This window comes from Spermophilus citellus (assembly GCF_964194105.1).
Source record: "Spermophilus citellus genome assembly, chromosome: 16".
Taxonomy (NCBI): domain Eukaryota; kingdom Metazoa; phylum Chordata; class Mammalia; order Rodentia; family Sciuridae; genus Spermophilus; species Spermophilus citellus.
The window spans coordinates 61212571-61284659 of NC_138196.1; the positions used below are offsets into that span (position 1 = coordinate 61212571).

The 72089-nt window shown below is 34.3% G+C and overlaps 1 protein-coding gene across 1 annotated transcript; it reads left to right on the forward strand.

Moving 5' to 3' along the window:
* Nucleotides 1–4526: 4526 nt before the first annotated feature.
* Nucleotides 4527–31353, forward strand: HPGD (15-hydroxyprostaglandin dehydrogenase). The gene is made up of 7 exons (XM_081269288.1): nucleotides 4527–4870; nucleotides 5155–5278; nucleotides 8269–8375; nucleotides 15034–15130; nucleotides 26097–26173; nucleotides 28366–28529; nucleotides 29674–31353. The coding sequence occupies exons 1-7, from the start codon at nucleotides 4778–4780 to the stop codon at nucleotides 29810–29812; spliced, it is 801 nt and encodes a 266-aa protein (XP_081125414.1). The 5' UTR covers nucleotides 4527–4777; the 3' UTR covers nucleotides 29813–31353.
* Nucleotides 31354–72089: the final 40736 nt, after the last annotated feature.

The window sequence follows — 72089 nt, forward strand, 5'->3', positions numbered from 1 at the left end:
TACCTTGCAGGGTTAATAAAAGGATTAAATTATGTATCATACAAAACAATAGGAACATAGTAGATAACCCAAAACAGTCAGATCCTCTACTATAGCTTGTGGTAGTGGTATAGTCCATTGTCTGTTGCTATAACAAAATACATGAGTCCAGATAAATTATAAAGAAAAGAAGTTTATGAACTTTTTTTCTTTATAAAAGAAAAGAACTTTTTGCTGATGGAGGCTCTATAGAGTTCTGAGATGTTGTAGGGCATCTATGGTGAGATAGAATAAACGGCGTCTCACTTTGCCTTCTTATAAAGCCACTAAGGCTATCATGGGGGTCACACCCTCATGATTTTATCTAATCCTAATGACCTCCTAAAGGCCCCTCCTCAAAATATCATTAATACATGACTTTAAGGATTAAGTTTCCAACACTTGAATTCCAGGTGATACATCCAAACTATCTAGGAAAGCCAAGGTAAGAACAAGACCCTAACAATAGCAAAAACTGCTTTAAGCATTGTTTTTCAATTTCAACAAAGAAAAAATAAAATAGACTTATGTGATCACTTAAAATTAAGTAAACATATCAGCTAAAAAATCTGCTTCTCTCAATCTGAGCTTATTAGTAGGACATTTTGGGATGCCTGTGCTCACCATTGGACATGGGATGTAGAGCAAATCAAGTTAAGAATGGGCTTGTTAGCAGGTCTAAATTGAGCCAGCAACCCATTGTGTGTGTGTGAGAACATATATAAGATTAAAGAATTCTGATTTGAATTTAAATCCACTGACTTATATTCTTAAAACAGTATTCAGACATGACTAAAAGTACTTCTCAGGAACAATTACATCAAAATAAAAAGTTTAATTAAAAAAAAAGCCATCATACTTAGGAGTCAACCACACCTTGAGTCAAGTCTCCTCGTTCAATTTTCTAGATAAGTGACCTTGACCAAACTTTCCAACTCCCCAAACCTGTTTTCCTCATCTGTCACATGACCACAATAATAACTACCTAATAGTTTGGTTACAAATAATAAATGCAATTATATATGTATAGTGCATAATGATAATAGCATTTATATAACATTTGTTTTGTGCCAATCACTAGTTTTAGTCCTTGAATTGTATTTATTTAACTCAGTATAGTCCTCACAACAACTTTATGAAATAGGCTCTATTATTATGATGATTTTACCAATGAAGTAATTGAAACTCAGAGATGTTGAGTAACTTGCCCAAGATCATACAAGTGATAGGTGTTGGAGCTATATTCAGACTCAGGCAGCCTGATTCCTGAGGTTGTGCTTGTAATCTGTCCCTAGTAAATGTCCAATACCTAGTATTTGTAATTATTTTCAGAGAATAATCAATCCTTTAATTTTGCATCATTTAATTTGCTTTAAATTTAAGAGAACTTTGTCCAAAAAACTAAATCAAATATATTCTATAAACAGTAATGGTTTCATAAAAAATCATCTGAATGATGAATAGTCTCAGTTTGAACTTAATTTTAACTATAAATTACATTTTAATGATGAATTACTGTGCTGATAGAAATAAATAGATAATGTAAATTAAATAATTATTTGACCATAAAACTAAGAAATGCATATTAAAAATCATAAGGGTCAAGCTCGGTGGTGCACACCTGTAATCCCAGCGACCCAGGAGGCTGAGGCAGGAGGATCATGAGTTCAAAGCCAGCCTCATCAACAGCCAGGTGCTATGCAAATAAGTGAGACTCTGTCTCTAAATAAAATACCAAAAAAAGCAGGGGTGGGGGGTAGGGATATAGCTCAGTAGTTGAGCGCTCCTGAGTTCAATCCCTTGTACCCATTCCCTCCCCTCAAAAAAGTCACAAGGCTGGGGAATATATTTACTAGGTAAAGAGTGCTATTCTTCTTGTGTTTAAAATACATAATGTTTTGTAGATATTTTTAACTCAAAAGTTACCCTTAATATAAAATACAATAAATTTTGAAACTTTCTTCAAAAATGTCATAACAATGTATTTTTTCCTAATCTTAATATAAAAGATGATTACAGTGTATGGGAAATCTCATCATCTAGTTAACATGTTTTATCTTCTCTTAAACGTATGCTTATCCAAACATTTCTTCATTTAACATGTATTGAACACACGGGCTCACTATACTGGCTACTGGAAGATATCCAAAGAAAAAGACAACCTTCTGTGAAAGCATTCAGAGATTATAAGAGAATTACATCACTGTGATTGGTGTTCCCACAGTAAAAATTTGATAGCTCAATACGGAAACAGGTGGAGAAGGTAAGAGAGGAAGAATACTCAGGTAAGCAGGTTTTGTGTGGCAAAGGCCTAAAGTAGAGTGAGAGGGATTTGTTGTAACTGATATTGCCTCCTAGAATGGAAATAAAAGAGGGACTACAAGAAAGATATGGGGCATATAATGTCTCCTATGCAATGCCCTGGAGTTTAGAGATTTAAGAATTGTAATCATGAGAATGGCTAAACATGTTCAGATCTGTTTTAGACTTTCCCAGAATGAATATGAAAGCTGAATTGAATTTAAGAAACTTGGAGGCAAAGAATAATTCAGGAGACTAACTGCTCTTGCTATCACAGGAAAAATTATAACAGTCTGAACAGTTAGTAATGGAAATTCAGAAAGAAAGGGACCACAATAAACTAACTCTGCCCTAGATCCCAGTCCTTCCAGTGTACTAAAGAAACTGCTGCTCACATTTTTCTCAATCTCACATGTATGATTTATTAATAATCCAGAAACAATTAGTTAGGACTAATATTTATTGTGTTATTACTCTGTGCCAGGCACTGTAACAATGCTTTATAAACATTACCTAATTGTTACTTTACTAATAAATAATTTGAGCACAAAGAGTTGAAGCAACTTGCCAAGTCGCACAGTTGGTCAATAGCAGAGACAATATCCAAACCCCTTCTGTCTGAATTCTTTTTTCTGCTACCTTCCCCCAAACTGCTTCTCATTCATTCAGTTATCACTGATCTTAAATTCCAGTCTTTTAATTTTTTAGTATGAATCCTCCAGTCCTTTCTTAAAAAGAGAGAGGTAACCTATTTATTTGCCCTCTAGTCTTTTCAATTATGCAATCTATTTCCTTCCCCATAATGTTAGTCTTGAATCCATAGCAATATGGATATTATCAACAGCCCTTTCTCTTTATATTTCAGACTTTTGGTTCTGTGCTTACTAAATTTACAATAATTATTGTGTTGGCAAATTCAAAATATTTTGCCATTTTCCCCTTGTATTCATCAAAGTACCTTGCATTATTAACCACTTTTTCTTCTCGAAACTATTTCTCCCTATCAGTGTTACAGACCTCCGGTCTCCAAACACACTCCTGTGTCATTCCAGCAGTTCCTTCTCTGTCTCTTTCACCAGAAGGAACTGGTCCTTTTCTTTTTTGCTCTATGTGTTATTAGAGGTGATGGATTTTCATTTGTTTCTCTCTCTCTCTCTCTCTCTCTCTCTCTCTCTCTCTCTCTCTCTTGGAGGGTCCTTTATATTACAATTTAACTTATTATGCTACAATATAAATATCTTCCTGTCTTAATTTCTCAACATTTTTTGGAGACCCAATTTCAAATCAGCTTTGAAGACTTCTGCTTCAGTAGCTTGCCAACAATATGTATTTTACAAAGCCTTCCCCAAACACTTCCCCTTCCTTAACTGACTTGCCTTCCCCAAGGTCTCCTGCAAGCAGGCAAAGAACATATTTAAAGGATTCCTTTCACTGTTAGTCTTTTGCCTAACTCCCATCTCTTTCCTCAAGAGCTTTTCTTTTCCCTCCCTCCCTTCCCCCTTCTTTCTTTTTTTTTTTTCTGAAAATAAATGCCTATCAATACAACTGGCAAAATTAAAATTGAAGTTTGCCACTGTTAACCTAAGAGACCAATCAGCAGACTAGCGCTAGTTGAATCCATCTCTCGCAAAGCTAGGACTTCAGTTCCTGGAGGGCAAAGAACCTCTGTCCTGTATTTTAAAAGCCAGTGTGATTCAGCGAGTAAGCATTCATTCCATTAAAGCAAAACTTCGCCAGCGACTCAGAAGCTCTGTGCGAGTAGATGATGACAGTTCTTGTGGTGCACTCAAGATGACGAACAATTGACTGTGATCCAAAACACAAATGCTAACAGGATTCTTAAAGTTCCAGGCTTGAAATAATAGAAGTCAAGGTTTTCAGAGTTCTATTGACTTATTTCCATTATCTGCACAAATTGTCAAAAACGCAAGTAAAAAAAAAAAAATAAAAACCACGTTGTTAGTTATGTTTTCTTTCCCTCACCTCCACCCTAATGGTCATGAAACGGAACTCACACAAAAACATAAGAGACAAAAGAGCAAAATTTTGCTCTTCTGCTTGTTTTTGTTTGTTGGGAGGCCGGAGAGAGTAATTTAAGCTCCCAAGTCTAGCTCTCTCTTCTCTGGGGTTGGTCTTTAGGACACTGAAGGAAACTCTCTTTGAGAAAGAACTTTTCTGCTCTTCCTCCACTCGTGCAGAGGCTGGGGGGAGGCTCTGACCCAGGATCAGCGGAGTCTGCAAGTCTGGAGGGAAAAGATCACAAAGCTCGGAGCCCGGGAGTGCTCAGGGGCAGGTGACACAGTGCGGGTTCCCCGGCACTGGCTTGACAGTTTCATCCCCGCCCACTGGCAGGAGACCGCGGGGCCAGGCAGCACGCGAGCGCGCAGGGGGCCATAAAAGCTGCGGCCGCGCAGAGACACAGAGCTCGCCCACCGCCGGCTGCAGCTGCGACCACACCATGCATGTGAACGGCAAAGTGGCGCTGGTGACCGGTGCAGCGCAGGGAATAGGCAGAGCCTTTGCAGAGGCGCTGCTGCACAAGGGCGCCAAGGTAAGCGCAGCTCCCGGCCGCTGAAACTTCTCTGCCCACTCCAAGGTTCGCCCACCGCCTGGGGGGCGCCAGGGAAGATCGCGAGGCGCACCGGGCGTGCATGCCTTGCCATTTCCAAAAGCTGCTCAGGCTGAGACCCTTGAGCAGACCTCGAAAGCTACCAGTAGAGAATCCGAACTTTAACTGCCTTATTTCAGGTCTAAGAGAGGAGCGTCTTATTTATTTATTGTTTGGTCTATTTCATGAGCTGCGCAGGACCTTGATGCCTCTCCTCTTGTTTATAGGTAGCGCTGGTGGATTGGAATCTTGAAGCAGGTATGGAGTGTAAAGCTGCCCTAGACGAGCAGTTTGAACCTCAGAAGACTCTCTTCATCAAGTGTGATGTGGCTGACCAGGAACAACTGAGAGGTAAGTCAGGGAAATCAATCCATCAACTGGGAACACTCCCTGAACAAGCAACAACCTGAAGGCACCGCGGGCAAGAGAGCCAGCCAAGGCAGAGGGCCAGCCCGTCTGGCTACCTCGTGCAGCAAGCTCCAAAATGCGGGTTAGACTGTTATGTTTCCTATTGACAACCCAATAGCCATAAAAACCAAGGAAAGGCAAAACGGCTTGAGAAATCTTTTTAGTTTAGACATTTGGCAGCGCATAATGTAATCAAAACTTCTTTGTATATCCAAACACAGCTCTGCTACAGTAATTATTAAATAATTGAAATTGCAGACAGAATTTCGAAGTTAAAATCAGGAACTGTGGCAAACAACTTCTCTTAGAGAGCTGGAAGATGTGAAGTTCAATGACAATCAAATGTCACTTTTTTTTTTCTTTAAACCTATTAGAACACAAATTCTAGAATCATGGTCACAGATGTGCTAGATGCTTTTAACCAGGCATTTTGTCCCCCTACCCTAATGAAGTGGTACTTACTAATAACAACACAATGTTAGAGTTGCAGAAGAAAGGTCTCTATCAGCTTTTCGTCAATGTTTTCTGTTTATCTATTTGTGAAATATCAGGGATAATATTAGTATGGACACTTAACAAACAGCTTCCATTGTATAGAATGCTAGATTTGCATGAAAAAAAAATTCCTGGAGGAAAAAAATAGAAAGATAAAATATTTTTATTTCACAAAGTTTTATTTAAAGATACTGAGCAATTACTAGGCATATTTTTAATCCAGTGGTCAGAAAGCTTCCAGAAAATTCATTCATGCTCCTATTAAAAGGAACATCAAAGAGTGAATTCCTTTTTAAATTTTGGTATATTCTATAAGAATGGAAATGGACTGGTGTGTTAAAGAAAGTGTACCTAAAGTTAAGGAAAATAGTTTTAAAGGAAATTTTATCATCAAAATATGAAAATAATAATAAAGACCTATAATATAGATTACAAGCATGAGTAGAACAGGTCTATAAACACAGTGCTAGTAGAACATATTTTGCCAGAAGATAATTGTGCTGATTGCACATTATATTTTGATTCAAGGATAGAGTCATGTCAAATCCCAGCATTCATGCTGATAGAATAGGAAACAATATAGATAATCTGAAAGCCATTTCTGTCTCAAGTTATGTGGTTTCACACATTATGTTTAACCTCAATTGTTTTGTTTCCCAGTATTTAAAACTAGTCCCTAGGCTGTAAATACATGCCTTCAGGATAAATGATTGAGGAGGAAACGACATAATAATTGACTGGAGGAGGCATGTTTGTACCAAGAAATCTACATGTTGTCTGGACATGATCATTTATTTGTATCAAAGGAAATTATGGCACTGAGTCTTTTCAAAACTTAATATTGCCTACAGCTTTTAAAACTGTTTAGACACATTAAAATGTTTAAATGCAGAGCTGAAAATGTTGGGAATTGATATAAACATAACTTATTTTATAAATTAACAGATTGCAACACAGAGTTTAGGTAAATTATAAAGAGTAAGTACCATAGCATATAAAATATAAGTCACTTGAGCCCAGAACTCAGTGTGATGTCAGAAATAATATGATGAATTATACATTGGGGAAAGCAGAGTATAAGGAATGCACTGGAGACTAGAATGAAGAAAGCAAATTAAGGAAAAATGGACACACACATTAACAACCTAATTTCCCATAAAGTGGGGCTGTGTCTGTAGAATAACAAAGAATAGAACATACTTAGCAAGAAAGGGGGAAGATAAAGAAATAATATTTCCTGGATGACCTCTTCTGAATCTAATTTGAGGTCTTAAGAAACAGTTGAAGTTCTATGAAAAAGTTTTTATTTATTTTTGTTGTTGTTTTCCATTCTAGTTTAGTGAGTATAAAAGGGCTTGTATTAGAAGTCTACAATGTCTTTAGCAAATAACTTGCAAAGTAATTTATTCATATTTATTGACTGACCCATGTCTTCCCAAATGTTTGTTAATTCTAAGAATTGGTTTCAATCAAAATAAAGCTTGTGATGATCTACTTTTTGAAAGGAACTCATATGTTAGTCTAGACATATGAGAAGAACAACCACAAATGTCATCTATAGTCTCAAGTAATGGAACTAGAATGAATGGTAGGAGGCCTACAGAGGCAGTTTAAATCAATAGAGCTACATAAAAGTCTGCTTTGAGAAATAATGAATTTCTCAGTACTAAGGTGGTAAAGCCTAGTTTGGACTGGTAAAGAGCTTTTTCAAGAATTGGAATATTTGTTTAGATGATGTAATGAGTAGCATTCAGGCCTTAGAATCTATGCAGATTTACCCTGGTTACATATGCTTTTATACAAACTAATAATATAAAGTAGTATTAAAATGAGAAAGAAAAACTTAAACAGTATGCATGGTGGAGGTTTTATTAACCTAATGGAATCAACTGAATGAGAAGGACACTTTCATTTACTAGGATATCAAAACTCCCTAAAACTATCATAATGGATTTGGAAAATAAGAAAACTGGTATTAATATAACGTATTATAAATGTAATATGCCTTATTTTAAAAGGATGTCTATTATAGTCTATGCCATGGAGCTGCAATAACTTCTTAGGAATACATCGATGCTATCTGTCAAAACTGACTTCAAAGAGTTCCTAGCTTAGGATGCTTGATTCTCTAAAACTTACTCCATTAAGTTACCACTTATAGAATTTTAGTGTGCATATAATTCATCTAAGAATATGTTAAAGTAAAATACTGACTCAGTAGGTATATGGTGTCCACAAAATTCTGCATTTCTAACAAACTTCCAGGTAAAGCTAACTGATACTGCTGGTCTGTCTATCATAAAACCAACAAGGAATTAAGTCATAGCTTATGAGTATAATTTTTTATGAGGGTGGATAAATGAAAAATTCATTTCATGGCATTGGGTCTGATTTAAATGTGTATATGGAAAATAAAAAATATCTATATCTTTTTTTAGATACTTTCAGAAAAGTCGTAGACCATTTTGGAAGATTGGACATTTTGGTCAATAATGCTGGAGTGAATAATGAGAAAAACTGGGAAAAAACTCTGCAGATTAATTTGGTAAGCTATCTTAGCCATGTTGATTGCCTGAAACTATTTAATGAAATGATGCTTGTAGACAAAATAAAACATGTTACATTCAGAGAAACAAAACAATGACCTGCAACATAGAAAATTGGAAGTTACAGAAAGCTTCCTTTTACAAATAGGAAGACATTAGAGGCATAATTAAGAAAATATGTTTGTCTCAAAATATTAGCAGGAAATAGGAAAAAATAAAGTTGCTGGTCTAACTCAGGGGTTGGTATACTCCAATCAACAACTCAAAATGGCCTGCCATCTTGTTTTTATATGACCTTCAAGAGAAAAATGATTTTAAAATGGTTAAAAATAATAATATGAAATACATGAGCATATGAAATTCAAATTTCAGCATCTATAAAGTTTAATTGGAACACAGACACAGTTATTTGGGTTATGTATTGTCAATGGCTACTTTCATCCTTTAATGGAAGAGTTGAGTATTAAGACAGAGACCTATGATTTGTAAGGACTAAAATATTTACTACTTGATGCTTTACAGAAACAACTTGCAAACTAACAATTTTATTAGTTTATATTTAATTTAATATTTATATCTCTGCTTGTAAATAATAGTAACTAATAATTTTCTTTTTGTATAATGTTTCTATTTGGTTCAACTATGCTTTGGCTAATTTTTATCTCCTGGATCTGTCAGTCTCTGAACAAATATTTCAAATGACAAATGTCAGTTTGCCTACTTCTTTAAGTAATTCTGTCAGTTTAGACTCTATATATTATAAAAACTCATAATATACAGAGCCTAAATTGCTAATTGCTAGTGATTATAATTTATTAATCTTTGATTTGTGTTTAAAAGGTTATACCTCAATTTGCTGTCTAATATTTTACATCTGTTCTATATTTCCAGATGTAAAATTTAGTATCTCATGATTTCCTTTTGATTCACATTTGGTTAAATATCTCTTTTAATATTCCTTTATTTTGCAGATAAAAGTAACATTTATATTACATCTGTCTCTTGCTGCTATTATATTGTGAGATCTTATTTTTTAAATTGCATCTAGGAATGAATTTTTATGTTTGTGAATTTAAGCCATTTATATTTGTTTTCACTTTTCTCTTTTGTACTTTAATATGTACTTTTTTAATGTTTTCATTTCTTTCCTAAATCCAATGGATAGCTTTAATCACTTTCTGTTGGTAAAAGTATCATACTTTTTAAATCTTTAATTGCTACCCCTGGCTCATTAAAAACCATAATTCTTCACATCCTTTGCTTCCTGATAAAACAAAAATTTTGGATATATAGCCAGTTAAGAACCACAGCAATTTTAAATAATGATTTATAAACTTATGTCATTTTCCCAAACCACATAAAATGACAAGAATTTTTTTAAATCTAGCTATCCCAGTGAAAAATCACAAAAAAAATATGCAATATTATTCTCCCTTCAGCCTTACTACTTATACTTTTAATAGTTTTATCAGTAATCACTACATATATTATTCTAAATAGAGGTTATCAGAGTATAAAGATCCTATTTACAGTGCATTCATAATGAATACCTCCTGGGTTTTTTTTTTTCTGAGTCAAAAACAGTGTGCAATGATGAGAGTTAAAAAGAGAAACATGAAAATAGTGAGGCAGTTATCACAAAGATCTGGGTTCAAATGATTTGTATTCATCCAGCTAAGAGAGTGTATTTTCTCTAATGAAGTCTGTAAGAATGAATAAGCACCTGCTCTAAGCTGGAAAGTACCTACATCATCTGTAAATAGGAAATTCTTACAGACCAGGAATTTTTATTGTGATCTCTTTGGCTACCACTAACTCTCCTGGATTCTTCCCCATCGAAATTAAGCTAGTCCCAAATTTCCTTGGGACTCTGCTGACATAGACAAGTTCTTTGCTTAACTTTAGGAATTGATGGCATTTAGTTAATTTTACTTACAACAAGGCATAACCTTTACTACTCATAGCTTCAAAATTTGTTACTTCCCCTGCTACATACAACCATTGCCAACATAAATCAGAGTCTAAAGAATCCTTCTTTTTTTCAACTTTATTATCTCAGAGTAACACAAACATTTGTGTGTAGTCATGTAATCTTTGCTTGTATGTTTTTGCCTCCCTGGTCTTATGTTCATGTATGTTCTTTTGCATGTTTTTCCATGTTAATTCCCATATCTGAGCATAACATGGAGTTTTCCTCATATCTTTCCACGGCTTTTTTTTTTTTTTAGTGGAAGATGGAATCCAGGGAATTGAATATGTTAAACATACTAACATTGAGCTATACCCCCCTACTCCATATCTCTCCCTCTCCTGAAATCTTATACAACATATTTCTATGATCCCATGGGACAAATTTTTTTAACATTTATATATGTTAATAAAATTTACAAATTTTATTAAAATTCTTTTAATACATATGTAATTTATGCTAGTAAACCACAAACTCTTATAAGGTAAAGAACTATTGTTTTGTGTCCTCACAGAGTAGAAGTTCAATTACTATTTATTAGATAAATGGCCATTATATATCTTATGTGCATGGATATTCATTTCCCTGTTTTAGTACAATATTTAGGTGATTTCCTAATAGATCAGTGCTGCCAAACAGTGTCATCTGTCCTTCCACTTTCATTACTTACCAAACTTACCCCTTCCTTATTCTTCATTCTGCTACTCTTCCCACAAGAAAGATACACTAAACCTCTTCCCAGTCTTGTTTCACTAGACTGTTCTATGCTTCCTCCTCAGTCTGAAGCTAGAAGCAGCGGTGTTCTTTATAACTGTCAGAACTCTCAAGGAATGTTCAGGAAAAAAAAATGAGCCTTTGCAAACCTATTAAAAGTCACTCTGGCAGAGGTAAAATTAACTTTGAGTTTTGGTGATTGTGTAATATTGTAATTCTATAATGTAATTTTTAACTTTTTGAAACTTTAATGAAACAAAATAATTCAGCCCCATTCAGGTGGAAATTATAATCTAGTCTGGACCTATAATGAACATATATTGAGTACTTTAGCATATCCAAGTAAAAATTAAACAAAATAAATGGCTGTTGCTGGTGATTCCCCATGCCCCCCAAACTAAACTAGTTTTGCTTAAAGATTTGCTGTGGAAAAGATATGAATTTGGAATTAGTCAAAACTAAAGTTCAGTCCTGAACCTACAATTTATAAACTGTTACTTAATTTCTCTGATATAGAATTCCCCAGTTTGTAAAAGGGGGAAGATAAGCTCCTTACCTCTGAAGATGGCTAAGCTTAAATAGACATAGTTTTTGTGAAGCATGTAGCACCATGCTACTGCATAATATTTATTCAGCAAATTGTGTTCCTTCAAATATGAAAACATACATTTTCTCACTATCTGAGTTTTATGAGAGCTTCCTCTGCTCTCCTCTAATGAGTAGTTGAGGAAATGGATAGGAACATTATTTTTACATGTGCTGTTCCCTTTTCTTGACACAGTTGATTGCAAATTAAATTAGTATTTATTTCCTGCCATTGCTACTCTGTAATATTGAAATATGCATTTGACCTATCTTGGGACAAGTTTGCTAAATTATAAGTAGCAAGAAGGAACAAAGTAAAGTTTACTGCTAAAATAAGAAAGAAATGGGAAAATTTGAACAGTAAAAAAAAGGATGAAAAGGGTTTTCAGGAAATAATGATCATCTTTATTAATATTGTTTGAGAACTGGACTGGACAAAATACAAGGATTCTGAAAATCAAAGTCACATGATTTAGATTTCTGAATATTTTCCAAGTGCAGTACAGTACAAAATTATAAATAAACTAAGAGGAACTACGCAGTGGAAGGAGATGAGATAGGGGAAATGGAAATGAAGAAATGACAGATTAAAAATATCAGTAGTGGAAAAAAAAGTGTGTGTGTGTGTGTATGCACACACACGTGCCCATGAGCACATCTGTGTATCACAGGAAGACATGATACTTGATAAGAGAGTTCAATAAATAGTCTGTTACCATTTGGCCACTTATCTTTACTACTAGAAAATTATTCCCAGTGTAAGGGAATTTATGAGAGTGATTTTAATTTATAGAATGCTATAGTTAGTGGGGAAAAACAAGATTTGGAATTCAAAGCAATTAAATTTCAGTATTACAGCTAAAAGTTATCTCATTAACCAAAAGCATAGAGTAAACATGTTGATTTAATTGTTTTGCCAATAATTAAAGAATTTTTTACTCTCTATGTGAAATTAAATATAATATTTTCTTTAAGAGTCAAGTGCAGAATTTTAACTACCTTCACAAAGTGGACTAAAATGATGTCATAGATTCAAGTTACTTTGTGTGTTTGTATTTGAAAATGACTGTAATTTTTTTCTAGATGTGTGATATTGTAATGACCCAATCTATATGATATATAAACATTGCACAAGGTGACAAAAGAAACCATTTCTTAACAAAAATATTTTATTCTATGGTGTTCTAACAATTCCTTGTGTGTGTGCACACATGTGCATGTGTGTGCGTGTGTGTACATGTGTATGATCTGGGGTAGGAGAAAAGAGTGTTATTGTAAACAAAAAGAGGTGAAAAATATCACAACCAAAGATTTAGACCTGCCTTGTAGATCCAGTTCTTCAAATGATAAGAGAAAAATAGTCCCTTGTTCTCCTCTATCAAAGAGGTAAAAATAAATTCTGTTTCAAAAAAATGTAAAATAAAGTTTAAATCTTTCCAGATTTTTTTATCTGGCTGCATTTTTATGTTGAAAACACAAAATCATGGAGTAAGGCTGTGAATACTTGGTAATAAAAGCCTAGTGCCAATGCATGTAAACAGAAATTCTGTTCAGACATGCTGAAGACTTGGGCAGAAACTAACAGAATCTGACTTCAGTAATTTTAGCCATCTATATTTTTTCCTTCTTATATAAACTTTGCTTTCTATTTACTGTTCAAAGGAATCATGTGAAAGATTTTATTCATCTTCCCTAAGCCCACTTCATCTCAAACTGACACATGGCTTAAGTGAATAGAATCTTCAATTGGGTTTTCTGTTCTAGAACTACTTTTAGGAAGGAGAGGCATTTCTGAATACTTGTCAAGAAAACTCCAAAAGAACCTTTTAAAATAAAAAGAAGGTAAACATAAATACGTGCCCTCAGTTTCAGACTCATTACCTACTAAATCATTTTCTTTGAAGTATTGTAAAGGACGGAAAAATAGAAATTGAGATGTCAAAGAGAATTTTCACTTTTTAAAAGTCTGAGCTTGAAGACAGAAGGATTCCTAAATCTAAAAAAATAAAATAAAATAAGGCTTCAAATATCAGTTTTAAATCACAGGTCATTTCTGGTAGTAGTGAATTCTTAAATAGTAGAATAAAAGCAGGAAGAATTCCTACATGTGGAGGTAAGTAGCTAATTAGTAAACTACCAAAAAGATAGCTATAAGCAGTGTTGAATAAAATTAAGTATAAACAATACTGAAGACCATGTGTCCAAGTAACAGAAACTCTCTGCTCAAACTAGACAAAACAATGATATGATTTCACACAACCCAAGAGTTCAGGATTATTTGATACTGAACATCAGTGATATTGTTAGGACCCAGTGTCTTTTCTTCTCACCCACCTGCCATCTTTTATCTTAGCTTCTTTTTCCTGATGCTTGCAGTATGACTGTCTGTTCCATTCATCACACATATACAAGCAATGCATAGGGAGTAATGTAACTATTTCTTCCCAATTTTAAGAACAACAAAAAATTTCTCCACAGCATCCTATCCTTCACCACCACCTCTCTCCCATCCCCACCTCCAGTTGACAGCCACTCAAGTCTCTCTGTTGAGAATTGGGTTATACGCTGTCTCAAACCAGCAATTGTCAGGGAGAATGGAACTTCTGTGACTGCATTAGATTAATCAGCTTATACACTGAAGCTGGAGAGATCATCTTCTACTGTTTTGGGGTGTTGCTGTTATGTTGTTGTAGTGGTGATAGTACTGGGATTGAACCCAGGGGTGTTCTACTACTAAGCTACATCCCCAGACCTTTATTTTATTTTGAGATAGGATCTTGCTAAGTTGCTGAGGCCAACCTCAAACTTGCAATCAAGTTATAGACATGTGCTCCAGTGCCAACTCCTCCTACTGTACATGAAGACAATGTAGATACAAGAACAAATGGGATTTTATTCAAAAGAAAAGAGGAGAAAATGAAAATTATAGTAAATCAAGAGTAGCCACTATCCTATATTCTAAGGTCCAAGAGAATTGAATGTGCAGATGAATGGGCATATCTCATACTTGGATATGAGAACCAAAGAGAGAGAAGGTAAATAAATTTTGTAGCCACTATTAAGAAAAGAAAAAGAAGGCATAGAATTCTCAAAAGATACTGAAATTGAGTTAAAGTTACAAAACCCTATTGAATCCAATCTTTCTAATAAAATTTCATATTGGGCAACTAAGTGAAATAAAGTTCTGTAGAAACATGACGGACTACAAAACTGTTAGGCAAACAAAAGAGGGAATCCAGGATCAATAAGTACCTTTAAAACAAATAAACAGAACCTCTTTTATTGACAGCACTTGCAGAAACCTCACTGGATGAATGAAAAAATAACAACTTTGTATACAATAAAGGCTAGTGGCTATAATGCTTTTTCCTTTTATCCCTCTTGATTAGGTTTCTGTTATCAGTGGAACCTATCTTGGTTTGGATTACATGAGTAAGCAAAATGGAGGTGAAGGTGGCATCATTATCAATATGTCATCTTTAGCAGGTAAGGATAATTATATTAAGAGTTATGTTTTCTTATTGCTAATTTGACTATGCAAGTAGATCTTTAAAGTATATTTATTAACTCAGGTTTGAAATTAAGACTTTAAATTTTTGTATTTTTATATTTCTACGGATATTTCTACAGCATAATAGTAAGTATTTGAACTATATGCTTATTTTAAGTTGCATATTTTTATTTCATTTTAGCACTGTATTTTTTTAAATTATAAATTTTCCCCAGATTTACTATTTTTTAAAGGATATGGTGATACTCCTAAGCAATAAGGCAAGTAAAAGTCACTTTGACAAAGTAGAAAGTACTGAAATGAAGTTAAACTATCTCTATTCTGTTATTTTAGTAAAAGTATATAATTATAAAATATTATATATTTAGTGATGTGCTAAACTTCTCTAATAAATAGACCCCAAACATATCAGAGTTTATATATTGTATGTGCTTACTTCTCTCCCATGTAAAAGCCCATGACAAGATCCTTGTTGCAGGGCACTCTATGTAGTCATTTGTGAAACTTGGGTGACAGGTCTACATCTTCAACATTGAGCCTTCCAGGGTATTCTGAAATTGGTGGAGTCCTTTCTCTCTAGCAGAAAGAGGAAAATAACATGGAGGAGGTGTAGTTACTCTTTTAAAACCTGTAGCCCAGAAATGGCAAACTTCACTTCTGCTCATGTTCCAGTTATGAACTTGATCTCACGGATCACATTTTGGGCCGTATATTCTAGCTATGTGCAAAGGAAAAAAACAAATTATTTCAGTGGAGTGTTGATCATCTGTCACACAGAATATTGATGGATTGATGCCTGCAAGCAATCCAAGACAATATTTCACCCAAGAACACTATGATTTAATATCAGCTGATATCGTATTCCTTAATGGCAATTATAAATTGCTAACAGAAATCTTTGGAGCAACTTAGCTAAGTGACTTTACTTTTAAAACTCTAGGAAAAGATCATTAATGATTCTTGAAGAGTTTGAGTGAAATTATTAAATTTAAGAAACCTGATCAATATTAGAAAGCAAATATGAACTACTCATGTCCAAAAAGAGAGGCTTTCTTAAATTGCCTGCTTGGTTTCAGTTAGTGTGGAGATTTCAGAGTAGGAATTCTCCACCGCCTCCCACCCTGTTCTCTTAAAGCCCCAGTGGTATTTGGGGAGTCAAGTTTGGAGGTACCTGTGACTAAATTAGTGTCTGGTTCTCAGCATTGTTCCTCATGTCTCTAAAAATCACTGTCAGATGGTCCTTAAGCCACTGCTGCCAGGAAACATTTAGAGAACTCCTTTACAAGTTCTGAAAAAATAGAATAATTTCTCATTTTCTCTATTGCTTCAACTCAAAATGACATCCATAAAGCTATTGCAAACATAATTCTATAAATCATTCTGGATAATCTGGTTACTTTTCCTAATAGGACACGTACTTATAAATTATAACATTTCAAATAAAAGTTAAGAGCATGAGCAATACTTGAGAGATGTGAGCTCTAGAGAACACGAAGTTTCACTTTCTTGGCTTAGCCCTAATTCAAAGTTAAATTTACACTATTCTAAAAGAAAATTATTTTAAAATTATAAGAAATTCATACAAATGATTGGAGAATTAAAAAGAAATATTTAATATTTTCTTGGAAATGTAAATGTACAAAAACCTGGGGACTGGGATCCAAAGATAATTCTATGGATTCTTATATGAAGCTATGAGGGCTAGCAAAGCTTAGAGAGCCATGAACACTATACAGAGAGCTCCTTGCTTTTATATCACTGGAGGCACTGATTATATTCTTGGGAACAGTTGGAAAGCTTCAGGATTGGATCATTTTAGGACTCTCTGGGAAAGATTCTACACCATGCAAGGAGGCTTACTTGCTTTAAAGAGGAATAATAGGAGGACGCGATGTAGTACTACTGCCTTTTATACAATGAAAATATTTAAAGATATGATAATAATTAACATTTATTGAGCACTTACTATTTACCTATGTATTAGCTTTCTTGCACTATCATGAAATACCTGAAATAAGTAACTTATAAAGAGATAAGTTCTAGAGATCCAGTCCAAATTAAGCCAGTCTTTGACTTTGGTCCTCTTACAAGGACACCACATCATAACACGAGTGTGTGGTAGATCAAAGCAATTATATCCTGAGCGAGGAAGCAAAAGAAAGAAAGGATTGGAAGTAACACAATCCTATTCAAAGGTATGCTCCCAATGGCCTAAAGACCTTCCCAAATGGCCCTACCTCCTAAAGTTTTCCCTGCCTCCCAATAGCACTACCCTGGAGATCAAACCTTTACTACACGAAACTTTGGGGAACATTAAATATGCAAACTATAGCAACCGGGTACCATTGTTCTCATGATTAAATCATGTTCTCATGATTAAACCTTCCATAAAATCTTAAGCTTTCGTTCCATTGTGTATACGTTGTAAAGTCCTTCAAATATTTGAGGAATTTACCAGAGTGAAAAGTTCAAACATGGCATTGAAAAGACCAATTTAAGGCTTACGATTTATTGTCCATTTTGCTTTCTTGTCTAAAAGTTTACTTTACCATACTACCCACCTCTGGGAGTTAAATTTCTTAACTGTCTCAGACTCAATATTTGGAAGTGTGTATGAGTCTTTCTCTATTCATGTAGATAAAATGATGAATTAGTATAAATTCAATGATAAGATTGCTTTGGTTTCAAATTACCTTTCTGGCATTGTTATGATAATTAATATTATAGTGTTCCAAACTTGTTCTTCCTCTAATTTGTGTCCCAACATGCAAGGCAACCCCCTAAAATGCTTGGTTTGTTATCTTTTTTAGTTTGTCCTTATCATCCTCCCTTCATAGTGCCAACTTCACACCTCTGTTGTCTATATTCTGTTTCCTTGTTACTGGAGGCCAATCTGTAGGATCCCTACTACCTCTCTTTCACTAATGTGCCTTCATCTCACAAAGAGTCATAAAACAAATTGCCTTGTACCTTGTCCATTAATCAATAACCTCTGTTCTTCCCATAGTGATATTCAGACTATAATATTAATAGAAGAAGGGGAAAAGGACACCTCAGTCTTTCTCATTTTCTCAGAAACGGTATCAACAATTTTATGCCCTTGAGTCACAGCACATAGGAGTGGCCACAGGACCAAAACAATCTTTGAGGGATTATCAAAGCCAAAGTTCTTATAATGTTTGTTTTCTGTTTTCCAAAACTTCCTTCTTTATTGATTTTTTTTTCTGCTCACTCTAGTGAAGGCATAGCCATTGGCAGTATTCAGCTCTACTAGGGTCTATCCTCATGATCCCTTTGATTGATTCAGCAGAGTCCTTCACTGTTGTAGTAAAACCTAAGTTGACATACTGGTTTGGGCAGAGAAGTTAATGAGTAAAGGCTACTGACGCAGACAGAGTTTCAAATGCAATTAATGGATTTAACAAACAGACTAGTAAAGTGGAGAGAGATTCTTCAGCATACTGAGGATGACTGTGCTCAGGTCTGGAGTCCAGAAGCTGTTTTCATTGTTGTTGAACACATGGACTCTTACATATGAATTGTTGTTTACAACTTACAATCATGCACTCTTTTTTGTCACATTTGTCCTTAACTATTAAAAAAAAAGGTTGGAAGGAACAACAGAGAAGAATGAAGTCTGGTTTAATGCAGATAAATAATGACTATCCTCTAAGACACCCCATAAAAGTCAAATATGCTTCTTACATATTTAGTTGCTTCAAACTACAGGAAAGAAACATAATTATCACAGAAAAAGAAATTTACCCAACAGTCCTTTTCAAACCTGCCTACATACTCAGCTACCTCAGTAGCTTTAGTTTACCCTAGGAACATTCACTATGTCTCAGAAACAAGTCACTCAGTGATATTTTGTGGGAGATTCCATGAGGGTATTATTTACACCGAATTTAAAACATTAGCAAATCAAGAAAAGATTTGAAAATTATAGAATTTTTTTTTATCATGCCTAAATAACAGCCAGTGACATGTCCACTTGTATTATGAGTTTTATATAAAATAATTAGCTTGTACATAATGTTAAAACAGAACTAAGTTACTAATTAAAATTAAAAATTCAGGTTTAACATATATGTTAACAATTGCCTAAAGGAAATGAGGATATAAAGGTAATTAGGCAAGTTTCTATCCCAAGAATTATATAATTCCAAGACTTCAAAACTAAACAGTTTTGAATACATTATTGGAATAGAAGCTTATTTAATTTGGAAGGTCTTTGGAAATATTAGAAATATCCCAACAGCTAAAAAACAATATTTGCACTGAAATGTCCCAACAAACCAGAAATTCTAGGCAAAGTAAAACATTGATCACTTTTCTTTATTTTCAGGCCAAAAGCAAAAAGAAAAATTGGTTTCACAGCTGCGCCTTATAATGATAGGGGCCTAACACTTATTTACCAACTGCCAAGATCCAAGCATTGTGGTAAACTATTGTTTACATGATAGTGCATTGAATTATTTTTTAAGTTTCTACAATATAGACTGATTTACGGTTAATCCCGAATAGGTCACATAACTTGAAAAGCATAATAAGAATAAGCACAGTGGTAATAAAAGAGATTTTATTTCATTATATTTCAGCATATGAAATGGAATGGGTGAACTACTCTAGTACTGTCTGGGTCTTAATTGCTCAGGTGCCAACTGTCAGGAGTATATGAGCCACCACTCCTGCTAGTACTGGCTTAGTTCTCTATGCCATTCCATGGAGACTGGTGTTCATTTTGCTCTTTTAATAATTAGGAAGACACATATTAGAAGAATTAGTAATAAAGGTTAAATATTTATTAACAAGCCTTTTGAAGTATGCATAAAATATTTAGCTTCTCTTAGTATCAGAAATGAAGACCTATTAGGAAATAGTCTTCTAGAACAGAGCTTCTTAAATTTTAATGTGCATGAACATTACCCAGAGACTTGGTTAGATGCAGATTCTCACTAGGACTGAGGTGGGTCCTGAAATTCTGCTCCCAGGTAATGCGGATACCTGGACCAAACTTTAAGAAGCTAGCCTCTAGTATTCTTTGAGTGATTAAGAAAGGACATCTCAGTTTCCTCTGATATTAGCACAGGCAATGACTGAAATTTTAGGAAGGAGGAATTTGGAAGAACACTAGGAACAACTTTCGAGAATTATCACTGGAAAGTACCATTAGATTTATCATTCTGGAAAGACTTTTATTATGAAAGATATACTGGTTATGAAAGTTTATGTACTGTTTAGTGTTTTGTCACACTTTAAAGCCTAACTTTATGGATGATTTAAGAATGAAGTGGAAAAGTATCATCAGATCAGAAGTTCTGTTATGAGGAATATAACATAATGAGGAAGTCCAGCATTACTTTGGCCAGCTTCATGCGCATAGGTGAATAGTTCCCACTAGTTCTCCCTTTCTCCTCATATTGGAGAAGTGGTGGATAAAAATAGAGAAATGGGTAAGCAGCTTCTTTTTTGGTTTCAAAAAAGTGTGGGAGATTTTTATTCCTGCTTTTAAAAAGCACAGCTGCTGAGCTCCAATAAGCAGCTTCCTTAGATTCACAATTTATTTTCCTAAGTTGAATTTTTTTTTTAGTATTTCTATATAGTTCATTTCACATGGTTTCTATTAATTTGGAAGCAAATGTTTGCATGTTCAGTGTAGTTGTCTTTCTGAGGAGATTGCAGTTTTTGTATAAAATCTTTTAAGATTTTTACCTTCTATGAGATATAGAGATTAAAGTTGTCTCTTTACAAATATGGGTAGAAAGAATTTTAAGACTAGACTAATATAGAAACGAACCTCTCACTATGTCTTTAGCTCTAGAGAGTGAGATTTGTACTACTTATTGTCATGTCTTCTGGTAGTTTTCTTTCCTTAAATTATATCTGTGCGAATTCAAAACTTTAATAGGAGTGATTTCATTTCAGTACTATAGTTAGTGCCATCAAGTACAGGGTATAATGAAAACATTAGTAAACTAAATGCATATAAAAGGAATTTACCATTTTATCAAAATATCATTTCTTATGCTGTTTTGTCATTAAAAAATTTCTTTTTACCAAGAGAATAAAAAGACGAACCAGGCTAGGAGAAAACGCTTACCCAAGACATGACATATCCAATAAATGACTGTTGTCCAATATATAAAAACCTTAAACTCAACAAAAGGAAATTTAAAAAAAACAATTAAAATGGGTAATTGCCACTTCATTAAAGATACTATACAGATGGCAAACAATCCTATGAAAATGTGTTCAACATCATATGTCACTAGGGAATTGGAAATTAAAACAACAATGAGATAACCCTATACACAATTAAAATGGCCAAATTTACACACTGTGAACCCCAAATGCTGATGAAGATGTAAAGCATTAGGATTCTTATTCATGGTTGGTGTGAATGCAAAATGGTATAGCCACTTTTGAAAAGAGTTTGGCAATTTCTTTTTTTTTTATTTTTTATTTTTTAGTTTTCAGCGGACACATCATCTTTGTTTGTATGTGGTGCTGAGGCTCAAACCCGGGCCGCACGCATGCCAGGCGAGCGCGCTACCACTTGAGCCACATCCCCAGCCCCGGCAATTTCTTACAAAACTATTTCTACAATGCAGTCCAGCAGTTGTGTTCCTTGGCATTTAAATAAAGGAACTGTAAATTTATGTCCACACAAAAACTTGTACATTGGGCTGGGGATATATCTTAGTTGGTAGAGTGCTTGCCTTGCATGCACAAGGCCTTGGGTTAAATCCCCAGTACCACAAAAAAAAAAAATTGTACATGGATGTTTAAAGCAATTTTATTCATAATTATTAAAACTTGGAAGCAAACAATCCATCTTTCAGTAAGTCAGTAGATAAAGACACCATAGTACATTCAGACAATGAAATATCATTCAGCACCAAAAAGAAATGAACTATCAAATCATGAAAAGACATGGAAGAATCTTAAGTGCATAATAATAAGTAAAAGAAGCCAATCTGAAAAAGGCTGCATACCATATGATTTTAATTATATGACATTTTGGACAAGGCAAACCTAAGTAGATAATAAAAAGATCTGTGGTTGCCAGGGGCTTGTGGGAGGGAGGATGTGTTACATGTTTATATGTATTTGTGTATATGTATACATACTTTATAATTATGTAAGTAATTCTGAGGTATTTTAAGTGCTTTATATATACAAATGTGTGTATATATGTGTATATACATATATAACCATATGTCCATGTATATACATTTATATATTATGTACATTTATATACATATATACACTAAACCACCAACTGATGAAATAACTATGTATGTATGTATATGTGGTTGTATAAACACACACATACACATACACACACACACACACACACACACACATATATATATATATATATATATATATATATATATATATATATAGTCTATTGAGTGTTCAAAAGAGAGCCTTATTAGAATGAGTTGTGGAATAAATTGGAGGTAAGGAAAGAAGACACAATGAATATAATAACTTTTGAGGATTTTTTTCCTTTAAAGAAAAATGTGGTGGTAGCTGGATAAAGGTACAAGACCAGAAGAGGTATTATTTTTAGGCAGGTAATTCTGAAGCCTATTCAAAGAGAATGATTCTCATTTGATTCTGCACTTGATACTAATGACCACTTTAAACCTCTTAAATATTTTCATCCTTAATTTCTATGATATCGCACTTAGCTTGTTTTTTTTTTTCTTACCTCTGCTTGTTCCTCCTTCTCTCTGTTCAGTCATCCTCCTCTATTAGAGATAGCTGCCTTGTGTAATCCTGTAGGTTGTGAACTTTAGAAACCTTAGGGTGCATGATTTACACTAACTACCATATGAAAGATGTCCCCAGAGTCATACCATGCCCATCCAGCACAATTCTATGTGCTGAGCCTTATTACCAACATCAGAACACAATTTTATTTGAAGCACATAGGATCAATAATATATGCTGATGTTTCGGGTCTAAGATAAATAATGGAAGTATGGTTATCCAATAAAAATAAACCACAATAAAAATACACTTTGAAAGAAAAAAATTGATCTTGAGATCTGATAGAAAATGTTGGGGGCTGGGGATGTGGCTCAAGTGGTAGCGCGCTCGCCTGGCATGCGTGTGGCCCGGGTTCGATCCTCAGCACCACATACCAACAAAGATGTTGTGTCCACCGAGAACTAAAAAATAAATATTAAAAATTCTCTCTCTCTCTCTCTCTCTCTCTCTCTCTTAGAAAAAAAAAAGAAAATGTTGTATATCTGGAAAATTTCTACTTCCAACTAAAATTGTTGTGAAAAAGAAAAAAAAAAGTCTCTTTTCTTTCCCTATTTAGCCTGATGAAATATACCTGTTTGGGATGTTAAAGGAAAATACTCTGTTTAACTAAATTAACTACAACTTGACTAAATGTGATAATTGAAAAACAGAATAATACTAAGCTATTGATACACACTACAACATGAATGAATCTCAAAATTGTTGTAAGAGAAACAATTAAACCAAAAAGAACTTATACTATAAAATTACATTTACATAAGTTCTAGAAAATATGAACCATGGTAACATAGTATATCAGTGGTTGGGTAGGGTAAAATGGAAATGCAGAAGGAAGGTATTCTCAAGAGGTACAAGGAAACTTTTCAGGTGAATATGTGTTATCTTGATTATTGTAATGGTTTCACAGGTGTATGCACATGTCAAAACTTTTCAGATTGCACATTTTAAATATATGTAGCTTTCTTGTATGTCAATTATACTTCAATAAAGCTATAAAATTTTTAAAAGAAAGCTGTTCCTAAATGTCTAAAATTGGTTTCTGTAAGCTTTGATCTAATATTAGAAATTGAAAGCAATGCAAGGGGAAACATTTTGTAGAAAAGTAATGAAAATGTCTTTAGAATGTTACAAGATTCATAAAACCAAGTGCCATTTTAAAAATGCTAATAAGTTCTTTCACATTCTGGTTGCATTTATAATTCTACTTTAAAGTAAAGGTATTATATATTTTGTGTTTGCTTATTTCCAGAAGCAACAAAGCAATGTTTGATTTATTTCACCTCTGAGACTCCTTGAACTAGCGTGGGTTCAGAAGTTCATAATTTTCATATATGTAATAAAAATTTGTTCATAATCCATCTTTGATAACATTTATGAACAATGTTCTTGTGTTTTTTTGCCACTTTGTCAACTAGTTTATCTCTCATTGAGGTTCACACTGTTCCTGCAGTGTGTGAACACTGTCTACAACCACTACGTTTGATTCACAAACATTTAAGGAATGGGTAAAGCAAGGACTAATATATAAGAATAAAAATCAATAACGTTTGGCTATATCTATTATTTCCTTTATCTCATATTCTTAATATACCTCTGAATCCTGTGGAGACATTATAAATTCTTGCTGACACTGATGAATCTAATTAACATACACATTTTGTTTAACCAAAACACCAACAAGAAAACCAACATGTTATGGTACTTTGAGGTCACTGGGTAGACACATCATATGTGATCTACCATCCTTAGGGATTTAAACTGCTCTTGAGCAAACATACTTTATAAATTGAGACCTGGAAGGCACCCAGGGAGTGGTTAAGGTCTGCATTTATTGCTGAACTTTGGCACAACACTCTCAACTGATTGGTGGTGTTCTGAAACTAGTTAGCTGGGTGGAGATGAACACACTCAGCAGAATAATTTAGTATTATTAGCATGACATTTGATACTAATACCATATAGTCATCAGAGACCACTCAGAGAAATTACAAATTACAAAAGAAATGTTAAGCCAAGTTAATCTAAGAAATTAGCTAGAAACTAAAATATAAAATTGACTCTAAAGTTAAATTTGATAGTTTGTCTTGACAATAAATAAGAAGTATGCTTGATAGTTATTGCAGTAAAATAGGGTGTTTTTTTTTGTTTTGTTTTGTTTTGTTTTTGTCCTTTGGTTTCCTTTTAAATGATTGGGCTAGACCAGGAATAATACTGTTTGGTTTTGTCCAGACCATGAATTTAATCAGTTACTATTATATACCTGGGGAAAATTAACAATCTATATTCTGTTATTGACTATATAATTATGACAAGAAATAAAATAAGAACATATATTTTTATTTCTTCTTCTCTTAAGTCATGGAACAAGAGCCTACCCATATACTACAGACCTACATCAAAAGATGTTTATTTTTAATTTTACTAAACTCTTAGAGGCATTACATGTGATCACATGAGGCAAATTGGTGACAGGGAAGTGCATACTAACTTATAATGAAGAACTATAATCTCTAAGTCCCTCTTAAGCAATTCAAAATCCTTCAACTATTTGGAAGCCTTAAAAACATTTAATATAGCTGGGTGTGGTGACACACACCTGTAATCCCAGCTACTTGGCAAGAGGAAGCAGGACAATCACAAGTTAAAAGCCAGCCTTGGGGATTTAGGGAGACCTGTCTATAAATAAATAAATAAATAAATAAATAAAAGGGGTTGGGGATGTAGTTCAGAAGTAGACCTCCCTACAGGATTCAATCCCATCCACAAAAAAATAAAAAATGTTGAATATATACTTTTATGAAAATTTGGACTTAAAAACTGAAAACTAGATGGTAATTAACTGTCTTTAAAGATGATTCTCTGCTTTCAATGGAATTGATTTTCCTTGACTTCCAGAAAGCCAGGGAAGCAGAAAAACTTACTTATCACTCTTGGCTGCACAAAGATGTAACTTACCTACCATAAATTCTGGACCACAGAGGTCACAGAGAGAAGCTGTGCTAAGGCTATTGAGTTTTACAAAGTCACCAGGTTTTATTTTAGTGTATTTTCCAAATTAAACTGAAATGGCCATAAAACGTGTACTTGCACAGTCATTATTGGATATAGTCTCATTCTTTAATCAAATTATTTAAGCCTCTCGTTCCTCTTTTTCAGGACTCATGCCTGTTGCACAGCAGCCTGTCTACTGTGCCTCCAAGCACGGCATAATTGGATTCACACGTTCGGCAGCGGTGAGGACACAATAACAACAATATCTCTTTTTCTTTTTTATATTTTGTTTAGTTGTTGATATTTTTCTTTATACATCTATATGAACACAGACTTTATAAAGTAGAGGAAAATAAATTAAGAATTCAGTACATCTAGATTAAAGATGAAAGCATAATATTTTACTTCAACTTTTATTATATAAGAAAATAGTTTTCAGATCATGTGGAAAACTAAATAAAAGGTACATTGTTTTAAAATGAAGTAGATTCTAAACATAGGTATGTTATTGAAAAATACCTTAAGGATAAATAATGAAGAAATACTGTTTGTTTTTCAAAATTAACTCCAAATTCCAGCATTACCAAATTCAAGCTTCTTAAGTAGAACATGAAGACATTGCCTGTCCCTGGAGATATGATGAAAATAATGTTTGGGGATGAAGGAGGAATCGGATCAGGCATTTACTTGATGGAGTACTCAAGGACAGGATTGCCTTGGAGGCCTACAGTGAAGGGTATTCAGAGCTTAGAAACATATTTTAGACCTAATTGACCACATGCTTTGATAGCCTAATGTGAAAATGCTTGCCTTTTTATAAGGGCAGCTTGAATGAAGCCTAGAAAGGAAAGAGAATGTTAGGATCAGACAGTCCCAGAGATGTAAGTAGAGCAGACCAAAAAGGACTTAAAAGCTGACTGTGTGAGCTTGGATTTTACTCTTGAGTAGAGCTACTGGTGGATCTTTTATGCATAAGAGTGATAAGACTATGTTTCCATTTTAAGAAAATCATTCCACCTATGGAATGATTTTCTTAAAATGGAAATGTATTAAAAAGCACAAGCATAACAGAGGGAAAAATAATCAAGGTTTCTGGGTGGTGCCTCTAGGTGAGAGAGGAGCCAGAAAGATAAGAAAAATGTTAACAAAATTAAAAATGCTAGAAAAAAAATTTATGAAAGTTAATTGTTCACTCAAAGGTAAAGATGAACAGTTCTCACACTTTTAATTTAAATGAATTAGAAATTATTATTGGGTTTGCAAAGATTTAATCTTCAGTTCAACCTTTTTTTTTTAAATGCAGTACGACAAAACAAAGAAAATCTAAAAGATCAGAAACTTCACATTTAGACCAGAAACATTTGCAATCAATTCTCATTATTTGCAGTAGTTATATTCTGTGAAGTTGCTTGTCAACTGAATTAGTGACTTCGGACCATTGCTTCTAGGGGAGAAAAAGGATTAAGTTTCAGAAAGCCTGTGGTCACATTTTTATCAAACACTCAATAATAACCTAGTTTTATACATGATTTCTATTTAAATATAACTTACTTATTATATGTTATATTAACACCGAACTCATGGCTAACATCTTTTATAACTTATGCCTGAATGAACTTTATTTAACTCACAAGTTTTCTCTAAGGCATACCACAGCCTTTTTACCCAGGAACACTAAACTGCATTTCTGTACTGTACTTGAGGGCCATTTTTAATAGGATAATTACCAACAAAAGGCATAAAAGAAAAACAGGGCAAGGTGAATCTTAATCTTAGCAGGAATATATGCATTTGTGACCCTAAACTGCTTCGAGGATGTCCACAGGTGACTACAAAATCTCCACAAGTATTGTTCACTGGGATAATGAGTCAATTTTAGCAAGTGTTCAAATGTGCAAATATGGAATTCACAAATAAATAATGAGAATAAACTATTTTATTTTACAAATGACTCAGGTAAATCAATAGGTTGAAAATCATGCCAATAAATATTAACCTAAAAATACCACTTGTTTTCCAGATAGTGCAAGTTATGTAAAGTATCTTTAAAATCCGTTAAGGTCCTAAAATTTTCCACAAAAGTATTTCTAAGCAAATATTTTCTGTTATACAACCACAATCTTGAAAGAAAGCTTTAGATATCAATTCTAAGACTCAGCTGCTTAGCTTCCGGTTCTTTCGACTTCAATAGATAAGAGCATCTTAGAGAATTAAGTATTTTCAGGAGTTGTCCCGTAATATTACCTTTAAAAAAAAGCAATTAGGTAAGATCTGCAGGAATGAATTCAGTACTTAGGTATATGTTCTTTTCTTGTCTTTCTGCTTACCAGTCATTGTTATGTAGTTACAAGTCAGAGGATATCTTATTAGCAATTTTTATATCAATATGTTGAATAACTTTAATTTCAGTTTGGCTTCTGCTTCTAATTGGCAGATGGCTGCTAACCTTATGAACAGTGGTGTGAGACTGAACGCCATTTGTCCAGGTTTTGTCAACACGCCCATCCTTGAATCCATTGAAAAAGAAGAAAACATGGGACAATACATAGAATATAAAGATCACATCAAAGACTTGATGAAATTCTATGGAATTCTGGAGTAAGTAAAACTATATTTCTCTTCTTTTAAATAATGAAGCAAAATACTATATAGACAAGCAATAACAGGGAAGAGTAAGCTTTTAAATTTGAGAAACTATTGCAAGCTTCAAAGTTGGGGTTGACAAACTCTTTGAAAGAAAACAATTTTCTCAATTTTTGAATAGAATGTGTTTATACACTATGAAATTTGCCTTGAAATTATACCTTGTCTACCTAAATTTTAGGCAATATTTAAGTGTAACCCTTATGAAATTTTTATGGTCACATAATTAAACATTTTCATAGAAACAAATGACCACACACACACACACACACACACACACACACACACAGTGAATTGTTTCTGAGTAAGAGTGGCTGAAGCTTTCACTTGGAACTGGGATCAAATCCTGACTCCTCCACTGACTATCAACATATCTATCCATCAAACCTCTAGATGCTTCAATATTCTGGCATGTAAAATGCAGATAATGCTAAAACAAATTTAGAGACTTTGGAAAGACTTCAATAAGATGATAAATGAAGGCTACTTAAAATGGCTAGCAAATGGTAAAAAATAAGATGTTCAATAAATGCCACCTATAATTCATCATATTTTCCCTTTAAAAATTTTGTATCTTGTTGGTGTGGTGGCTCAAGCCTGTAATCCAGCAACTCACCAGGCTGAAGCAGGAGAAACACAAGTTCAAAGGCAGCCTCAGCAACTTAGTAAGGCCCTAAGCAACTTAGCAGGACCCTATCCCAAAATTTTAAAAATAGAATATAAAGGGATAGGGATATGGCTGAGTGGTAAAGCACCTCGGGGTTCCATTCCTGATTAAAAAAAAAAAAAAGTTGTATCTGATAAATCTAAGATCTACTTATATGATAAAGATGAGAAACTAATTATCTTCTCAATATAAAGAATGACAACAAATAGTTCCTGCCCAAATTACAAAACATTAGGCATGGGATCTACCACTAAATTTATCTTATAATTTAGTTAGTATCTAATTTAATAAAAATTGGAGATAACAATAATTTAATGATATATATTTTCTTATTATACTTTCAAGGTCATAGACTTTTTTCAAGATATAACTTGAAGTGACAATATACCTCATTCTTCAGTTTCATAATACCAATATTTCCTTTATTTTTAGCCCATCAATGATTGCCAATGGATTACTAACACTCATTGAAGACGATGCTTTCAATGGCGCTATAATGAAGATCACAACTTCTAAAGGAATTCATTTTCAGGACTATGACACAACTCCATCTCATGTCAAAACCCAATGAACATTTTAGTTATCAGCCATAATTGAAAATAAGTACAAATGACTTACATTCAGACCACATCTTTATTTGAATATAGCTTTTTAAATGAAATGTTATAGTCTGAAGCTTTCCTTCACACAACAGATGTTGGTTTTTTTCTAAATGATTAACTGAGTCTGTGGATAAAAATTTATGATAAACTTTTAAAAAGTACAATTCAAACCAAAGCTAGGTTTTTAAACTGTATAGTGTAAGTCAGGATTAAAACAAAGGATATTCAAGGAATATTCTGCCTTCCAGAAAATATTATTTAAATCTGTGGTTCATAAATATTAAAGTTTTTAGAAAATCCTTTTAAAGGAGATACTTGAATTGTTATATAAATCAAAACAGATGTAAAAAAACTCATTTTCTATGTTTGCACTTCAAAAGCAGAAAGCTACTTAATAATGACAAAGGTTTAGTACTAGTAATTTTTACTTACATGCCATCTTTAAGCTGAACATAATTTAGGATGAGTAGTTAAGAAATAAATTTCAATGTGACTATATCACAAATGAAAAATCTGATGCATGGAAAAATGACAGAAAATAATTGATGGAGATTGTTGATTCACAGTTCAGCCTGATATTGAGGGAAAACATTTCTTTCCTCTTTGCATACTTTAAGACCTTTGATTAATTCCAACAAATCTCAGGAAATGAAACATTTAGCACTTATAGTAAAAAAAAAAATTAAACTTTTATGTAATATATGCTCTTTAAGAAAAATGCAAATGTAATTTTTCAGATTAGTTCTTTGTTGATTTGTGCTAATTTTAAAAGTGTCTATCTTTCAATAATACTCCTTTACTCTTATCTCCATAAATTATCGCTCTTTTATGTATAACTATGAGGAGATGAAACCAATTTTGTTGCACCAAAAATATTTGTGTATATATGATGAAATTCACACCACCACAGAGGTGTATTTGAAGTTTATTAAATACACCTGCTTTGGGCAATACTCTTTATAAGCAGTGATTAATACTAATAACTATGAGAGTACAAGATTTCCAAATCAGTCATTTCCTCAAAGAAATATTGTACAAGTGACCCACTCTTCCTGCTAAATCCAAATTTGCCAGCTTGGAACAAAATCCATCCTTGTGAGATTGATGAAAATTTCTAGGAGACATGGGAATGATATCATACCCAGATGTTTTAATTTTGCCCTAGAGAAATGTTGCCTTCACTTTTAAGAAGTTATTTAATATGAATAACTAGAGTTTCAGATGATGTAATTTACATACACCAAGAAATGAACATCAATGAACATCTGATAAATTGTAATTAGACCCAAATGTCCTTGCACATTCTGGCAGAAACCAACCAGTGAATGATAGAGGTGTGTGCAGTATTGTTTACCTGACATATTTCCTACTGCAGTGTAAAACTACAACTTACATTTCTTATTTATGAATAATGTTTGTATGAGCAGTTATCAATGTACTTTATGCTTTGTTAACTTTTTTTCAAGTTAATAAACTGTATAGACATTTAAAATCAATACTGAGTGAAGCTAAAAAAGAGTGTGTTGCATGTGGTAAAAACTTATTTTCTTTAAACTTTAACTTCTGTGAATAGCTTTAAATAAATCTAAGGAAGGAAGACTGTGGATTAGGGGAAAGAAGCACCTCACATCAGTACCTCAGCATAGGACTCAATGCAAGAAGAGTTTCTCCGCAAGGTGGGTTTAAAAAAAAAAAAAAAACAATGAAATTTAATGGTGAACTGTTAAAAAGTTTAAATTATAAAGACACAAAATCAGAAACTTGAACATCCCAGACAAACAGAGGAGAAGGTATGAATGGCAGATTAGAAATAATAATTTTAAAAAAAAGAAATGAAATATTGGCTTGAGGAAACCTGTGTTAGAGAGGAAGGCTAATTTTAATGGACACAGAGTTAGTAGGGGAAGTGGCTTACTTTAAGCAAATCCACAATTAGTTTCCCTGGAATGGGAAACACTCTGAATGCACACCTGGTCAGGGGAAAAAGATGCAGTATTCAGAGCACTCAGTACCAAAGACTACCAAGTCTGTAGTCAGACTACCCCGGTACAGGGCACCCACTGCAGCCGGGCACCCCAGACAGAGAAATCAGGCTGCCACAGCTGCCTCAGTCTGCGCATGCACCTGACAAAAAGCGCCCCTACAATGCTGACCTTCACTTGGAGGGAAAAGCAGCCTCCACACCCCCACTACCCCCCCACCCCCGCCACCACCACCTTCGCCACTATAGTCCCAGACAGGAAGGAACACCTCCAGCGCCACCAGATACAACTGATAGCAGTGACAGAAAATAGGGAATACCTGCAGCCAACTTAAAAAAAATCCCAGAACATACCTGAATCAGAAATATCAAAACAGGCACAAAGAAAACTGTATTTAGACAGTTCAGATCCTGGGTCCCAAGGGAGAAAGCCACTTTCATTGCTGGTGCTGTAGTGGACACATAGGAGCAGGTAGCTGGTATTTCATGTATATAGTGAGGAAGCTGAAAACTGAGAAGGTTTTATCCCTACACCCTAAAAGTTGAGTTTGATAGAGACTCCAGAAGTTATGGCATCCTGCAGCTACTGGTATCTCCCCAGTAATAGAGAATAGGGACTGATTCTCAAGCTGCCACCCCCAGAGTTCCAATGTAAAATTGAAATGAAAACTCAGTTACTAGAATCCCCAATTTAGAATATACTCCCTCCCCCTGCCACGGAAGGATACAATTTGTCAGCACCCAAATTGTGATACTCCACATTATAGCAGGGGACTGGAAGCTGAGATCTGTTACAACCAGTTGTTCCTCCTAACCACAAAGACAGGCAGCAACCCTCAACCCAAAAGGTACAAAACCCAAAACAACTAAGAAGATAGAAATTCCATCCCTGCCAACAGTTTTGACCACCTCAGCGGAAACAATCTCCTTATTTATCAGCAAGGTAGTTTTCTCTTTTACCTTACTTCTTTTTTTTCTTTTTTTCTCACTTGTGTTCTCTTCTATCATACTCCCATTTTTATTCCATATTTCTTCTTTTTTAAATTTTTTAACTATTTTCTTAAAATTCCAAACGTCATTTTATCATATTGTACTACATTTTTGCTTTTTTCTATAATGCATGATTATTTGTACATGTGTGTGTGAGTATGTGTGACTTAATTGTGCAGATAAATTTGAAATATATATATATATATATATATATATATATATATATATATGTTGTTATAATTTTATATTTGTATTAATTGCTTCATTCTGCACTTATTTATTATTTAGCCTTGATTTGTCTTAGGTGGGGTTCAAATACGTTCAAGTTCAAGTTGATTAGCTCTTACAGTTGCCAGTTTGCTCATACTGTGGTTCTGGCCTCTCTTATTTCCCCTTCTTTGCTCTCTTCCCCTACTAACAACCAAATTTTCCTGCCCCCACTTCCTCACTTTCTTTATTTTATCACTTTCAGTTAGTCTAGCTGACATCTGCTACCTATCTCCTATTTGTCCTCTGATCTCTTTTAAAATATTTCAAGCTTTCCAACACCCTCCCACTCTATTTTCTCCTTACTTAAAAAACTGTAATCATACTAAATAATAGGATTATATAGTTTGTGCAATTCATTCCCCATTCATGTTGAAGTGATTCTTAATACAGTGTACGACATAGTAGACACTTGATGTCAAATGCTGGATCTTGTTCACAGTTTTATGTTAGTGGCACTGATGTTAATCATTGACCCCACTGAAAGGAACAATAATAAGGAGAGACATAGGGTACAGAGGCAGGGAAGGTGTCCAAGCAGCCACATTTATTTATACCAAAAGGTTACATTAGGTCATTAGTACCATAACCACATTATTGCTTAGAGTATCAGTAAGGTTGCTTATTCTGTAGTTACATTTCACAGTTACAATATGCAATGTTAGGAGCATTGTGCAGTCCTTAAGAAAGTCTATTGTTCGAAGTTACTGTTAGTCGGGCAGCTTCAGAAGCACCAGAGCTTGATGAAACATCATAGTTATCTAGCAAACAATTTCTTCTATCCACAGGAGCTATGTGCCTGCAATCAAGGTCGAAGTTTGAAGAGGCTCTAACACAGAGGCATCTCAGGGCATTGCCATACCAGCTAGACATAGCACATATATTAGCTATATTATTAGATCTTAAGAGAGATTACAGGATATTCTAAGGATGGGAAACAGGGTGCCTGTTACCCCCCCCCAGGGGGGCGGGTTTCTTACCAGAGGAACACTTCCCTGTACATTTCCATGGTCAGAATCCTTATACCCCATCATTCCTATATAGATGGCAATTAATGTTACAGATGTCAAAGTAGACTCTGGACATTTATTTTTATCCATCAGTTACTGACAATAGTGCTATTCCTAGCTCTCCCCTCCCTCTAAGAGGGGCTGAAAAATGATTGGAATGCTTCAAGATTACAGAGTAGAAATCCTGATGCCAAGAAATTATCAAAACCTAGTCAAACAACAGTGAATCTCACCCCACACAAGATTTAATCCCAACTGAGCCTAAATATGATTTCAATTAATAGAAGTGGGGATACAAAATCCCCAAACAAAAACCAAGCTAGAAGGAGAAACAACCAGAATGGAACTTCAGGTCCCCCCCACCTTGACATCTACACATTCCTCAAAAACTGAAAGAAAACCTAGTTTTAAAAGGACATGTGTATTAAAGAAGAATGGGGATCCACCTCAATTGATACTCATGTCCAGGAACTTCTGAAAACATGAGGAAACTGGTGAGCAAATTTCCCCCCCCCCCGAAAACTCAGAGCCCTCTAACAAAGGGTCCCATAGATAAAGAAGTATGAAATTCCAGAGAAGGATTATAAAAAATTGATAGTTAAAATGTTAAATGAACTAAAAGAAGATCTGAGGAATAAATTGGGAGAGAAAATGCAGAGATGAAAGATCACTTCAATAAAGAAATTCAAATGTTGAAAAGAAAACAATAGGAACTCCTAGAAATGAAACATACAATGAATTAAATTAAAAATCTATTTGAAAGTACCACCAACAGAGTAGATTGCGTATAAGTATAAAATAGAGCTTCAGCCCTTGAAGACAGAATCTCAGGCCTTGAAAACAGGACATGCAAATTTAAGTACATGAATACATGCATTCTATCAGATCATAATGGAATGAAACTAGAAATCAACAGCAAGAAAAATAATAGAAACCACATGAATACATGGATATTATGCAATACTCTTTTAAATGAAGAATGGATCAAAGAAGAAATGGAAGAGAAATCAAGAAATTCTTAGAAACAAGTGAAAACAAAGGTACAGCATATCAAAATATTTGGGACAGTATGAAAGTAGTGTAAGAGGAAAATTCTTTACACTTAGTGCCTTTATTAAAAAAGAGAGAGATTCCAAATAAATAAGCTTATGCCTCATCTTAAAGTCTTAGAAAAAGAACAAAATAACACCAAAGAAAGGAGAAAACAAGAAACAATAAGAATCAGAACCAAAATTAATGATATTGAGAATAAAAAACAATACACAGGATCAATACAACAAATAGTTGGTTCTTCGAAAAAATAAAGAAGATTGATGAGTCCTTACCCAAACTAACCAAAAGAGAGAGAAGACATAAATCAACAATATTAAAGGTGAAAAAGGAGCAATTACACGTCTGAAACCCAGAGAATCATTAAAAATTATTTTGAAAACTTATACTCCAATAAATTCTAAAATCTAGAAGACATTGAAAAATTTCCAGACACATACAACTTGCCCAAACTAAACCAGGAAGATATATTAAAAAAAAAAAAAAAACTTAACAGACCAATATCAAGTAATAAAATTAGAACAGAAATTAAAAGTCTACCAATAAAGAAAGGCCCAAGACCAGATGGATTCTCAGCAGAGTTCTACCAGATCTTAAAAAAAAAAAGAACTAACACAAGTTTTTCTCAGATTATTCCATGAACTTGAAAGGGAAGGAACACTCCTGAACACATTCTATAAAGTCAGAATAGCCCTAATACCAAAATTAGACAAAGACCCATCTGGGAATGAAAGCTACAGATCAATATCCCTGATGAACATGGATGCAAAAATTCTTAATAAAATATTAGCAATCTGCATTCAAAAACATTTTAAGAAGATAACACAACATAAACAAGTGGGCTGTATCTCAGGGATGCAAGGCTGGTTCAACATATGCAAATCAACTGATGCAACTCATCACTTAAAATAGAATAAAGAACAAGGATCATATGATTCCTCAATAGATGGACCAAAGGTCTTTGGTAAAATACAGCAACCATTCATGGTAAAAATACTGGAGAAACTAGGGATAGAAGGAACTTACGTCAACATTATAAAGGTTATATATGACAAACCCATAGACAACATTGTATTGGATGGAGAAAAACTGAAAGCTTTTCCTCTAAAATCAGGAACAAGACAAGGAAGTCCATTCTCACCACTTCTATTCAATAGAGTTCTCAAAACTCTACCAAGGGCAATCTGGCAAGAGAAGGAACCTAAAGGAGTACAAATTGGAAAAGAAGTCAAATTATCACTGCTGGTGACATGATCCTATATCTAGAAGACCCAGAAAATTCCACCAGAAGAATTCTTGAGCTGATAAATGAATCAACATAGAAAAGTAGCAGGAAACTGTGGGATATCACAGTTATTTGAGCTTATTTGAACATCTTCACTTGGCCTTGAGCTAAGGAGATTCAGGTTTGGCATTGCAAACTCTTTTGTGGCTTCTCCCACTCAATGAATTGCACAATGAACGTGACCTCTGTCTTCGCTCATTAGGGAGACCACTCTGGTAGCTCTGGAGCTGGGCGTAACCCATTGGAAACTGGACAGCCCATCTTCTATCTTAATTAGTGAAGAACATTCTATGGAAAACCATTGATGTTTCCCCCATATAAATAAAGGAAACACGGACTCTCATACTCTTTTTCCAGTGTAGAAGCTTGATTTCTAAGATAGAAGAGTCATCCCACCCTGTTTTCTAAAATTATTTCCTGTGTACTGTAGTTTTTTCACTGTCTTCTTTTTCTTAGCTCTTATTACCCCCCTCCCCACCCCAGAATTCCATCAAAGAGGCACCTTCACTTCCACCACCCACGCAGTACTTGGTGGGAGGAAATAAGATCAACACTCATAAATTAATAGCTTTTCTATACTCCAACAGTGATACAGCCAAGAAAGAAATCAGAAAAACCATCCCTTTTACAATAACCTCAAAATAAAATAAAATATTTTGAATTAATCTAAACAAGGAGATAACAGATCTCTATTATGTAAACCATAGAACACTGAAGAAAGAAATTGAAGAATGCCTCAAAAGATGAAAAGACCTCCCATGTTCTCGGATGTGCAGAATTAATATTATTAAAATAGCCATACTAGCAAAAGCAATATATGCATTCAATGCAATTCCCATCAAAACAGTCCTAAAATTCATTTGGAAGAATAAGGTACCCATAACAAGCAAAGAATTTCTGAACAAGAAAAGTGATGTAAGAGGCATCACAATTCCCTATCTCATATTATACTACAGAGCTATAATAGCAAAAGCAGCATGGTATTGCCATCAAAATATGCATGAAGATCAATGTAATAGAAGACATAGAGACAAACTCTTATTTTTATAGCCACCTGATACATAACAAAGGTGCCAAAAAAAACATGTTGGAGAAAAGACAGCATTTTTAATAAATGGTGCTTGGAAAACTGAATGTCCATATATAGAAGAATGAATTTATATCCTTATCTCTCACCCTACACAAAAGTAAAATAATAATGGATCAAATACTTAGAAATTAGACCAGAAACCTTGCAGATTCTAGAAGAAAACATAAGGTCAACACTCCATCATACAGGTGCAGTCACTAACTTCCTAAACAAGACCTCTAAAGCTCAAGAAATAAAACCAAGAATCAATGAGTGGTATGCCCTCAAATTAAAAAGCTACTACATAGGAAAGGAAATGATTGAGAGAGTGAAGAGAGAGCCTACAGAATGGGAGAAAATATTTGCCAGCTACTCCTCTAATCAAGGATTAATGTATGCAATGGGCAAAAGAACTAAACAGAAACTTCTCAAAGGAAGAAACGCAAATGGCCAAGAAATATATTTTAAAAATGTTAAGGATTTCCAGAAATTAGGGAAATGCAAATCAAAACTATGCTAAGAATGGCAATTATCAAGAACATGAATAATAATAAATTCTGGTAAAAATATGGGGTAAAAGTATACTCTTAAATTGTTGGTAGGACTGCAAATTGGTACAACCAATTTGGAAAGCAATATAGAGATTCCTCAAAAAACTAGAAGTGAAATAACCATAAGACCCAGCTATCCCACTCCTCAGTATTTATTCCAAAGCTCTAAAATCAGCATATCATAGCACCACAGTCACCTCAAGGTTTATATATAGCAGTACAATTCACAATAGCTGAATTATGGAATCAACCTAGATGTCTGTCGATATGTGAACGGCTTAAGATAATGTGGTATATACACACAATGGAATTCTACTCAGTCATAAAGAAGAATGAAATGATGGCATTTGCTGGAAATGGATAAAAATGGAGAAAATCATGCTAAGTGAAATAAGCCAGAGTCAGAAAATTAAAGGTCAAATGCTTTTTCTTGTAAGTGGAAGCTAGAGCCAACCAAGAAAAGAGGGTGGTTAGGGAGGGAATCAGATATAATAGAGATAGAGGATAAGATCAATGGAGTAGAAACAGAACAGGAATGAGAGAGGAAGGAAGGAAAAGGGAAAGATAAATAGAAGGAATATAACAAAATTATGTTATATTCCTTTATAAAGATACCAAAGATATTGTGAATGGAGTGTTTTTCCTCATTTCCATTTCAGAAGTTTTGTCGCTGATATACAGGAATGCCTTTGATTTATGCGTGTTGATTTTATATCCTGCCACTTTGCTGAATTCATTTATTAGTTCTAGTAGTTTTTTTGTAGACCCTTTTGGGTCTTCTAGGTATAGAATCATGTCATCTGCAAATAGTGATAATTTAAGTTCTTCTTTTCCTATTTTTATGCCTTTAATTTCTTTCATCTGTCTAATTGCTCTGGCCAGTGTTTCGAGAACTATATTGAATAGAAGTGGTGACAGAGGGCATCCCTGTCTTGTTCCAGATTTTAGAGGGAATGCCTTCAATTTTTCTCCATTGAGAATGATGCTAGCCTGAGGCTTGGCATAGATAGCTTTTACAATGTCAAGGTAAGTTCCTGTTATCCCTAGTTTTTCTAGTGTTTTGAACATAAAGAGATGCTGTACTTTGTCGAATGCTTTTTCTGCATCTATTGAGATGATCATATGGTTCTTATCTTTAAGTCTATTGATATGGTGAATAACATTTATTGATTTCCGTATATTGAACCATCCTTGCATCCCAGGGATGAATCCTACTTGATCATGGTGTACAATTTTTTTGATGTGCCTTTGTATCCGATTCGCCAGAATTTTATTGAGGATTTTTGCATCTAGGTTCATCAGAGATATTGGTCTGTAGTTTTCTTTCTTTGAGGTGTCTTTGTCTGGTTTCGGAATCAGGGTGATGTTGGCCTCATAGAATGAATTTGGCAGAGCTCCCTCTTTTTCTATTTCCTGAAATAACTTGAAAAGTATTGGTATTAATTCTTCTTTAAAGGTTTTGTAAAACTCCGCTGTATACCCATCCGGTCCTGGGCTTTTCTTGCTTGGAAGTCTTTTGATTGCTTCTTCTAAAAATACTTGGGACTCAACCTAACAAAAGAGATGAAAGATTTATACAACGAAAACTACAAAACCCTAAAAAGAGAAGTAGAAGAAGATCTTAGAAGATGGAAAAATATAAACTGTTCAAGGATAGGCAGAACTAACATCATCAAAATGGCGATATTACCAAAAGTTCTCTATAGGTTTAATGCAATCCCAATCAAAATCCCAACGGCATTTCTTGTAGAAATAGATAAAGCAATCATGAAATTCATATGGAAAAATAAAAGACCCAGAATAGCAAAAGCAATTCTAAGCAGGAAGCGTGAATCAGGTGGTATAGCGATACCAGATTTCAAACTATATTACAGAGCAATAGTAACAAAGACAGCATGGTACTGGTACCAAAACAGGCGGGTGGACCAATGGTACAGAATAGAGGACACAGAGACTAATCCACAAAGCTACAACTATCTTATATTTGATAAAGGAGCTAAAAGCATGCAATGGAGGAAGGATAGCATCTTCAACAAATGGTGCTGGGAAAACTGGAAATCCATATGCAACAAAATGAAACTGAATCCCCTCCTCTCGCCATGCACAAAAGTTAACTCAAAGTGGATCAAGGAGCTAGATATCAAATCAGAGACTCTGCGTCTGATAGAAGAAAAAGTTGGCTCTGATCTACATACTGTGGGGTCGGGCTACAAATTCCTTAATAGGACACCCATAGCACAAGAGTTAATAACAAGAATCAACAAATGGGACTTACTTAAACTGAAAAGTTTTTTCTCAGCAAGAGAAACAATAAGAGAGGTAAATAGGGAGCCTACATCATGGGAACAAATTTTTACTCCTCACACTTCAGATAGAGCCCTAATATCCAGAGTATACAAAGAACTCAAAAAATTAAACAATAAGAAAACAAATAACCCAATCAACAAATGGGCCAAAGACCTGAACAGACACTTCTCAGAGGAAGACATACAATCAATCAACAAGTACATGAAAAAATGCTCACCATGTCTAGCAGTCAGAGAAATGCAAATCAAAACCACCCTAAGATACCATCTCACTCCAGTAAGATTGGCAGCCATTATGAAGTCAAACAACAACAAGTGCTGGCGAGGATGTGGGGAAAAGGGTACTCTTGCACATTGCTGGTGGGGCTGCAAACTGGTGCGGCCAATTTGGAAAGCAGTATGGAGATTCCTGGGAAAGCTGGGAATGGAACCACCATTCGACCCAGCTATTGCCCTTCTCGGACTATTCCCTGAAGACCTTAAAAGAGCATACTACAGGAATACTGCCACATCGATGTTCATAGCAGCACAATTCACAATAGCTAGACTGTGGAACCAACCCAGATGCCCTTCAATAGATGAATGGATAAAAAAATGTGGCATTTATACACCATGGAATATTACGCAGCACTAAAAAAATGACAAAATCATGGAATTTGCAGGGAAATGGATGGCACTAGAGCAGATTATGCTTAGTGAAGCTAGCCAATCCCTAAAAAACAAATACCAAATGTCTTCTTTGATATAATGAGAACAACTAAGAACATAGCAGGGAGGAAGAGCAGGAAGAAAAGATCAACATTAAACAGATACATTAGGTGGGAGGGAAAGGGAGAGAAAAGCGAAATTGCATGGTAATGGAGGGAGACCCTCATTATTATACAAAATTTCACATAAGAGGTTGTGAGGGGAACGGGAAAATAAACAAGGAGAGAAATGAATTACAGTAGATGGGGTAGAGAGAGAAGATGGGGGGGGGAGGGGAGGGGGGATAGTAGAGGATAGGAAAGGTAGCAGAATACAACAGTTACTAATAGGGCATTATGTAAAAATGTGGATGTGTAACTGATGTGATTCTGCAATCTGTATATGGGGTAAAATTGGGAGTTCATAACCAACTTGAATCTAATGTATGAAACATGATATGTCAAGAGCTTTGTAATGTTTTGAACAACTAATAAAAAAAGAGTAAAAAAAAAGATACCAAAGAAAATGTCACCTTTATGTGTATGTAGAAGAAAGGAAGTTTAATAGAGTAGAGGAAGAATGGGGGAAAGAGGAGGGCAGAAAAAGGGGAAGGGAATAGGGATTGAAATAAAATTCCTTGTATGTATGATTTTGTCAAAATGAGCCCAAATACTATATAAATTGTAATGCTCTAATAAAAATTTTAAAAAGAAATAAATCTACAATGTTATATGATATCTCTATTTACTGGTGGAGAAAAATCACTAAATTGAATGTGGAAGAGGGAGCTGGGTTTTCCCAACTGTATTTTTAGTGAAAAATCCTAATGTACATAATATGTATTTTTTCAAATGTATTTTCCTTAATAAATACGGTTAGAATTCTCAGTAACTGAAACCATGGGAAGCAAAAACACAGATAAAGGGGACTACTCTACTATTGGAGATCATGACCCAAATCTCAGAAGCTTAACAAATAGAATTTCTTTTTTTCCTTTCAGGTAAAAAAATTCAATGTGGGTATAATGTAGGCATCATTCCAAGATAATGATTCAGGGATTCAGGTTCCCTCCATTTTATATCTTCACCATTGTACATCATCTCAGTGAACAAGATGAACTTAGAGATGAACAAGATGAACAAGGCACACCTGCTTCTTAACCATGACATTCTGCCATTGTGAAAGTATAGTGCTCTGAAATGTAACCCCTACCTGAAGCCATTTTCCAGCTGCAACTCTCCCCTTTTCAATGAGAATATGAATCTTTTTTTTTTTTTTTGGAGAGCTATCTATGTGTGACATACTTCTCTCATGTTTTAAACTTAAATGTAATACATACACATTTAAATCATCACAAAGTAGGTATTTTATGTTAGTTCATTGTTGCCATGACAAATACCTGAGATAAGCAAAAGGAGGAAATTTATTTTGGATCACAATTTTACAGCTTTTAGTCCAGAATTGTTTGGTCCTGTTACTTTGGGCCTGTGATGAAGCAGAACATTATGGCATGGAGCATGTGGTAGAGTAAGCTGCTCACCTCATGGTGGGCAGGAAGCAAAGAGAGATGGGAAAGGGTCAGGATCCCACTATCCCTTTCAAGGTCACAATCCCAATAACCTAACTTCCTCCAAGGAGGACCCTTTTCCTAAAGTTTTCACCACCTCCAAATAGGGGCCCCAGCTGGTGACCAAGACTTTAACACGTGGGTCTTGGGGAGACATTTCTTTTGCGTATTTTCATTATTAGCATATAAAAATAACCAATGAGAAACAAATACTATAACATTTTATAGATCATATTATCCACTGTAAAATTTCACTAGCTCCTTTTAAGGGTCATAAATTTTATATTGTTTTATCATTTGATTCACATTCATGTACAATTTAGCACAAATTTATCCTTAATATTTTTTCTGGAAATAATTGTATGATCATAGTTCTATGAAGCAAATACATACACAAAAGTAAATTTAATGTTATATTTTGTGTCCTTATAAAGTCCAAGTGAACAACTTTTTGGATCTGATGTAATTAAAATTATTAATACACAATTGATAAAATAACTGTTAATTTTTATAAAGATTATTTAGAAAGGAAATTAAAATACAATCAGAAATGCATTCTTACTAAGATAAATGGGCCTTTTTTCAAATTTATTCATATGTTCAAGGATAAATATCACTTATTCCCACTGCAGTAATAGATTTTAAGAAGCATTTTTCATGTGAGTAGCTGAGCGTGAAAGGAGTTTTGCTGTGATAGTGTTACTGATTTCTTTGAATTTCTTCTAGATTATATGCCAAAACTGTATAGTATTCTGTCTTCAAATTAGTTTTTAAAATTTATGAGGTGATGTCTGCTATTTCCGTTTTTGTTTTGTTTTGTTTTCTGTGGTGCATGCGGATTGAACCCAGGGCCTTGTGCATGTGAGGTAAGCACTCTCCCAACTGAGCTATATTCCCAGCACTATTTCCAATTTTTGAGAGCAAAAAATTGGAAAGAATTGGAAAGCAGATTTCTTGAAAAATAAAAAATAAAAAAAATGGACGGGGGGGGAATGCTGGGGAGTGACATTGGCCAAATTATGTTGTTATATTGTATGCATGTGTGAATATGTAACAACAAACCATTTGTTATTTTACCCTTTTAGTCTATGAGTTTCTCAGCTACTGGAAAGTATAATAAAATGGCTTTCCAAAATGTATTGAGTATCTTGAGTTTTCCCTCTAGATCTACTCTTAACATTGGTTTGTGTTCCAGGAAAAAAGACTGACAAGCCCTTTGTCTTTCAACACTTAATTTGTTTCAGTCATTAGAAGCCTCTCAGAAGAGATTGGAGGACCAGGAACAAGTGGTGTCAGGATATTTTTCCTTAACTTTTTGTGGGTTTGTTCTTTAAGGGGTCAACGTTAGATGAAACTGAAATATAACACCTCACACTATTGGAAATAAAAGAAAAATCACAATTAACTAAATAACTAATTTCAGAAATTAAAAAAACAGTGCTACAGACAATAAAAAGAAAGTTAAATTATTTTATTAACAATTTTACAAGAGTACAATTTGATTGCTTACATAAAGTGGGTAAATAACTAGAAATAGGCAACTTACCAAAATTGACAAAAAAAAGAAACCAAAAATGAATTGTCAGATAAATACTAAAGGGATTGTAAACTAGCCATATTATTTAATCTATAAATACTTTCCCATAATGAAAATTTCTTGATCAAATGGCTTGAAAGATAAATTTTACCAAAGAAAAAAACAATTCCATCTTTACTTTGACTCTTCTTTAGTATAGATAAAGAGGACACTTGACAATTTATAATCTGTATTTTAAAACCTGACAAGGATATTGTTAAAATGAGAAAAAAAGTATAAGTCAATCTAACTTTTTATCATAATGAAATGAAATTAAAAATCTTCAATAAATTAACAAAACAAGTTCTTACATATCAAAAAAAGAATTTAAAAAATAATGAACAAGTTGGGTTATTATAGTAATGGAATTTTATCTAATATTCAAATTTAATCAGTAAAAAATACATTAACAGAATAAAAAAACAAAGATTTTATAATTATCTCAATATATGTAGAAAATCTTTGATAAAATTCAGTATTTGTATTTCTTTTTATATTTTTCCTTTATGCATTTTTATTGGTGCATTGTAGTTGTACTTAATGATGTGTTGTTACACATTCACACATGCATACAATATAATTTTTCCAATCCCCTGATCCTTTCCTCTACTGATCTCCCTTTGATTTTCATGAGATTCTCTGCCTTCACCCTTCTTTTCCTTTTTCCTCTCTAGCTTGCACATAAAATATAAAATATACAACCCTTGACCTTCTGAATTTGTCTTATTTCACTTAAAATAATGGTCTCAACTTTCATTCATTTTCCTGCAAATGACATAATTTCATTTTATTTTATGGTTGAATAAAATACTATTTTGTATTTACATCATATTTTCTTTATCCATTCATCCACTGACGGACATCTAGACTGGTTCCACAGTTTGGCTATTGTGAACTGTGCTGCTATAAACATGGGTATGCATGTAACACTATAGTATGATGACTTTAATTCTTTAGGATAGTTACTGAGGAGTGGTATATCTGGGTGATATGGTGGTTCCATGCTTGGTCTTCTGGGGAAACTCCATACTGATTTCCATAGTGCTTGTACTAATTTACAATCTCACTGACAGTGTAAAAGTATTCCTTTTTTTCCACCTCCTCTCCAGCATTTATTATTCTTTGTATTATTTATGACTGCTATTCTGATTGGTATGTAATGTAGTTTTGATTTGCATTTCCCTAATTGCTAATGATATTGAACATTTTTTCATGTATTTATTGGTCATCTGTATTTCTTCTTTGATATGTGTTGTGTAGTTTATTTGCCCATTTATTGGTTAATTGGGTTTTGGTGTAAAGTTTTCGGAGCTCTTTATATATTCTAGATAATAATCCTCTGTCAGAAGAGTGGCTAGGAAAGATTTTTCTCCCATTGATAGGTTCTCTTTTCTCATTCATAATTGTTTCTTTTGCTGTGCTGAAACAATTTGATGCCATCCCACTTATCAACCTTTGGTATTATAACCTGCACTTTAGGGATTGTATTGAGAAAGTTATTGCTTGTGCTGTATGCTGGAGTGCTGACCCTAGGTTTTCTTCTAGGAGTTTCGGCATTCATTCTTAATAACAGCAAAAAACATATTCAAGAACTGATAATAGAAGGGAGATTTCTTGTTCTCATGTAGAGTATCCTCCAAAAATATATGGCAATCATCATAACTAGTGGCAAAATGTTTTTTTAATTCTGTAATTGTGAAAAAAGTCCAGTATCCCCACTTATCTGCATATTCAAAATTGCTCTAAATGGTCTATACAGTATAATCAGGCAATGGAAGGAAATATCGATATAAAAATTGGAAAGGAAAATATAAAATTATTGTTATTTGCACTGAATGTGACTGCCAATGTAGTCATGTATATGCCAGTAGGAAAGTACAAAGTCTTTCAAGAATTATTAGAGTGAATAATGATTTTAGCAATGTGGTAAGAGTTCTAGCATACCTCAGAGATATTGTGGGTCCAGTTCCAAACCACTGCAATAAAGTGAATATCACAATAAACCAAGCCGCTTTAATTTTGTTTTATTGCCTAGGGCATATAAATATTATGTTTATAGTATATTGTAGCTTATTTAGTATGCAATGGCATTATGTCTAAAAAGTGTACATATCTTAATTTTAAAAATTTAATGTCTAAAAAAAATGCCAACAGTCATCTGAGCCTTCAGTAGGTGTAATGTTTTTGCTGGTGGAGGGTCTTAAAGTTGATAGTTACTGACAGATCGTGGTGGTGATTGCTGAAGGTTGGGGTGGTTGTGGAAATGTCTAAAAATAAGACAGCAATGTAATTTGCTGCATAGATTTGATCTTCCTATCCTGAAAGATTTTTTTTCTATAGCCTACAATGTTGTTTGATAGCATTTTACTCACAGTAGTAGATCTTTAATTGGAGTCCATTCCCTCAAACCTTGCCATTGCTTTATCAACTTATTTTATGTAACATTCTAAATTTTCTGTTGTAATTTCAACAATGTTTACAGCACCTTCTCCAGGAGTGATTCCATCTTAAGAAATCACTTTCTTTGCTAATTTGTAAGAAAGAACTCCTCATCTGTTAAAATTTTATAACAAGATTGCCAGATGTTGCTTACAGCATCAGACTCCAGGCCTGATTCTAGTTCTCCTGCTATTTTTCTATCACATCTTCAGTTACCTCTTCCACTGAAATCCTGAACCTAAAAAGTCATCAATGAGGTTCACATATTTCTTTCAAACTCCTGTTAATTTTGATATCTTGTCCTTTTCCCAGGAATCATTAATGTCCTAATAGCATCTGGTAAATTATTTCTAGAATATTTTTAACTTCCTTTGCCCAGACCCATCAGAAGAATCACTACCTATGACAGCTAGAGCTTTGTGAAATGTATTCCTTAAATAATTAGACTTGAAAGATGAAATTACTCCTTAATCTAAGCTGCAAATTGGATGTTGAACTACCAGGTTTTTGCACACTTCGGCTTTTACATATTTAGTTCTTTAGCCTTCTGAATAGCCTGATGTTAACCTACTGGTGAATAGGAGACAGCACACAGGAAAAACAAACATTCTAGTCAATCAGTCATTCTAAAACACTCCAGTCGGCCAGCTCCCAGCCAACTCAATAGCTAACAGCAGATATGCGTGAGACCCATCCAAGATTAACCAAGCCTTATTGTAAACAGTAACACTGCTCTGCTGAGCCCAGCTCAAATCTCAGCCCACAGACTGTGAAAACAGTAAATGTTTTAATCCACTGATGTACACATAGTTCATTATACAGCAAATGCTAATTGATAAAGGAGGGCTCTGAACACAAAGAGAGCATAGAAAAATCTATGAAAATCATAAAAGAACAACAAAAGCATTTAAAATATAGTGTACTATTTCAATAGCATAAAAATTATTTAGTAGCATCTGGCTTGGATGGGCTCCTTACCAGAGAAGGAAGGAAGAAAAGAAGATATAGGATGGGAAGAGAAGAGGAAGGGAAGGGAAAGAGGGAGAAGGGGTGAATTTTTCTGGAAGAAAAAAAAAGCGGGGATTTCAAGAGGAAGGAAGAGAAATTCAGGGAGATATAAAGGGAAATAGAAAAGAAGAAGGGATAAGAATATTCAAATGAATATTTGCTATATTAAATAATGAAGATAATGATTTCTAGGATTTAAAATATACATAGAATTAAAATACATAAAAGGCAGGTGAGGGAATTAAAGAATTAAACAGAATTAAAGCATTCTAAGGTTTTTGTATTTTCTATGATTTGGTTAAAACTACTAATTAATATTAAATGTCCTCAGGTCAAAAAAACCTAGTATAATGTAGAAAATAAGCAATATATAACTAATGACTAATTTAGAAGAAATTTCAATAATAATAATACTTAGGCCAAAAGAAGAGGGTACACATAATGTGCAGATTCAACAGGAAAAAAAAGAAAAGAAGAAAAAAAAAAAAAGACTGTCCTTGATGTTCAATTTAGAACTTTTCGGCTTTATAATGATGCAAAACAAACATGTGGTCAATAAAAACCATAGTTTGACTTTTGAATTTTGATCTTTTCTGAGGGTTGCTATGCACTATGATATTCTATACCCTTTCATGATGCTAGATCACAACAGTAAGCTGCAGATCCCACTCAGCCACATAACTGCACAAGAAACAACCAAAACTCTATGATGTAATGTGTTGCTAAACTATTTTGTTTAGTAAATTAGGCATATTCAATGCATTTCCAGCTTTCAGTATTTCCAACTTAGTGTGGCTTTATCTGAACAGAACCTCAGCATAAATCAAGTTGCATGAGTTGATCACACTGTACATCAGAACATCCCATACTCTATTACTCATCCTATGTTTCTCATCTCAAATAATATAAAACCCTCCCTCCCTTGTCTCACCTGTTTTCACTTCTATTCTTTCAAATTTCAGTGTATTCTCACTAATCTCTCTGAACCTTGAATGTGCCAAACCTCTCCCCTTCAGGGCCTTTACGCTCATTTTTTGCTCTATGTAGAGAGTCTCTTCCCATAGATTTCCAAGATTAGCTTGATTAATGCTACTTCCTCAGTCTGTCTTCCCAGGGCCACGACTCTGAACCAATCACTTAGCTTTCCTATTCTAGGCTATCAAAACACTCTTATTTTGTTTTTACTTTCATGGTATTGCTCCTTTGTGAATTTATCTTATTTTCGCTTCATTAAGATTTTTCTATTCTACCATTATTCAGTAGAAGTTCTTCAAGCTCTGTTTTGGTCTCCATCTAATCCCAACATATAAAACAGTTCATGGAACATGATGTACATTAAATAAATATTTGCTGAATGAATGAATCAGTGAAACACCTCTTAAATGGCTAACTCATCCTAACCTGTCTTAAAAGAAATACAAATTTCCAAAACATCCAGAATTTAATATATCTATTCTTCTTTGCATTGATCAGTCTAAGCACCACATTGTGAAAGGCCTTTAGTAACATGGAGTTTAAATTTTTATATTAAGTAGAATGGGAGAAACACACAGAGCTCCAAATTACTTGGAATTTTCATAAAAAATAGAGAATAGACATAGTTGTCTCCTAGGAATAGAACTATGAATAAGTGAAAGTTAATGATACTATCAGAACAGGGTACTCCAAGTAAAATACATATGTCCTGGAAGCAGAAAATTCACTGATCATTGAGATTTGTGGGGCTAATGCCATTTGGAGATTTCTTAAGCTCTTATACAAGGCATTTCTGTATTATTGAGAAGGAGGGCCAAATGAGCTCTAAAGTTCTTCTAACTTTGTTTCCATCCTACAGAACTATACTCTGCCTTTACTGTTTAGTTTGAACAAAGTAAATACTACTCTTGATAATATTTTCCTTAGTCATAAAGAGACACTTTGGTATTTTTGTACTAGTTTACATTCTTTCTAACTTTTTAAATATCTGGTGTCTCCAATCCATTCAATATTTGCAGTGTTTTGGTAGGACTGTCTCAAGAGCTGTGTGTGATCCTAATTTGCGACTTCTGGAGCTACCCCATGATATGCCCACCAAGGTACCTACTTCCAGCCTCTAGCTAAGATCCTTTAAGTGAGTCACAAATGCCACAAAACTAACTTTGATAAATCCATTGCTCTTTTTATTCATATTTTGTGGTGAAAGACTTGAGAAATGTTGGCTGATTAATGGCTTGCTCCATTCTTTCTGTCCCTGCACAGTATTGGGTGGGAACAAGGAGGTTTCCTGTCAGGGAGGATGTTTTGAGCATCAGCAGTTTTCTTCAGTACATTTTATTGTATTTATCTGATGGTCACTACACTGCTATGATAAAACCTATCTTTTTCGTTGTTTCCACTTTCAATATTTTATCAGTGAGAATATAGTGTAAGTTTATGGGAATAATACAAGCACAGAGAGTTTTATGGGAGTGGGCATGCTACATTTGAGGTTTATTAGATCACATCAGAAAGTTAGAATTTTCTACTCTAGAATTTTCATTTTTTCCATTCCTTTTACTCTATCCCACTTCCATTTCATAAAGTCAAAATAATGTCTTACGTATATTAGTGTATTTTGAGTTTTCTCATAACTATTCTGAAGCTTCCAGTGTTTATCCTACTCGATTAACCCCAAATACTAGTGTTGATATAATTCATTTAACATGTGGCTCTGATTGGGCCACTCCCAGCTCAAGAACTTCTGTCTTCTATTTTCAGAGGCTTGAAGTTCAGACCTCCAGCCAGGCATGCCAAGATTTTCATAATCAGACCATAATTCACCCCTGGCCCTATCTGGGCTACTCCTTATCCAATTACATGCATCCTCTACTCCCACCCTGGCTTTGCTTAACTCTTTTCCCCTCATCTGCAAGTCTTCCCCATATTGAAGGGGGTAGAAGAGTGTGCAAAAAGATGGTTAGGATGGGATTCCTTCATATGGAAGAAAATTAAAATCAGAAGGTGTGGTGAGTAATGAGGCAAAGATACTAGGAAAGGAGTTGGATACATTTCAGACAAATATGCGTTTCCTATTTAGCCTGTACAAAAGCATAAGGAATAGATTTCTGAATTTAATTTTCTGCATTCATGTGTTTATAATCACTGCTGATTCAGATTCAATTGAACAGTGAATAAACTTTTTGTATTATAATCATAGCACTTAAGACAGAGAAGCAGCCCTTTCCGTGATTCCCAGTACCACACTGGTTCAGAGCAATGCTCATTACTTGTTAGTTGATATGCACCACATCGTAGTGAGAATTTGTCCATCGTACCAAACTGCCACTTCTGTCACAGCACTTCATCGCTAAGCAGTATTTTTCTTATGTTCTAAAATATCAAAAGTCAGACCAGAGGGTTGCTGGGATGCTCCCATATTGCAATATCATTTCACACACAGTCAAACAGAGCAGCCATGGATTTCTGCTTCCCATTCTCTTTATTTACCTTATTATGAGTTGCAGTGAGTGACTAATAGAGAATACTGAACTGCAAAACATTATTTTTTGGTTTGGTTATTGCTGTAAAATATTCAAAACTTGAGGAAAAAAAAAAAACGAACAAGCCAAATAACTATTTGGGGAATTCTTCACACACATGCACAAGCACAGACAAAAATACAGTTTGATGAGTAGAAAGCCAGAATGGGTAGAAACGGAAGTTTCTGATAAAGCTTATTCTTTTCTAAGACTGGTCATGCTTCAGAGATTTCTAATGCAAATGCTGGCATCTTATTTCACGTACATTCTCTTGGACACTTAAGTATTTTGTAATAAATAGTGGAAGAGTTTGAGTCATCCCACAGTAATTTTCAATCAGAATTTCCTTGAAACAAAAAAGTTAACAGGGGAAAAATAACTGTTTTAAACTTCCTTTAACACATAATTAATAAACTCTGTTATATTTCAGCTTATCTTTAACAACTCTTATTTCAATGATGTTTGCGCCTATATATAAAAACCCAAGAAAATGAAATATTTTTCTGTTCTTTCCCATCCCACTACCTAAAGAAAGGACAAACATTTTTTGTTGTTTTCTTAATTTAGTACTCTGTTATCTTCTAGAAGAGTGGTTTCCCCCAGTATAAGAGAAATTTGTTAGGAAACTCAAATAGTCCAGATATCTTGAATAGGATTTTATAGAGTGAATTTTAAAATTTAACTTGAAACATTGTGAACTCCAAGAATATCAATAGAGTAGCCTTCAATTTAGCATATACTTATTGACTAGCCACTCAACTAGACACCAATGAGCCCAAGATGAATCAGCCATGTGCCTGCCTTCACAGAGCTCACAAGTATGTTTCTGAAGTAAACATATAAGGAAAACAGTCACACAATTCCATGTTTAAAAGATTGTAATTGACTTGTGTCTTTGAATGACCTCTTTTTTTCTCTGATTGCTTGTTTTAAGGAAGTGGGTTACTCTTTTAGGGTTCATGTATCAAAGATCTCAGTAGAACCTTCAGGAAACATCCAGTTGAGGGCCTGGGGCATTCAGTCCAACAACCCTTGAGAAACAGTTCTAACAACTGTATGGACAATCTAGAAAGCAGACCCTTCCCTAGTTACACCCAGGTGACACTGTAGCCTCAGCCAACACTTGATTGCACCCTTGAAGAGGTGATAAGGGAGAGGTGTCCACTATCAAACTTTTTGAAGATCCAGTTGATCCAGTTCAGGCAAGGTGGCTGTCTCCAAACCTATCAGCAGAAACAGGAAGAAGGGATTTGGGGGATGGTTCCATAACCTGTAATGCCTTTGAGAATGAGGGGAAAGGTGCTAGCCATAGATTTCTAGTATAATCCCATAGATTTCCAACATAATCCCATAATTTTCCAATATAATGCCATTAAAACTCATGGAATTATATTTATCTTGCTTAAATTAATTGGTAAACAAAAGAGATCCTAATTCTCAGCTGTAAAAAAGGAAATGAAATTTTTCTTATGTACATTTCCCAATTCTTAACCTGGCCAGCTCAGAGAGGCAAAGTCTTGCTCTTTTATCGACACATTCTCCACAAAAATGCCTCATCCATATCTGCCCTTTGGGGTCAGCTCTGTGCCTGTTGCCCCTTTCTAAAATTTGAACTTCACAACGTGTAAGTGAAAAAAGACCCACAGCCTGGGCCAATAAAACAGGAGCCAGACATTTAGTTTTCTAAGATTGACACAGTGATTTAATTTGCATATTAGTAGCCGGAAATGTTTTTATATGTAAGCTGTTTTAAGGGCTCTTAAAAAACAACTTGTTGGGACAAGGTCTAAAAGCAAATGAGTTAAAATTGTACAAATAAGAATATTGGGTAACAGAAGAGGGTTAAGAGATATTTTTGAGACTCTGGTGGCAATAATATGGGAGATTAGAGTATGATAGCTGAAGGTCTGTATATCACCACCAAGCACGAAAATTCTTCCCTGAAGCTTTCACCCCTTAGTTGTCCTTATTTAAATATGATCATCTGGCATAAAGAAATTGAAGACAGATTTCCTCTTACTTTTTCTTTCATTGAAGTGAAAACAACAATAATGAAGGACATATAATAAGGACATGAAATTAAAATTAATAATCATTGTTAAAAGACATGGTAGCAATAGAATCTAGAAGAGGTCATGATGAAGTAAGCTGATTTATGGATAATAACTGAATTTATTCCTTCTTTAGAATTTTATTTTATTTTTTCAAGTGTCTGAACATACTTTCCTTGTCTTCAGTCTCAGGATGAACATTGTAAATTTTAGACAAAATCATGTGGAATACAAAAGTTTGGCTGGGTTTTATCTTGGTCCTTTTCCTCTTAAGTTAACTAGGGCATTTCAGAACTTCCTCTTATGGTTGGGGCCTGGAAGTGCCATTTAATTTTAGAACTTTTTACATGGGTAAGTGTATATATCCAGTTCTAAGAAATGAGTAAGGATTTGGTTATTGTCCTTTGGTTACTATAGAGGAGAAAGGAACCAGACATTAGTCACATAATTTTTTTCTGTTTGGCAATCAAAAAACTCTAGACCTTTTAATATTTATACTTTATGTAGACTGAAAGAATCAACTCAACATAAAAGAGTTTGGTTAAAAATATTTGGCTGTATACACAGAATTTATTCTACTTTCACTAACTACACTTGGCTGTGTTTTTTGTTTGGTTTTTTGTTTTGTTTTCCTTTTTTGAGGTGGGGGGGGGGCAGCAACACTAGGGCCTGCACCATCTTTGTACACACTAGGTACCTGGCTCCAACACTGAAGCTCCTCACTGACTGTACTAGGATCTTACTTTGGAAACACCCCTTCCCACTATAACATAGCCATGAACTGTTGAAGGATTGACTCCATCTCAGCTCCAAGCTATATCATGTTACCCTACTTAAAACAAAGGTAGTTCCGTAGGGTCTTTAACCCAAACCCAGACCAACCCACATTTGGTTGCTCTGGTTGGCTGCTCTTGGCAACTCTTTTGTGTACATAATGGAAGCCAATCTTAAGATGAAGCCAGAACACAGAATACAGCCAAGAGAATTATAGGAAACTGAAAGACTGCCTGAATCAAAACATGCCTGGGCTTTTCATATATATGAGCCAACAAATCTGGTTTATTATTTATGCTAATTTGAGTTGAAGGTCTGTTACTTGCAACAGAAAGCATTCTTACGGACATGTGAAGTATTTGGGAAGGTGCACCTATGAATACTAGAATAGAGTGAAAATTAGTCAAAACTATTCATTTTCATTTACTATCATATAAATCCAAAAATATCAGATGAATATTGATGTATAAATATAGTCACCTAATATTTGAGAAGGGTCCCAAAGATGCACCATGGAAAAAAATATAGTGTTATAAAAACTTGTTACTGGGAAAATTGAATAATGATATGTAAAAGTATGAAGTTGGATCTTTTTCTTAATACATGTACAACACTAACTTACAATGGATTAAGTCCTTAAAATAACTCTGAAACCATAAAACTCAAAGAAGAACACATAGGGGAAAAGCTCCTTGACATTGGTCTTGGCAATGACTCTTTCTGGCTGGGACATCAAAAGCACAGGCAATAAAAGCAAAAATCAACAAATGAGACAACTTCAAATGAAAGAGCTTCTGCACAGCACAGGAAACAATTGACAAAACGAAAAGGCAACTTATGGGATTAGAGAAAGTATTTGCAAACCATAGATCTAACAGAAGGTCAATAAAAAAATGAAACTTATACATCTCAATAGCAAATTATAGATATATGATTTAAAAGATGAGCAAAGAATGCAAACAGGCATTCCTCCAAAGATATACATATGGTTAAAAAAAATACATGAAAAGGTGCTCAATATTACTAATCAGCAGGGAAACATAAAACCACAATAAAATAGCAACTCACACCTGTTAAGTTGACCATCAGCAAAATGGGAAAATATAATAAATGTTGGGAGGGTGTGAATAAAAGGAAACCCTGTATACTGTTGGTGGAAATGTAAATTCATAAAACCATTATAAAAAAAAACGAATAAAAATTTTTGAAAATTTAAAATAGAACTACCATAAGTCCCAGAAATCCCACTTCTAGGCATATTTCCAAAAGAAAAATGAGTATCTCACAGAGATCCCTGAATTACCCCCATGTTCCCTGAAGCATTATTCACCAATAGCAAAGATCTGAAAATTAAATAAGTGTCCATTGACAGGTGGAGAACATGTAACACATACATATACCCACACAGCACACACAGAGGAATATTATTCAGTCATAAAAAAGAAGGAAATCCTACCATTTGCTACAATATCAGTAAACTTGAAAGACAGTAAGCTAAGTGAAATAAGCCAAAAGCATAAAAACCCCACAAATACAACAAATACTTCATACATGTAAAATTTTAAAAAAATTAACTCATAGAAGCAGAGAGTAGAATAGTAGTTGCTAGGGACTGGGCTGTGGGGAAAATTGGAAAATGTTCATCAAAAAGTACAAACTTTCAGCTCTAGAATGAATTAGTTCTGGGTATTAAATGTATAACAAGTGACTATGGTTAATAAGACTGTGTTGTATACTTAAAATTTGATTAGAAAGCAGATTTTAAGTGTCCTCACCCCCACACACACAAATGGTAACTATGAGTGATGACAGATGTGTTAATTAATTTGATTATTGTAATCATTACACAATGTATAGTCAAAGCAAATCATAATGTTTTATAATTTGAATACATACAATTTTCAATTTGTCAGTTAAGTATTTTTAAATTAAAAAAAAAAGAATATCAAGTGAAAAAAAGTGAGTTAATTAAGACCAGCTACATTTTTTATATTGTATATATATATAGTGGTCAATTCAAGGGCTTTATATAAATTTTTTATGACAACTTTAAAAGTAATGGTAGAAAAATATATCCAGAAAGGGGAATGAGCCATTTGAACAGGACTTGTTCTAAACTTTTCTTTGTACTAACCAACTGCTCACTATAAAATAACCAACTTTAGTAATTCTTTCAAGATGAAACTTTGACAGATCTTTTTTTGTTTTGTTTTGTTTCAGATGGATACAATTCCTTTATTTAATTTATTTATTTATATGTGGTGCTCACACAAGCTAGGCAAGCGCTATTCCGCTGAGCTACAGCTTCATCAGCCCAAACTTTGACAGATCTTAAAATTCAAAATTATAATCTTAGATGGGCAAGACAGAAGTTATCATTTGTTACTAAACAACTCAGAAGACATTCGTGTTTCAGATTAACTCCAGCCTAGGTAAGAGCCCCAAGAAAATCAAATACAAATTTTATTAGGTGGAACAAAGACATAGAAAAGAGTATTCTAGACCATGATAGCTTACAGAGGAAGCTGTTCTGGTGGGAACCAGATCATAAACACAGGCTGAAGGGAGGGAATAGTAGTAGAGTAAAAGCATTATCCCCAAACCGACCTCACTTACTATGATATCCGCCCCCAGTGCCAGTCTTGTGTAGAGAATGTTGATAAATTACATCCTAATGCTTGGACTACTTATTTATATAAGTATGAACCCTGACACTAACAATTGGCATTGCAATAAGAACATGTTCTAGAACTAGAAGAGTGTTCAGGCCAAGAACTTGCTGCAAACCTGAATAGATGCCATATTTCAAACCTCATGACTTGCATCCTTACTCCCTCCCCCTTCCTTCACCCCACCCTCTCCTGTTAGCCATTAATTTTCCTGACAATCTCTCCTTGTATGATATTTGCATGACTTCTCTGTTGCATTTTCCATCCAAACTGGGAATGAACCTGCTTTTGAAAACCTTCTACTTGTTTCACTGGGAAAAAAAAAAACAAAAAAAAAACAATGATTCAGTACTAGAATTGCATCTCAATAGAACTGTAGCGGGTTCAACTTTTATTTAATAAACTTTGCTTTTCCAAGAAAAATAAGGCCCTTCTCTTTCCTTCCATTCTGTTATCTATCTACTACATCTTTGGCTCTTTTCTCTAACACATCAAATGAAGGATTATTTGATTTTGAGGAAGCTTCCAAGTATCATGGTGTAGCTCAAAAGAAAATCTTTATAAAATCACTTAGGAGAGATATTTTCCCCCTACAGAATAAAACTCATTAAAATGTGTTTTAATTTCTTTACAATTATGATAAAAATGAGAGAATGTAAGAGAGAGAGGTAATGTATTAATACACACTACTCTATATTGGCTTAATATTTTATTTTGATAATATAATGTTTAGAAAATACTTTGATGTATAAAATTCAATATAAAGGAAAAATAATACTGGGTCCAATTTTTAGAACTGAAAAATGTGGCTCTATATGTCTGGTTTTATGGTTTGATTTCAGGAAGAAAGGAGAACCATCTAAGCCTCATTTGAACAAGGAAACCAATTTATCAGTAGAATAAGTTCAAATGCTCCTATTTTTGAGACTCTGACCTTTTCCTTGGTTTAATCAGTAAATATTTTAAATTACACCGTTTAGACTTCTAGGTTTCAGATAAGTTCATGTGCCAGCAGCCTGTCTACCTCCACAGGGGTTCTGGCAGAAATAGAAGAAGCTTCGTAGAATTTGTTTATGAAGCCAGAGTAACCACAAAGACTTAGGTTTTCTTGTTATTCTCCATTCACAGCCCCAGTCCCACCACAGAAATTAGTACTACCATTCAGGAGAGAGAAAAGTAAAACTACAGAATCCACAAGAATCTATATGGAAAAATACTAAATACATTCCTATTTCGTAAAACCAACTTTTCAATATTAAAAGATCCATTACCTGTTATTATTCTTACCTTTCTAGCTACCCAAACATTAGTAGATAACAACTTTTTTTTTTTTTACATTTTAATATTTTTAATGGACCAAGCCCAGCTTGTTCCACCCTCCACCCCCCAATAGGTAACTTTTAATGGGAAAAAAGTATGAACAGTATATGTTGTTCAATTACAAGTTTCAAATTTGAATATAAAATGTAAGAGTGCTGAAATACATGTAGTATGTATCATTTCCCACTTTGTAACATGAAGCAGCTCTTAGATGACCTATAGGCAAACCTCCTCCCACTTCCCCTCTGCTTCCGTAGACTTTCAAAGAAATTGACCAATTCTTTGAATATTGGGAAAGTTCATCTCCAGAGGAAATATACTGTAGCAATGAGTTTTATTTTCTTATAGTAATAATAACAATGATGGTATATTGAACTTAAAATGTCTTTCTTTTTTTAAAGCATTTAGCGTCTTGTTTTTGTTTTTGCTGTTAATAGATTGCCTAATAATCCCATGACATTCTTAAAGTCACTTGACAACACCTGAGACCAGAACCTAAGTTTCTTGCTTGTCCAAAGTTCATTTCCCTAGGTTATACATTGGCCAATTCATAAGGTATTTACCTCAGAGCCCTAAGGCCTCAGAAAATTACCAAAGGAGCCAAAGGTCAGACCAGTTAAGATAGCTGTCCCTCTAGGTATGGTCTCTGCTCCTTTGTGACAGAGCCAATTTTGATTTTTTTTAAATTAGCTCCTTGCTTTTCCCTATGTAATTGTTACCTGAGGGGAAAACTACTGACTTTGAGTCTAACATTAGGTTTGTTCACTTGTCTACACAGCCTTTGCCAAGTCTTAGTATGTTTCTCTATGTGTAGATTAGAAGGCGGGCCTTATCAAAACCTTTGTCAGGAAGCCAGGTCTGGGTGGCACTGAATAAATGAATTTCTACTTACTATAAATTATAACTTCTTTTTACCTCAAAATTTTAATATAAAGACTTAGAATAATAAAATTAATAGTATGTATGTAGAGAAATTGTATTTATATAATGCATTTAGAATAAATTCTGAGTTTAACAAGTTCTCAAATAATTTATTTTATTTTTGTTTATTTATTTGTATTGGGAATTGAACCCAGGGATGCTTTATCACTAAGTACATCCCAGTACTTAAAAAAAAAAACTTATTATAAATAGGGTCTTACTAAGTTGCCAAGGGTCTTACTAAGTTTCTGAGACTGGCCTGAAAATTGTAATCCTCCTGCCTTAGCCCCCTAAATCACTGGGATTACACACGTGGCTCAATTTTATTTTAGTCTTATTTTGTATTTGAATTATTTTAGTTTTATTTTTGTCTGTACTCTATTTACAACTATCCCAACAGAGCTAACACTGAGCTCAGAAATGCAAATCAGCAATGATACTGTGAGGTCCCTGGTCCAGCCTGCCCTTGGCTCCTACGTCCATCCTACCCCTCCCAGGAAAGGGTCAGGGAAATTCAGTAGAATTACTTTGCTCATGGTAACAAATTCATCCAAAGCTGAAATTATTTGGCAGGCCTGACTCTTTGCTATTATAAATACATGTAAAATGTGATTTAAAAAATCATTCATGAACTTTTTAGTTCAATTGTCAGAATATATTCCCTCATGTTTAAAGATTCTGTGTGTGTGTTTGTATGTACTTATATACATACATAGTTTCTAACTTACTACTATTTGATTTACAGTTTTTCCATTTTACAGTAGTATGAAAGCATACACATTCAGCACAAATTGCGCTCCAAAGTTCTGAATTTTGAACTTTTGCCAGGCTAGTAGTGTATGTGGTAAGATACTCATAATGCTGGGCAGAGGACCACACCTCCCACTCAACCTTGTGATCTCGAAGGTAAAAAATCGACATTCCACAGTGTACTGTGTTGTTGTATTGCTTGAGTAGATTAGGTATACCTAATCTTTTCAGTTTATGATGGATTTGTTGGGATGTAACCCCAATATAAGTCAAGGAGCATGAGAATCTTCACACATTAGATCTTCAAGTACTAAGAATATTCAATAATTTAATGAACATATTTGAATTACTATATACAAAAGTTTATCATTAAAAGGAAAGAAGAATTTATTTCCTAGGTCAAATGGATGTCCTTTTAATATTTTAACTTTCATGGTAGTTTAATGTAGTATATGCTGTATGATTCTGCATTTTTAAGTCTTCATGTAAAATTCCTATTTTAGGTATTAGAAAAAATATTTAGGTATTAGAAAAAATTTCATTTTTCCTCTTAAAAAATAGGTTTTGTTAAATTGTTGATCTAGCCAAAATGAAACTGCAAAATCCTCAACAACTCAGTCTTTCTTATTTATGGCAGATGTTATAGAATGAGCACAAGTCTATAAACTACACACACACACACACACACACACACACACACACACATATTCCACACTTGCTAAAAGGTAAAATCAAGAGGATTTTTGTGTGTGTGTGTGGTGTTGGGGATTGAACCCAGGGTAAAGAGGATTTTTAAATACTGAACTTCATATTAGAAAAGAAAGTTTTTATTTTTAGGGGTTAAGGAGTTTTATATAATTATAAATCAAGTTCACTCCAAATTGTATGTGTGTGAGTGTGGGTGGCTATCTGTCCTTAGGTAAGCCTTCATGGTCTTAACTTAATTATTCATACTCTTTCTTTTCTTTCTTTTTTTTTTCTTTTAAGATTTAACTGAGAACATGATATTCTCAATATATAGTGAAGACTTTGGACACTAGCTGCTTGCAAGTGTACTGGAGTTGAGATTACCTCAGAGGCTAGAACTATGTATAAACTCCAACTGTGGTAAATTATATAAACACTTCAGTCTTTGTTTAAAAGAAGTTATTTTTATTATATGCCTTTTCCCCCCCTGGGCAGAGTGCCTTTATCTGCTCTGTTTTGGGGGTTTTTTATTTATCAGTCTTTTTTATTTACATATAACTTACAAGTTGACAGAAAGCTGTTCCTTTCTGGATCAAAAAAAGAAAATATGTCATGTATTCTTCTTTTTCTTTTTTTTTTAAATTAAACCATCTGGACATCTGGAAACAGAGCCCAAACCTGTCAGCCTCTCATGATATAAAACAAATATGCATTATTCTATGGAGGAAACTCAAACAGAGGTGTTCTTTTCTGGTTTCTTTATCGCATAGAAAGTTTAATTTGTGGGGATTTATGTGAAAGGGAAGTCTATACCAGAGCAATTACCTAAAAACAAAACAAAACAAAATAGCCAAGATTTCATTACAAAAGCAATCAGACACTTCTCAGATCTTTGAAAGTTTGCTCCAACTTCATTTGTTCTTGACAGAGGCAGATACCTAAGAGGATCCGCTTTCAAGTCAAAATATCCTTAATAAGGGCAACTGGAAGAAAAAAATGCCCAGCCAGCTGTTTGTTCAGCCATTCAGTGAAGTTTGTGCCTAAGACTTAATAAACAAAATTGTTTACAGTATACAAAGGCTGTAAGAATACAGGCAGAGTATTGAAGCTGTTTCATTTCCCAAATTACCCTCTTAAAAAAACAGGGCTGTACTCTGGTGTGGTGCCTCTCAACAATTCAATGCAAGAAGATACTGTGAATGCACTGGGATCTAACTTGTGTTTTCAGTAGGATGTTTTACACAATTGAAAAAAAAATGCATTCCTAGATAATCTGAGACTTAAAGGGACATAATATGGTTAATCATTTGTACACTAAATCCACAGGTTAATTATCAATGTAGGGCTGGGGTTGTGGTTCAGTGGCAGAGCACTTGCCTAGCATGTGTGAGGCACTGGGTTTGATTCTCAGCACCATGTATGAATAAATAAAATAAAGGTCCATTGTCAACTAAAAAACTATTTTTTAAAAAATTATCAATGTAACATGGAATCAGAATAGGAGCTCAAAAAGCTAGTGCCTTCCCTTCTCTAGTCTAACTGAATTATTTCCATGAAATAACAATGTACAGAACTGAATACAAAGTTTTTAAGTTAATGCCTCCGACTCACCAAAGATATTTACATGAACAATAAAATAGGAGAGTTTAACTTTACTGATGTATATTATAATTGATGTATATTATAATAAATTGATTATAAGTTGATGTATAATATAATAAATGCTTGATAGACCAAGCATTCATATCCACAATTATAATATACATCAACAATGATTTGACTACCAAGTGATTGTCTCCAAATGGCATTTAAAAAACCATATTTATCAGAAAAATGTATGATTCCCAGAATTTGAAAAAAAAAATTAGTTGTAGATGGACACAATATCTTTATTTTATTTATTTTTATGTGGTGCTGAGGATTGAACCCAGGGTTTCCCATGTGCTAGGCAAGCACTCTACTACTGAGCCATAACCCCAGCCCAATTTCCAGGGTTTTTATTTTACTCTATCCCTTGTCATTTATACATTTATGTCATTTATGGCTTTCAAAACCATCCTAAAAAGATGCTATCGTCTCTTTTATTAGTCTCTATGGATTCATCTACATTTGTCTCCTACTTTCACCTTGATAGAGAGATAAGCTTCTGGATTTGTCAGTTGTACCTAACCTTTCACTTGTGAGGAGTCTTTAAGCCTCAGTTCATGCTATAAAAGCAAGATCCAGGTTTAGGAAAGCTGATCCTGTACACATGTTAAACTTTCTCTCACTGGTATTTAAAAATGTCCTAATTGTCTGTATTTTTTCTTGATAACGAGGCCCATGCCTGAATGGCAAGCTCAGTCTTGTAGAACTCTTTTGAGATTTTTAGATTCCCTTAAGCTAGTTTTCTGGAACTGAAAGCAATTTTAAGAGAGCAATTTCAAACTTTTGCTCTAAAAAATGCTAACAGAATGTCACATTATAACTATCACAATGTGCATCTTTAAAAAAAATAAAGCTGAAGTATTTTCACCATTCTCAAGGAATATATCAGCACTGTTGAAAATCCACTGGTGTTCCTGTATGGTCAAAGTCTTTTCATTAAAAAAATTCTCTAGTTTTTTTTTTTTTATAGAAATTCTGTAGGTTAACTTTTAAGACACAGATTGATCTGTTTTTATTTAAATGAAGACTTCCATATACATTTCTAGAACAAGACTTACCATTATCATTAATCTTTACACCCCAGAATCAACTTCATTTTTAAGCCACACCTTTCTGGGAGGTTAACAAAAGAAAGCAGCCAGGTTGGGAAGGTTATGAATTCTACAATGGCTTCTAATAAAGATAGTTTAATGCTCCTGCCAAGTTCAGCAACGGGCTTGCCAGAATACAGAATCTCAAGTAAGCCTACTCCTTAATCTTGTGTGAGAAAAGAAAACAAGACCAACAGCAGCCAAGGGCTGGATATGGGTCTGTCTCTGCATTTCCTTCTTTCAGTGAAGGTCAGCTGTATCACCAATAAAGCACATTGATAAAATCTTGTGATGTTCAGAGCATTCAGCAAGAGGGGCTTCTGGTCATTTGACATCTATCTACATAGGAAAGCCTCTTAAATGAATTTCCCCTTATTATGTTTGTTTTTCCCATTAAAGAAAGACAGATTTTGATGATTCAAGTTAACTGTGGTAGAAAGCATAGACAAGAAAGGGGAAAAGATCAATCAAACTGTAAGCCAATTAAAAAAGTCAAGCGAGTAGTTGGCTTTCAATTTTGTTTTTGTACTTGTGTTGGAAAAATGGGTGTGTCTGGTATCCTGGGAATTTGCATTTCAGTCAAAGTAATAAAATTAAACCATAGAGACCTGACTCAGAAAAGCAGGAAAAACAATTTTTAGCTCTGTATCTGTTTCATTTCTCCTGGACACCCTGTTCCTTACAAGAGATAGGTATCTCTACTTCTCCAATTATTACCTGACTTAAGTAAACAGAATAGACGGAGTATTTTGTGTTTCTCAAAAGGAAAATGAAAGCAAGATTTTCCAGGGAATGATGATGTAAGATAATGATGAGTTAGTGTTTCCTAAGAAAATCAATGGAATAAAATCAATTTTCTTATTTGGAAATTAAAATTCTTACCTTTCAGAGATATTGGGCCTAGCATTTTTGAGCATTGCACACATTTTGCAAAATGAGATTGCTTCTAAAATTTTTACCTACTTTTACTTACCCGTATACCGAGCCCCACACAATAATCCACATTCTTAAGAAAGTAAAACATGAGACCATCCAGGGAGTAGTGCAGAAGAATGGAAGTCCAGGAAACACCAGAAATAAATATGTCACTGAGGAATGAAATAAGGAGAGTCAGTCCAAGAATATCTTTCACCTGGAAAGAAAACCCCTTCTTAATCCTTGGTCAGTGACATTACAACAAGATGAAGAATATTCTTCAGTTCACTTAATCTAAACAGTCTTCCATTTTAAAAACGATAAACATATTTGGCAGGTGGGATAAACTAAATGTTGACTTGAAGAGATAATACCATTAAAGTGACTACCTGGAAAAAAGTTTTAGTGCATGATTTTGAAGTTTTCCAATCATTTCCCTAATGCTAAATTCCTTGAATTATTATGATAAACTGAGTACAGAGTGTACTAATGTCATAAAGTCCAGAAAGTTGTTCACCAGAAAATGTTTCATTTCAGCCAGAGTTGTCTCAAAAAAGACAGATAACTTTAAACAATACTAATTCAGGGACTTGGCTAATATATTGAACATGGAAAGCCTAGCTTTATTGCCAAATTTTAGAGATATTTGCCTAATATCTAGATGATTGAATTATATAAATGGCAAATCAAAGGGTTAGATATTAGTTACACTAATTAAATTCTAAAAAGTATCTAGTGATGGTATATTCTAAATTTAAAAATCAGAAATTCTTATTTTAAAAAACAAAAATAGAAAATTACATTATTTTTATCCACATATATAATATAAAATTTTATTAAAATTAGTAAGCCCTGCATTTTATAATTATTGTTTTTAACCTATATCTTTATTATAGAAAGGGATAGTATAAGTTAGTTAAGCTCTCATAAGATTACTAGTGAAATCCAGTTCAACTCAAAAATCTTTTATTCAACAAGAAAAAATTTTGTTCTGAAAAATCAGATTAAAGAAGCAAACAGAAATGAAATAGCTTTGCATATTCATAAGCCATCACTAGATAGAAAATAAGCAAAAAGAAATCCAAATGATCCTTGACATAGTTGGCTTAAACGGTGCCTAAAAGTTTGAGTCATAAGTAAAAGTTAAAACAGATGGGACAGTTTGTATTAAAAAGACCAATATTTATTGTATGATGTTCCTAGGACATGAACTGAAAAAAGAATTTAAAAAATGAAAAAAAAAATGGTCATTATTTTTCAAAGATTGGATCATAAGTATCCAAAGGTGATCAAGAGAGTAGTGGATATACAACATCCATCGATTTCTTTAAGAAATATCAACTCAGAGGATTCTTTCTTACATCCTTCATAATTATCACATTGGTATAGCTGCACTTCAGCTGCAAATGTACACAGTTACTGGGCAAACCAAATCGCGCTGGAGAGCTATAAACTTAAATGACTTACTGTGGACTTTGGAATGTAGCATAGAGCTTTCAGCTTATCTTAATTAACATAAACTAGATACAGCAGTCAAACAATAAGGAATCTCCACACTTAATGGCTCACTGGCGGTACCTCACAAACCACTCCCTCTGGCAAAATGCCAGGCACCATCCTGACTTGTTTACAGAACCTAACACATCATTATATCATGAATTATCTCTTGACTCTGAAGAGAATTCTTCCATAATGCCTTGATTGCAAGCTACTGTACTCTCCTGATTTTACTTTGAGTCTCCCTCAAAAGCTTCACTTAATTATTTCGATTTTTCATGAGGATTTTCTTTTTTCTTTTTTTTTTATTCTTGTGTTATTCTCTCTCCACAGTCTCTACTTTGGTGCCTTCATATCTAAACACCATCTCTGTTTTATCTGATTCTTCTATGGCCTGAGCTTTGTTAGAGAAAGGAACACTACTATCTTAGCCTAAACCAGGGAGAATAAAGAGCCTAAAGTACCACCTAAAAATATGGTAACTTCACAGACTCCTACTCAGACTTTCTGTTTCATCTTGTGTCAGGTTAAATAATTTATGTTATCCAAGGAATTTGTCTGTTAATAAGTTATCAAATGTACTTGCATCACATTATTCATATTCCCTTAAGATCCTTTCAATATTGATGGGATCTCAAGTGATGACTTTTCATTTGTTCCTGATATCCTGTGTCTTGTCTTCTCTCTCTCTCTCTCTTTCTCTGTCTCTCCCCCCCCCCTTTCTATTGATCATCTTAATGAGGCCTGTCAACTCTGGGTACTTAGAGCTTGAAAGCCTCTCAACCTTGAGTGAATTCTTAAAATCTGTCAGTTTCCTTTTAGCCCTTTGCCTGGTTTCCTAATGTCATCCCATCCCAGCTTAAAATTCAGAGTCAAGTTTCTGTAACTCTTTCTGCACAGCTGCTTTCTCACTGGTGCTTTGCTATATAAATTAAAGACTTTCATCCTCCATGAATTCTGATTTTGGCTCCTTGGTGTAATTTATGTAATTTATGAATCCATTGCCTCTGCTTGGATTCCTGTTCCTTTTTCGGCAATCTAGAAAGGGCCTCAAAGTAGATGTCTCATGGTAGGACTCACCTTGTTTGTTCCCTTCCTCTCAAGAATCATTGTCCTGTACTATTACCCAATGTGTGAAGTTGTTTAATATATTTTTCCAGTGAGGGAGGGGGAAAGTCAAGGTATGCACCAATTACTCAATCAAGGAAAAAACAAAATTCCTTTAATTCAAGGAATTAAAGGAATTTTCAAAATGCTCCTTTTATCGACAGTGGCTACCTTGCTCAGCCTTGCCGCATGTTTCCCTGTTGTCAGAATCTGGATAGAATTGTGCTCTGAGTTTCCTGAATTGAAAGTAACACACACACACAAACACACACACACACACTTTTCATTGGACTTAATTAACATTCTTTCGTGATAGTCACATATTCAATGAAATACCCTGAATTTTGAAAGAGCAGTGGCAATTTGAGTGCATGTTTCCAATCAGTATTCCACTCTTGCCTAACAGTGGTAGAATGAAATGTTATGGTATTACCTTTTAAATAGTAAATTATCCATGAAGAGTAATACATTCCATAATCCTTGTGAAAGAGGTAGCAAAATTGTTTTTCTTCCACAGAACAGTGCAGCATGGCCCCAAGGAAAAGACTATAGAAAAGGGGGCTAGGGCTGAGAATATATCTCAACCTCAACCTTCAAGGGGTTTCCTTCTCTGTTGAACAAACCAGCTTTGTCCTTCCCCAATCTCTCTGAGGACAAATCAACTTCTAATCTTCCGGTTAGCCATGCAGACCCAGGGAGGCTGTTCCTGTCCACTGGGAGGAAATTTTCACTAAAATCAAGGGGGAAAAAGTAAAGAAATAAAGCTCCAAAAGCCAAGGGAATAAATCACTGATGTCTCTCAGGAAAGGAAGGACTATTCATTTAAGATATTTAATTATATTACAAAGAAGTATCATAGTTCTAAAGAAAGACTGCAAGTAATTGCTTTCTACCTATGCTTTCAACAAGCCACTGTGTACACCTTGTCTTTTCTTCTTTGTAATATTATAGATGCAGTTAAACAACATGGTTTCTTCTATTGCTAATATAACATACATTCACTCAAAAGCAAAATAAAGACTCTAATTTTATAATACAGTATTGAGAGGAAAAGTTCTTAAATGTGTTTTGCATATAATAGATATAGTTCAATCTGAAAATATAACATAAGTAAGCTGGTTATTTCTCTACACAATTATTAAGCATAATAGTATTACAGAGGATTGCTGGCTCTTGTGAGAGTTTAGGTAAGAATGAGAGTTGTAGAGCCACCTGCCACATTTCTCAACTTTCTAGGGAAATAAATCAATTGGGCTGTTGGTAAGGAGCACAGCAGCTACAGCAAGGAATATGATAATAACTATGCTTTAATGCTTAATGCTTTCCACTTTTCATTTCCAAAACTGATGGATCATTTCTATAATTTGGAGAACATAACTGAAAAATTATTCAGTATGACACTGTAATAAACACAGAGAAAAAAAGAGAGGGGAAATAGGAGTAGAGGAGGAGGTGGAGGAGAAGAAAGATTAAAGAGTTAATAGGAGAGTAAATACGCTTTTATGTAATGGTTTAGCATATTCCCAAGATAGTCCTCGGTTTAAAAAATAATTGAACCAGTAACAGCCCTCACCTTTAGCTAACTATTATGTTGACTGGAATTATTTTCCAGGAACTGCCAGCTTCTGTCTAACCACCAGATGACCATTGTTCATTTCATAGCTTTCTCCAAATAAAAATTTGCTCTTTTCCCATGCATATAATAAAACAAGTTCCAGAAAAACAGACAAGTTCCAAGTGCCCTATTGGTACACTTACTCTGAGAATAATATAAGCATTCAGAAACTTCGAGGAAATTCCCTTATTTACTGCCAAACTTCTTCTTCTTCTTTTTTTCTTCTCAAAAGCAATATACAGCTCCTGAAATGATTTCATGATTTCAACATGATGTGCTTAATTGGGTTTTTGGACAGAAATATGAGCTGTACAAATTGGAATCTCAACCAATTTTGTCCTCTTTGAGACTTTTTACTAATATGTTGAGAAGTTAAGAGTATTTCCATATCTGCAAAACAAATGATTCAACAATTCCTCAGGAATTCTCACAAAGAATTCTCACAAGACTAGGGTTTCTCCCCTCTTCTCTGCCCCATCCTCTGATATCTAACAAAGTACACCAGAGTCACATTATCTCCCTCAGGTTTACCCTTTAAACAACAGACCACACTACTATATTTGTCCCAAAGCAATGTTATTTAGCATTCCTAATATCTCACATAGGAAATGGGGCATAATGAGCAAGCTTTCCACTAGGGAACTTCCAGATGAAGATGGGCAGTAAGAAGTTGCATATTTGAGTTAGAATCTCATCAACGTCCAAAGGCTGTCAATCAGAGAAAGAGCTTATAAAGAGGGCTGATATGTGCCAGAATTAGAAGGTTACTAATTTGCCTTTCTCACTTTTTCCCACATTGACAAGAGACAAGTAGATATTTACTGATAGCTGCAGCTTCATCAAGGCAAAAACTATTTGGAAATATTGAGCCTATTTGGATCTATTAGTAAGACAGAGTCTTAATGAGGATATTAATAAGTCAAGGAGAAGGGGGAAATCCATCTAGATATTTTCACATAGTATTTGTTCGCCAGAAGGGGGAAGAGAGAACTAACTAACCCTCTCAGCAAAAGTGGTTTTGTACCCAATGGGAGATGGGGAGATAAATCAAATGTGATTTTGCTAAAGACCCTTAGTGGAACGCAAGAGAGGAATAAGAATCTATTTTTCTCATCTAAAACCTTTTGCCTTCTGCTCATGTCTTTTCTCTAACTTTCTTGCTGCTCTATCTTTAGGCCTCAGATACTTTGAATCACAGATTCTTAGAACTGAAAACTTGCTATCTAAAGGCTCCTCTTTCACAAAGCCTCATTATAGGCATATTCTGTGTCACATAACTATTAAATATCTATATTTTCAATTTCAGCAATCACTGAAGTACTTCTCTAGGTATATCATGTTTACTTGTAGTTGCTGTTTACTAGCAACATGCATTCCATGGCATGTATTATCCAAGGTGAAGCAAGTGATGATCATTGATCCCGGGCCCAGTATGTGCAGTGAAATAACCTTTGGCTACCTGGCAGGAGGAATGTTCCACAGATGGTTTAATTACAAGGTACAGGCAATTGACATTAATTAGGGCCCTAAGTAATCTAAAGCAGAGATTTTCAATGTTTAAAAATTCAGAGGAATCTTAAAAAGTTAGATGCCCAAGTACCACTCCAAACAAATCAGCCACTCTGGGGGTTAGGTTCAGTTATTCATGTTTTTTAAAACTTTCATGTTATTCTAATGTGCTACCTAAGTTATAAACTTATATTCAATAGAATTTTGAAGATGAACCCAGTTTTCTCCCACTAGATGGATATATGGATTCTAACTATGTTCCCTAATGATAGCCTGAGGTGTGAATTCCTGTGCTTGAAGGCCTTAGAGTATATTTGTGTGTACCCCGCATCCACAGGAGGTATGTGTGCAGATAGTTAGGACAAATACTAAAGAAGACAAATGACTGGAAAAATAATTTTTACATTTTTCTATTAAAACTTGGTGAAATGCATGGTGAAAATGAGTAAAATCGTTATTTTGCAGTTCTAAATTCAACACTAAAAGAGTTATTTGAATCATTGAGAAGGAAACAGAAGAGACAAAAGCATGTATAGAAGGTGCTCATGGTACCTAAAAAAAAAAGAAAAGGAAGGAAGGAAGGAAAGGAGGGAAGAAGGAAGGGAAAGGGGAAAATAAACCTTTAGAGAAACTATAAACTAGATAGTCCTGGCTATAGGCCATCTTCTGACTCTAAAGTGATTTAGACTTAAACAGGAGATTTTCATTTTCATGTCCCATCTTTGAATAAGTTTCCTTCAATGATCAGTAGCCTTCTTTAAGTTGTTATTTTAACTTGTGGGAATCAAACGCTTTTCACCGAATAAATATTAAAAAACCACAAGCATCCTAAGAGATCTCTCTTTAGATAACACCCGTGTTTTCATTTTATTTATATATATATATATATTTCTGTTAAAAGCATTATTCTCTATTGATAAAATACCTAAGGTATACTATTTCTTTTTTTTTTTTTTTTTTTGCCACTACTAGGAATTGAACCCAAGGATGCTCTACCAATGAGCTATATCCCTCAACCCTTTTTAAAAAAATTATTTTGAGACAGGTTCTCATTAAGTTGCTGAGGCTAGCCTTGAAATTGCAATCCTTAGCAACTGCTTCAGCCTCCCTAGTTACTAAAGTGGCAATAAAAAACAAACTCAACAAAAGAAAGAAAGAAAGAAAAAATATTTTTCTTTTATAATAATGTATTGCATAATGGCATTTGGAGTAATAACATTTACAAATGCATATTAATTAAAGCTAGGAGAGAGTAATGTGTTTCTCTAAAAGAGAGAACCTCCATAAGTTGTCTAGGGCCTTACTAAGTTGCTGAGGCTGGTCTTGAACCTGCAATCCTCCTGTCTCAGCCTCCCCAGTCACAGGGATTATAAGTATGTGCCACAGACCCAGGTTTATTTCCCCTTTTGGGAAAAAAAAAATTCACAACGTACTGGTCTGAATCCAATACATACAAACATAAAAATAGAATTGAAACCCTGTATGCTTATACCTCTCATAACTGACACCAAGAGAAATTTATAAACAAAGAAAACTTTTAAATGGAATTAACAACATTAACATGGAATATAAAGCTATTTAATAAACAAAACCATCACTATCAATATGAACAATAATGATACTCCAAACCTTGCTCATACAATGAATCATCGTGTCGTTTGGCCTTGCACAATGACAGAACTTTTGAAATATTAAAGCCCCCCCCCTTTAACCCTGTCATTTGCTTTTCACAATTAAAATCAGTTGCCAGTGCCCTAGTGTCCCTGCCAAATGAGCTCAGCAAGATATCCCTTCACAAAATATGCCTCTTACAAAGGTGCCTTTTTCCAGTCTCTGCTTCATGGCTGCTGTGAGCGAAGTCGCATTGCTCCAACATGCCCTTTCACCAGAATATTCTGCCTACCTCAGGCTCAGCGCAATGCAGTCAGCCAACAATGGAATGAACCATAGATAGGCTCTAAAACCATGAGCCTAAATAAACTTTCCCTTCTCTAAAGGAAGAAGGTGGAGGGGGGGTGAGGAAGAGGAGGAGAAGGAGGAGGAGAGAGAGGAGGAGGAGGAGGAGGAGGAGGAGGAGGAGGAGGAGGAGGAGGAGGAGGAGGAGGAGACTGGAACACAGAAATCCATTAGTGGAAGAAGAAATCAAGGCAGTCATTTCTATTCCACCATTTTATTCACCAATTTTCAGTCCCAAACTGCACTTAAAAATAATGTCATCACATAGAAACCACTTTTAGAGATAGAAAAGTTCATGCACAAGAGTACTTTAAAATATGAAAATGGTGCACACACAAAACAGAGTCATAGAAGATATACTGTTTTCACCCCATTTCATTTGGTGGGTATACACTAAGCACAGGGCTGCCTGTACTCAGATAACATTTTACAAAATATCCTCTGACTATACACT

Bases quoted from the DNA above. Each gene is read 5' to 3' on its own strand.
- HPGD (XM_081269288.1), top strand. From the start codon at position 4,778: ATGCATGTGAACGGCAAAGTGGCGCTGGTGACCGGTGCAGCGCAGGGA. The intron at 8,376-15,033 runs GTAAGCTATCTT...CCTCTTGATTAG, and splicing joins AAACTCTGCAGATTAATTTG to GTTTCTGTTATCAGTGGAAC. The intron at 28,530-29,673 runs GTAAGTAAAACT...CTTTATTTTTAG, and splicing joins AAATTCTATGGAATTCTGGA to CCCATCAATGATTGCCAATG.